Source organism: Coffea arabica, chromosome 5c, assembly GCF_036785885.1.
Source record: "Coffea arabica cultivar ET-39 chromosome 5c, Coffea Arabica ET-39 HiFi, whole genome shotgun sequence".
NCBI classification, from domain to species: domain Eukaryota; kingdom Viridiplantae; phylum Streptophyta; class Magnoliopsida; order Gentianales; family Rubiaceae; genus Coffea; species Coffea arabica.
This window is the reverse complement of record NC_092319.1, coordinates 16,952,803-17,024,891: the sequence shown is the minus strand read 5'-3', so window position 1 is coordinate 17,024,891 and position 72,089 is coordinate 16,952,803. Positions and strand designations below refer to the sequence as shown.

The window sequence follows — 72,089 nt, the reverse complement described above, 5'->3', positions numbered from 1 at the left end:
TGTATTAGTGTACAATCACAGTACCGGTCACCAGGTCACTGTGCATAACTAAATTGGTGACCGGCTTACTGGGTCACCTGTACTTGTTCTACTATTTGGCACTGTATACCATGTGACTTTCACGTGACCCAGTATTGTAGTGGATGTTAGGTCCCACGTGTAATGATGAAACCGCGTGTTATAGTTTTTGGCGGTTTCTTTATTTGAACGATTAACTGTTCATTGATTTGTTGTATGATATGATTTGGACATAATTATTGCAATTTTGAATGGGTAGTTTATTTTTTTTAAAACCATTTTTTCCGCTTAATTGTTTAGCACGATTTGTTGACAAGTGCTGAATACGTTTGCTCGGTTTGCTGAGTACGATTTTGGTTGTACTGTGTGTGAACCTTGAATTTGGTGAATATTAATTGTTATTTGATATTGTACAACAAATCGTGGATTATTATCGAATTTTAATGGTAAATGATATTATTATAACATCCTTTTAGCAATTTTATATGTTGAATTATAAATTAATATATGAATAGTGGTATTTATTATGGATTTTATAATTGCCATTGTTATTAGTTTTGAATGATCGTATATTGCTAATTATGCGGTGCACTTTATTATACTGTTTAACAACACGTGTCATATGCGTATTTGTTGATGAATGATAATTTTATTAATAACAATCATAAAATAGGGTTTCTGACCCTATTATTACATTCCATTCGGATATTACATCGTCTATTGCTGAATTAAATAACTGAACTGAAAAATATGGACTGAAATTATTCAATTTTTGAAAAATCATAATGTATAGCCACCGAATAATACTTGGAAAATTGACTACACTGCTCCGTATCCAGATATGCTCTATACACTTGTATGATGTGATCCGGAGGAGCCTCCTTGGTGTGTGATTTATCCGGAACATGACTGTTAATGTGTTCCACGGTCTCAAAAATGATCTTATGTGACCCTGACCCTGCAATTGGATGTGAAACAGTGTTGGTGTTGGAAGTAGTGGTATTGCGTTTCTGTTGATGATCATATCCATCTTCCTTTGCGAGCAACTGGCGGAAAGTGTCTTCTGAGTTGTTCGAGCTCGTTTGAGACGTCTGCTGTGTATGGCTCTGACTTCCCTGATTTTCTGCTTCAGAGCTGGAGGCTCTGATGGTCTCTTCGTATAGTGGCTCGGAGTTGAATACGAATTTTGCATTGTTTTCTGTCTAGTCCCTTAATGCTTGCTTATCGGCTCTATCAAGATAATCCCTATATGATGAATCTGGACCTGGATTACACAACATGATAGCTGGAATTCCTCCTCTGATCAGGACTGGTTTGCCGTATTTGCAGTTTGATACCCAGTCCCCTTGAGCCCCGATGAACTCTTTATAATGCTTGAGATATTGCGGATTGATGTCATTGATGACGTTGTACCAGACATCATTGCTGTACACTTTGTTATTCAGATCTAAATGCCCGCACAAATAATTGTGTGGACCCAATGACCTGGCCCATATTGTTTTTCCTAATCTGGATGGGTCTTCGACAATAATGGACATTAGTCTATTGGGCCTAGATTCCATGGGCTTTATATTTGTATTAGCCCAGTCCAGTAATTCATACGGAACATTATCGGCTAATGGAAATGGACTTGTATATTCTTGAGTTGGTGTAGAGTATAACTTCTCAGCATTGCATTTAATCCTGTCATAATATATGCAGTAGGATTTTGGATCTCCTTCTTTGATCGTGTTCATGAAATCTTCAACTGTTTCTTGTTCTGGTGCCTCTGTATAGCACTCATGTTGATTTCTGTATATCTTACTGGATTTGAACGTTCCCCATTCACAGAAATCTTCGTATTTGGAAATATAATCTCGTACAGCTCTTGCATCTCTGGCAGCTTGTATATTTGGATGATATACTTGAGATCTTTGCTGGCATACTAAATCGAATACTCTATCATCTCTTGTTTGGAACTTGTCTGCAAATTGGACGAGTACATGTAGGTGTGGAGTACCGTCTTCATGTAGCTCTGAGGATACTCTCACGTATGAAGGTTGATTATTGGTGAATTTATCAAGGAGTTTTTCAAGACATAATTCTTTTGAAACATCACATCTAGAATATGTGATGAAAATATTTTTTGCAGCAAGGCGGAAAGAACTTGTTCTTGGCATTGTAATTGTCAGAAATAAATGCAGGTGATAATAAAATTCCTTGAAACGAACCCATGCAGGGCACTCTCATAATTAATTATAATGGCATATTCATAAATATTAGCAGGTAACAAGAACCAATGAACAGCAGCACTTCAAAACTCTGATATTATTATTTTTTGGTGTCACTTATCCTGTAGCAATATCAATGGCTGAAATTCTATTTTACCGGATGTATAGGTGCGTGGCATAATCACAGCCCTTTATATTCACAGTACCGGTCACCAGAGTTTTGATTCAAATATTTTCATGTACTTGGAACACTCACCTGTCAAGTAATGTAGAGTTCAAACGTCAAGTTCCTTGGTTACGTTCACCACCGTTTCCCAATCCTAGGGCAATGAGTGAAATCATTAACAAACTAGGTTCAATTCTAACCCAAAAGTGAGTTCATTAGGTGACCAAGTGAGTGGTTAAATCTACTCAATTCACCATGCAAGTTAGGCCCAAAATGCAGTAAAAGTTCATGAGAAAACAAGTTTGACAAGTGCAAGAAAGTTGGGCAAAAGAAAAGTTTCATCCAAGCTCAAGTTGTTCTTCGCGGGAAAAACAGTCGCGCCCACGCAGTCTTGGAAAACGGCTATATCTCATTGTAGGAAGGTCGGAATCAGGTGCCGTCAGTGGCGTTGGAAACTAGACTCAAAGGGCTTTCCAACGGTACTAAATAAACACTCTAGTTCATCTCCTATCAGTACCAGTAACTCAGACAAGATGGCTGATTTTTCAGTTCTGATTAGCTTCAATGCCTTAACAAAGTTACACTAATTCTTGTTGCTAACTTCATTTGTTTTGGTTCAAATTCACCCAATTCAATCTTCTAGGGTTCATAAACAGGGGAGTAATTTAACTAGTACCATTGGAGTTCAAAATGTAATACACAACATAATTAAGAGGATCAAAACAGTCTAGCCAGCCAAATCAGTCCACTATTAGCTCATAACAACTACTTTTCTTGATTTATTTCCACTTCAACTCACACACAAGCTTAACCAATGTCTAGCCAAGATTCTTAGGCTTGATTAATGTGCAAATGAACCACAAAATCAAGGAGAAACCTCTCCTTCCAAAACTGGTCAGCCAAGAAGAAAGAAAACAGTTCACAAGTTCCTTCATGTCACCAACCTTCATCCTTTCATTGTATTCACTTAAACAACATGCCAAGTGTTATCTCCAACTCAAAAAGGGTCTAAAACATGTTAATACCTCAAGAAAAACCATAAACAAAGTTCAAACATTTCATCAAACACATGGTAGACAAACTAACTAACCCTATTACCATTTGCTTAGTTCAAGGAGATTCACCACAAATATTACTCATGCAGCCTCTAGTTTGCCCTCAAAGCTTTAAATACTTGATATAACATTATAAAACCAAAGATTAAGGATCACATACCTCTCTTGTAAGAAGCTTGAGTCACCCAAACAACCACCAAACCAAAAGTTTCAAGCTTGAAAACACACTCTAGGGTTGAAGGCAAATCATTCACCAACTCAAGCTCTTGGTCTTATGATTTTTGTTCAAGTTTAAGCTAGGGTTAGAAAGCAAGAGAAATGGAGTTTTCTTCCTTCCTTTGGAAGCTTCAAGGTGGCTGAAAATATGTTGGAGGAAATGAAGCAAAGTTGGTTTAAAATTCCTCTAATCCTTTGGTCAAACAAGATACATGGCTAGGGTTTTGCCACATGGTCCAATTCTTGTCCAATCTTCTCTTAATCTTTGACTAATGATGTTTCAACTCTTCCAAATGTCCCAATATCTATTTAACATCTCCAAACTCTCATATAAAGTCCCAACCACAAATAAAAGACACTTGTTAAAAATGTAAGTGGTGAAATAATTAAAACCAACTCAAGAAAATGTTTCCATTCAAGTAAAAGAAAATGAAATGCAATGCAAGGGAATTGTTATAATACATGTAGAATGCAATGCAAGGGCATATTATAAGTGGTTTAAATCTTAGGGCAAGGCATGTAGTTTAGGAGAATTGCATTTTAAAGTGAGGGTTCTCACACAATCTAGCAAAGTTTGCTGTCAAACTTGTTAGAGAAGTAGACTAGGAAGAAAACTTTCCCATGTGGCTCAAAGAGAGTGCACAAATGGATCTTTTGGGTAGTAACCAGGTTATAACTGAGCTTGTGGTATCAAGTTAGTAAATGAAATATAAAAAATGCTTTTGACGAAAAAAAAAAGGCTTTTCTTATAGCTTTTATTTTGCTCTCTATTTTTTCCACGTAACATGTGAATATACACATGCTTTATTCACAAATTGAGCACGAAGTGTCACATGTAAAATTATACGACAAAATAATTAGATGAACTTCGTGATAGAAAGTAAAAGATGGTAAGTCTAGAACCCAAGCTACTATATAAATCCTAAAGAGAAAGACTAAGAATGCAAATAAGTAAAACGTGGTCATATTTTTCTGTCTTATATTACCAAACAAGGCAAAGAGGTCATGCACTAAAACTTTTTTGCTTTTCCTCTAATTAATTATTGGGTTTGATTAATAGGTGCTTCAAGTGTTAATTTTGGCAAAAGTATAATTAATTTGGTAAAGTGCCCATTGATAGGCACAATAAATATCAGTACATGCATTCATATGTTAAATTAGATGTGATATAAATCCATAATTATTTATGCCTTGACAATTTCCTTTCATGAACTTTGAAACTAGGCTTAACCTCTAGACGGAAATCTTAAGCCGCTTATCCGACGGAAATGTAGTAAGTTCCTGGGCTTGAGTACAATAAACTCAGGAGTAACCCCATCAGCTATTTGTCTATATTTGGGCTTTGTGGGCTTTTGGTGAATTCCTAAATTTCAAAATCTTTTAAGAAACTGTAAAATAATTAATCAAATAGTGCTGCCCCAAGGCCCAAACAAAGCTTAGTGGTAGAAAGATTGATTATTCAAAATGGAGACGATGGGCAAGATTATTAGATTAGAAATGCTTGGTCTTAGTTTGGGTCTCCTTGTGTTCCTATTTTAATAATAAGCAAGTTTATGTTTGCCCAATCATTTCCTTTGTGAAAACTCCATGGTTCTATGAAAATCTAAATTCACAAATGAACTGGAATTTGAACTTCTAGGCACCAAGTTTAAGGAAACAATTCCACAAAAAAGGTGTAAGGATTTCAGAATCTTCATCTTCAATTACAAATTTTATCTATGTCCTAACTCACATTTATTTTGCTATTTTAACAAATATTTTTTTGAATAAAAAAAAATTGCAGTCCAATCCCATCAAAGTTATTGGCATGTTATAGATGACTGGACATCCGAAAGCTGACAAGAATTAAATTGTATCTAGTTTCCAAATTAAATTGTGAATTTTTTTAAATCAAAATAAGCTTTCATTTCCATTATGCCCTGAAAAATGCAAGTGCCAAAATGGCAGGTCAGGGTATACGGAATATTACTCAAATTTGGTGTAGTCAACCATTCTCTTAAGTTAATGAAAAAAGGGTACGATACTACTTTTGTCAGATATCTTCCAAATACATTCTCGCTATGATTCACTGCTAACATCCTCCTCCTCTCCTTGTTCAATTAACAATGATGTAGGAATATGTTTTAGCAAACAATTTGAGGGGTCTAGTTCACTGCAAATTTGTACCTAATTCGAGAATTGTTTGCTCTGTTCTTGATAGATGACAAATATGTTTTGGAAAGCCATGGATATGATGCTGCACATCATTGGGAAGGCTATAGCTGAAATGATACGTCTACTCGGCAAGTTTAAAGAGAAGGTGAAGGACATAGCAACAGAAAGGGCTGCAGAGCTGTCGGTGAATACAGGGATAAGTTATTTCGGAGTTCGGACTGGGATCTGATATACAATTGCCGGCTACGAATCTGAAGGCATTGAGTAGCAGATCAGCTGACGTAAAGGAGGAAGTGGAAAGAGCCGAACTGTCCGGACGAAAGAAGAGGAAAACTGAGGTTAAACATTGGCTGGCGGAAGTAGAAAAATTAGAGAATGAATTCATTGCGTTGCAGAGAAGGGCACAACAGGAGAGGTATTGGAAACGTTTCTTGGTTGGAGTTCATGTGAGAAAGATGCAAGATCAGGTAGCAGCACTTACTGATCAAAGTCGGAATTTCAATGAGCAGAATGGGGAGGAGAGCCACAGCATTGATTGTAACATTGATTTATTAGCGAAAACAGCAAGAAGAAACCTTAAACTATATTACTGATCAATATAGTTGCGGGCCAAGAACTTGCATTAGATGTTCCCAAATGTTAATTAGATGACAAATTTTGCGACAATGTGAGCTTCTATTGCACAATTAATATTTCAAAATTATACACAAAACTTTTCTTTAAGGTCACTTTTAATGCTCCAATTTGACCTTAAATACTTCCTACAAAAATCAGGAGAGAATGTCAATCTCAATCAACTAATTGAGAATAGCTAACCAAACACATCGAAAAGAATATTATTTTTCATAACTTTTTCAAAAGTTCTCCAAGATGGCCACTAGTTGCCAAAATTTGCCAAAATTACTTACTATATGTTTTTCTGCATCATGTGCTCCAAGTTTAAATTACAAAACTTTAGTTTCTCTGTCTTCGTAAATTAATCTAAGTTAGAAGAATTGTTGCATTGAACTGTAAATTAAACTGCACACACTTCTTTTGTTGTTGTGTGTGGAATTATACTCACCTCCTTAAATTCCACACCATATTATAAATGCATTCCTTAATAGGACTGTGCATCACATCAGGAATATTGTATTCTCGTTATGCAACATCGATAGGCACAAATTGATATCATTAATTTTCATTTATTTGGAAAAAAATATGTCAGAACTTGCACAATTCTTGAACAAAATTATCAATAGAGTCCACTGGAATTCATACAAGAAGGTGAAGCAGTTCGAGAGGATTGAAGGGAGAGCCATGGAGAAAGAAAATTAATTAAAGTTAAAATTTTTCTATACAAAGACTTTTCATATGTGTATAAGGAAATTAAATCAAACTATAAAATTTCCTAAACTCAATTTTTCCAAAACCATAATATGCATCATTCAAATTTGTGATAACAAAAATTGAGAATTTTTCTAATGGATACCCAATGAGCACTAGTTAACATATGTAAACTTTACCTAACCTATCATGTACATGCACATGCTAACCTATAAGCCAGTTGGACAATTTTAATCATTTAATAGTCCATCGTTTTGTAATGCTTAGTCATCTGCTTTTCATAATTTTTGTCATCAACGTCTGAGGCACTCTCTTTACTCGCAGGGAAGGCCTATTTGGTCGACATCACAAATTTTTGCAGTTCTTATTCTTGTGATCGTTGTGATTTTCAGCAATTTCAATTCAATAGTATACCAAAATTTGCCTTAATTCTTGCCTTATTTAAGTCACAGATAAGTTTATAGAAAATTTTGAAAGTTGACTTTTGATTTTTTGTTTCCTTTTCTCTTGATTTAATACCTATAAATTTTCTTTACTAATCATATACTTCTGCAAGTCATGGTTGATGATGCCATATATAGAAAAGGCTAGGCTGGAAAGGACACAAAAGAAATGTATGTTTAACAAATTTCACTGACTTTTCCCCTTGAAATTATACACGTATATCATAATCTCCCTGTCATTTTTCTTGCACGTCTACATCTCTGGACGTTGGAACCTAAGCCAAATTCTCAATTCTAATCCGCTCTCACTAATTTGATTGCTTCCTCATTCATTCATCCCTCTACTTGCAATGTTAATCAATGCCAATCCGCAAAGTTGAAGCAGAAAAAAGGGGAAAGTTTCATGGAATTTCCTGGTTTGGAAGCTCATCATTAGTCTGAGCAAATTCTTCGGTAAAAGCTTTTTGGTTTTCCAGCATTTCAAGGTAACCCGACCTAGTTATGAGCCTTTTTTTTCTCCTTTTTTGGGTTCATGGTCTATAGTTTTCTGTCCTTGAAGTGTTTTCCCATTTTAGCTGCATAATTCTCGAGACAAAAATTCAATTCACATGCGAAACAATGAAACAACGAAAATCAAAGAACTTCTTGCAGTAAAAATGATTTAGTTGGACTTGGCACTGTGCAAATCCAGGATAACCAATTAGGAACGCCTAGTGATTGAGTTATCAAACATTGGAAAATTAAGATAAATAATTAATTTTGGAAAAAAATGAAAGGAATGATAAACCAATGCATGTGGCGACAAGCAAGAGAAACAAAAGGTGAACATTCAAATTGTAGTTTAAGCTTGATTGTAGTTTAGTTTGGTGGTAATCTTTCCCTTTCAATTGTTGAATATAATAAGTTCTGTCATGATCTCCACCCATTTGATGGTTTCAACTAAAGATGGCAGTTGATTTCAAGTCCCAATGACCTATTTATTGGTGCTTCAAAATTCCAAGTTTTTCTTCGAAATTTTATAAACATTGTATGAACTAATCTACTTTTGCCAGTTGAAGAAATCTGGATGACCTTACGTTGCATAATTATTGGATTTTTTTTAAATAAACTTTTTCTTTTGCAACTAAATCTCGTGTCATAAACTGTACTAAACAAGGGCTATGTGCATACTAACCCTTTTTTGTATTAAAAAAAAAGGCTTCACTAAAAGTAAGCTGCTTAATTACAAAACGTTGGGTAGTCAGATTTTCTCTTCAATTTTAATTTTCAGATATGCTTCAAGTTGCTCTATGCATCTTTGTTTAAAACATTCTTGTATTCTCTATTCGGGAAAGCTCTATTAGAAAAGAAGGTTCACTTGTGTATTAGTTTTTATCATCTTTTTTTTCTTCATTTTATCCTCCTAAAAATTTGACTACTTGAACAAAAAACGAAAGTCAACAATAACTCGTCAAATTATTGAGTAAAGTAAGGTTCTAAAAGTGGCACAAGCTGTAGTTATATTTAATTTGATGAAAGATTCAAACTTGAAACTTGTTTTATGGAAAAGATGGAAAAGGCTAGCAACTTTTATGAAGGGAAAATCAAATAATAAAGGTGTTTGTTTAAATAAGGACAAAAATGGAGGCAGAAGCAATGGCGTTACTGGAGGGTATGCAAATCTCATCAAGTTTTCAACTCCTACAAGTCGAAATGGACTCCCAGGTGTTGCTGAATATGGTGAATGACGGGGGTAGGGTGCCTTGGAGGTTATGGGGAACGGTCTCTCGTATCAAATCTCTAGCGCTGGGTTGTCAGATCGCCTTCACTCACGTCTACAGAGAAGCGAATTCAGTTGCAGATGCCCTGGCAACTCTGGCAAGTTCCACACGTGTCCATCAAAGTTTCACTCACTCCACACTTCCAGACCACATACGGCGGTTAGCCCGCCTAGATAGGGTTCAGATGCCTTATGTGCGTTTGGCTTAGGTGCACTGGCGGCACGCCAGCCTCATTTTGCTGTACTTTTGACTGTTTTTTTGAATAGGATTTGGAGTGGCGCCGACCTTCAATTCCGAGGTTAGCCAAAAAAAAAGGTGTTTGTTTAAAGTTCTGGATTTTAACATGGTAAAATTACGCCTTTGACGGGACATTCTTTCTAAAAATGCCTTTTTTTTTATAGCTCACTTGGGACTTGGGGGGACAAAAGGATATAAAAGAAAATATTTGTAAAAAAAAAGATGATTTGTGATGATCATGAGGACCCAAAAAAAAAAATTCCCTCTACAAAGTTTGAAATTAGGAAGAAACATTATATGACGCTCTAATATACTTGACATCCTAAAAAGGATTGAATTATTTTCTAAAAAAACAAACGCAAGACTCCAACAATTTTTTTTTTTTTTGAAATATGGTTGGAGTTTAATAGACGCCTACTTGTTTATTAATAAAAGACAATAGAGTATAAGACAGATGCAAGGTGCGTTTGACAACCTTCTGGGCCTTGCTGCAAGAAACTTAACTACAAAAGTGAGAAAAGTTTAAGGACCTCATCGATTCTTGGCCTAGTTTGTGGAATTGTGGGCTATTACTGAATTTTGTATCATGAAAGAAATACTTTGCTCCACGAGACCCAACCGGGTTCAGCTGGTAAATCTATCTTGTTTTGTTGAAACTCGTGTTTTAGGTTCACTTGAAATATGATCATCAAAAAATAAAAAAAGTTTAAAAATTGATTTATCCGGCTGGAGAATCTTAGCAATTTTATACTAAGTTTCTAACCAGTTACCAAGTTTCTTCCCGTGACTTCATTGGACAATGATTTCATTGCATTAAAATAGGGATCCGTATTATTTACCATGTTGTGATGTTTTTATCTTTGATGATAAAAACGATTTTGTGATTTGGAGGAGAATGATGGAGAATTTTTTCAAATCTGTTGGAATTTGGGATATTGTTGAGAAAAGGCTCATGGAACGTGTACGAGACACAGAATTATTAGATGATGCAATTAAAGAGTTGGAGAGGAATATCCAATTGGATTGTAAGGCATTCCATTATCTCAACACTCAAGTCCAATTACATGTAGCAAAAAAATATGATACATGCAAAAACAACAAAGGAGGCTTGGAAAATTTTGATGAATTCTTATTGTGGTCACAATGAAGAAGAAATTTGTGATGAAGAAGAAAAAAAAGAATATTTTGATGAGTCAAAAAAAGAAGAAATTGCAGAAATTGTGAGTGCACATGAAGATGAAGAATTTATGACTCAAAAAGAAATTTCGCAAGTGATTGAGAAAGAAGGCTAAAATAGTAGTGAAATTACTGATGTGATTGAATATTGTGACAATGTAGAAATTGTTCATTTTGTCAAGACTGATGAATTTTTCGAAGAGAAAAATCAAGTGATGGACTTGGTTGAAATCAATTGTCAAGTGGACAAATTAATTGAAAATTGTGATACTACTAAAGTTGGTGTAGTTGTTAGTGTTAAAAAACTAAAGGAAAAGTATGGTGTTGTTGAAAACCTCATTGGTAAAAATTATGATTTTCTAATTTTGGAGACTTTATTGGTGATATGGTTGAATTAAATTGTGGAGTATCTAATGAAGAATTGGTGGATATATTTGAAATTTTTGACAAGAGTGATCAAGCCAAGAAATTATTCGAGAAGTATAAATTTCGTCCACTACCGCGCGTGAAAATGAAATTGAAGATTTATTGCAAGTTGGTGTTGAATGTTGTTTATACTGCGACTGAATTTTTCATGGAGATTCAAGCTCGTGATGGCATTAGACATGACAACATCAAGAGTTTGGTTTAAGGGAGGCAATGTAGGAAATTAAACCAAGCTATTTTAGTATTCGTTTCCTAATTCTTTTTGGTGTCTTGTTTGTTTAGTTTTCATATTAGATTACGAAATCTCAATCAGTTTTCAAGTAAGTTTTGATTTACAACTGTATTTGTTTTAGGAAATTTTGGAATCTATAAATACTAACAGTCTAGTAGGTTATTATTTGTAGAATTGAATTGAGTTTTAAGAATAGTTTTGAGAGATTTATGAGATTTTCTAAATTGTCCTGAGCGAAAGGCTATGACTTGATGTTTGTTATTGTTCAATTTTGAGTTAATTAAATTATTAAATATGTGTTCTCCTCCTCTTCCCGCATATTTTTATATGTGTTAGAATTGCTTTCGCTGAATGCATAATTTATTTGAAATAATTACTGCAGTACTTTTTGTGATATGATATATGTGAGATAAAAAAATAATAAAAAAGATAATTAAAATTTGTAAAATAAATTATTTTACTTCAAATGTTGTTTGTCAGTTTTGCTCCTTTTCAGTTCTCCACTTTGAAAAGCCTTCCTCGCAATTTCCAAGTTCCTTTAGTCTTTTTTTTTTTTCTGAAAACGTTAGAAGATAAAGTTCCTTTAGTCGTCGTTGTCAAACCAAGTCATTTCTTGTACAGTGCTGGTCCCCTACTGATTGTCCATTTTGTTGAGGCACGTACCAGGCGGGTGTCAACTTAGATGGCCTACTTTTGGCCTGTTTTAAAAATAGGTGAGATAAAAAAATAATTAAAAAGATAAAAGATAATTAAAATTTGTAAAATAAATTATTTTACTTCAAATGTTGTTTGTCAGTTTTGCTCCTTTTTCAGTTCTCCACTTTGAAAAGCCTTCCTCGTAATTTCCAAGTTCCTTTAGTCTTTTTTTTTTCCGGAAACGTTAGAAGATAAAGTTCCTTTAGTCGTCGTTGTCAAACCAAGTCATTTCTTGTACAGTACTGGTCCCCTACTGATTGTCCATTTTGTTGAGGCACGTACCGGGCGGATGTCAACTTAGATGGCCTACTTTTGGCCTGTTTTAACCACAAAAAAAAAACTCGTTTAAAATATCAATTATGGGAGTATTTTAAAGTTTTTAAAAATACACATTAAGTAGGAAATAATTACTGTAGTACCTTTTGTGATATGATATATGTGAGATAAAAAAATAATAAAAAAGATAAAAAGATAATTAAAATTTGTAAAATAAATTATTTTACTTCAAATGTTGTTTGTTAGTTTTGCTCCTTTTTCAGTTCTCCACTTTGAAAAGCTTTCCTCACAATTTCCAAGTTTCTTTAGTCTTTTTTTTTTCCGGAAACATTAGAAGATAAAGTTCCTTTAGTCGTCGTTGTCAAACCAAGTCATTTCTTGTACAGTGCTGGTCCCCTACTGATTGTCCATTTTGTTGAGGCACATACCGGGCGGGTGTCAACTTTGATGGCCTACTTTTGTCCTGTTTTAACCAAAAAAAAAAAACTTGTTTAAAATATCAACTATGGGAATATTTTAAAGTTTTTAAAAATACACATTAAGTAGGGAATAATTACTGTAGTACTTTTTGTGATATGATATATGTGAGATAAAAAAATAATTAAAAAGATAAAAAGATAATTAAAATTTGTAAAATAAATTATTTTACTTCAAATGTTGTTTGTCAGTTTTGCTCCTTTTTCAGTTCTCCACTTTGAAAAGCCTTCCTCGCAATTTCCAAGTTCCTTTAGTCTTTTTTTTTTTTCCGGAAACGTTAGAAGATAAAATTCCTTTAGTCGTCGTTGTCAAACCAAGTCATTTCTTGTACAGTGCTAGTCCCCTACTGATTGTCCATTTTGTTGAGGCACGTACCGGGCGGGTGTCAACTTTGATGGCCTACTTTTGGCCTGTTTTAACAAAAAAAAAAAAACTTGTTTAAAATATCAACTATGGGAATATTTTAAAGTTTTTAAAAATACACATTAAGTAGGAAATAATTACTATAGTACTTTTTGTGATATGATATATGTAAGATAAAAAAATAATTAAAAAGATAAAAAGATAATTAAAATTTGTAAAATAAATTATTTTACTTCAAATGTTGTTTGTCAGTTTTGCTCCTTTTTCAGTTCTCCACTTTGAAAAGCCCTCCTCGCAAATTCCAAGTTCCTTTAGTCTCTTTTTTTTTTCCGGAAACGTTAGAAGATAAAGTTCCTTTAGTCGTCGTTGTCAAACCAAGTCATTTCTTGTACAGTGCTGGTCCCCTACTGATTGTCCATTTTGTTGAGGCACGTACCGGGCGGGTGTCAACTTAGATGGCCTACTTTTGGCCTGTTTTAACCAAAAAAAAAACTTGTTTAAAATATTAATTATGGGAATATTTTAAAGTTTTTAAAAATACACATTAAGTAGGAAATAATTACTATAGTACTTTTTGTGATATGATATATGTGAGATAAAAAAATAATTAAAAAGATAAAAAAATAATTAAACTTTGTAAAATAAATTATTTTACTTCAAATTTTGTTTGTCAGTTTTGCTCCTTTTTCAGTTCTCCATTTTGAAAAGCCTTCCTCGCAATTTCCAAGTTCCTTTAGTCTTTTTTTTTTTTCCGAAAATGTTAGAAGATAAAGTTCCTTTAGTCGTCGTTGTCAAACCAAGTCATTTCTTGTACAGTGCTGGTCCCCTACTGATTGTCCATTTTGTTGAGGCACGTACGGGGCGGGAGTAAACTTTGATGGCCTACTTTTGGCCTGTTTTAACCAAAAAAAAAAAAAACTTGTTTAAAATATCAACTATGGGAATATTTTAAAGTTTTTAAAAATACACATTAAGTAGGAAATAATTACTATAGTACTTTTTGTGATATGATATATGTGAGATAAAAAAATAATTAAACTTTGTAAAATAAATTATTTTACTTCAAATTTTGTTTGTCAGTTTTGCTCCTTTTTCAGTTCTCCACTTTGAAAAGCCTTCCTCGCAATTTCCAAGTTCCTTTAGTCTTTTTTTTTTTTCCGAAAATGTTAGAAGATAAAGTTCCTTTAGTCGTCGTTGTCAAACCAAGTCATTTCTTGTACAGTGCTGGTCCCCTACTGATTGTCCATTTTGTTGAGGCACGTACGGGGCGGGAGTAAACTTTGATGGCCTACTTTTGGCCTGTTTTAACCAAAAAAAAAAAAACTTGTTTAAAATATCAACTATGGGAATATTTTAAAGTTTTTAAAAATACACATTAAGTAGGAAATTGGTGGTGTGTCGCAAAGATTGCCATTTGTGGGTGGCGGGTGAAGGGGAAAGGTTTTGAAAGAATAGGGTATTTTGAACAACAACTAATATTTTTTTTCTAATATTAATGTAAAATAACTGTAGTTTCTTACAACAAACTTTGTAACAAACACTCAAAAAATATACTATTCAAGTAAACCCTAAAAAAAGTGAACCCTAAATAATTTCATTTTTGAAATTTTGAGAAGTTTCCTTGCCCTGACTAATCCGTTAAACGACTCGGGTCACACACCTAATTGTGATGGGTGAGTCTCCCAACAAGGGTGGACCCGGGTCACACACCTAATTGTGGTAGGTGAGTCTCCCAACAAGGGTGGCTGCGTACGCCAGGTTTCGAACCCGAGACCTGTTTAAGCGGAGCCAAACTGCTTACCACTTGGCCCAACCCCGATTGATTTATTATATTTGTCATATTATTTGCTATACAATAATGTAATGTATTAGTCTATATAACTAACGTATTACACATATATTAAATACAACAATATACAATGTGATTGTACCACAGATATTGAATACGACAGCCGGACAAAACTTGACAAAACTGTGCCGGCTTCTGTCATCCATTCGTTTACGCGGAAGTGAAGACTTTTGAAAACAAATACTAGAGCCAAAGGAGTCAGTCGACAGGATGCGGGCCATTGATTGATTTTGCAGATCTTTTCCCTCTGCATGAACTGATCCCAATCCTTATTCACGAAGGAATCCACTCATTTTTCCCACCTTAGACAAATTACACGCAACCAACTCATGCCCTTGCATTAAGAGTAAAATTCAAAGAGTGTAGTACATTCTTCTTGTCTGGAGGTGTGTTTCTCTTCCCCTGATTCCGCCCAAAATCTTCTCTTGTACAGGTTAGTTTAGGGGTAGTGCAAAGATTGTCGATTGTCAAGAACGAAAAACAAAATATTGCATTGGTGCAAAGACAAGCATGAATATTACCCCAAAAATGCGGGGCCAATACAGACAACTGCTTATGCCCTACCAAGAACATCATCTGAAACATTTATGTCCTACCACAGCAACTTCTATGTGTTTGCTTGAACGACTGAACCAGTAGGTCCTCTTGCAAAGGACATTAATAAATTGCTTCTTCTTTGACTAATTAATTTTACCTAGACTGCAAATTTGCACTATTTTAAGGTACAATGATACCATACTTGACCTTAGTTATGTGGTATGACTTTTGCTGGGAAATATCAGAAAATAATCGAGATGGCAAAAATTGAAGAAGCAATTAACAAGCTGATGAGCAGCTCTGCAATGAATGAAATGGCAGAAAATGAGCCCGTGATTGTGCTAGAAGTAACTTGCCCTCAAAGAATGACCCTGATTGATTATTTTCGAGCTTATAGTTGAATGCGTGCTTTTTGCACCTAATTCGGACTCTGCACACCACAACAGTGTTAGTTTGAGCCTAATCCAGGATTTGTTTGTTCAGTTCTCAAGTAGTTTTAGATCCCCTCTGACTCGAGCATTTTTTGGGTAAAGAAATGCCAAAGATTGGTATTGATTGAACAGAGCTGGGTAAGTATAAATTTCAGACAATATGACCCTCAGGAAATATTTGATTCTTGTCCCACTAACTTCTGTTGAAACTTAAAGAAAATAGCTACATGAAAATGAGATTCTCATTGTGGATCTGTTCACACGACGGAGGTTATAGAAGTTAGGAATCACACTACAAAATCAAAGCAGACAGCACAATCTAGTGCTTGGCAAGTGGTTAAGGACTCTCTACTTTCGCAATAGAGACGTGTTACGTTAGTGGGATGTTATAGATGAATGGACATCCCAGAGCTGACATGAATTCAATTGATTAGTGTTTCCAGTTTAATTGTGAATTGGTGATCAAAAGAAGCCTTCATTTCCATTATGCTCTGAAAAACGTAACAGATGAGGAAGTAGGAACTAGTAATCAATCTTTGATACGGCAACCATTCTTTTGAATTGAAATAGGGGTCAAAAGGTATTTTTGTCGGGGATCTTCCGAAGACTTTCTAGTTATTAACCGTTCGTTTACAACGACAAGGGAGCTGTACTTGTTAATCAGGAGGACAGGGACAAGTGAAGCTGTGCTTGTTAATCAGGAAAAATCGCAATCGATGATTGTTGGACTCTGTCAGTCTGTTGGACCTTCCCACCTCAAAGCTAGCTAAGGGGTGAGACTTTCTCTCGCACTTATAATCAAGCAGCCTACCCCTTCTACGATCAATGTAGAATAAACTCAACAATAATAAAATTAATACATATTTGATGAATTTTGAAGTAAAACTTCGAGAAAATGTAGCATTGGCTATAAAGTAGAAATTAATTTCCATGAAGGTTTCTCTTTTCTGTTTTCTTTTTTTTTTTTTTTTTTTTTTCTGGTTGCTTCTATTGACTCTGTGAGTGTTTTAGCAATGAAATATGGATACAATTATGGGGTAACAGTTTGAAACCCGAGGCCTACTATTAAAGCAAATATTGTACTTCATTTATATAGCTATTTTTATCCTTTTCATTGCTAGTAATTGGTATCCGTGCTACTTGCTTTTCCTTTTTTTTTTTTTAAATCTTTAACGCCTACTATTGTAATTAGAGAAAGAAACAAGTAGAAGTACCACATCAAAATTTTTTATGGCCTGATTAAGAGAGAGTCACAGACATGCACCTATATTGTTGTCAAAATAACAAAAAGGAAAAATCAAAATGGTTATGCACATGTATCTATGTAATAGTTTAAGGGTTGAACCTGGTATTTACAAGAAAAGTTGGACGTGAGGGTATTAACTGTCAAGTTTTGAGTCTTGACTAAAGTAGCAACTGCATTATAAAAAGGAAAAGGAAAAAAATTAGAATCATATTTTTCCAAGAACTTGGCATAAAATAGGTAAGGAAACCTTGACTAAAAGGAAGAGACTAAATCCTATAAAGAGCAAGATGGCAGGAGAGAAAGGGGAGCTTGAGAAGATTTTCAATCTAACCTTTAATCCATCATTACCTAATTAATGTCTCTACCGATTAAACTTAGTTTTAGGGACATAAATACTAGTGTTTACTTTGCAAAATAATCACCCACGAGATGCCAATTATTTCATTCTAATTTTACCTAACAATTTTAGAGATAGCAATGAGGGCAACAGGGATTGGAGCGCCACGGAGAGGGGGCAGGCCAAGAGAGAGGGGGGGCATTTTTCTCCCCCAACTTGAAATGGAGTGAGGGATGGGAAGGAAACCTCACACTCCGCCCTACCAATAATTTAAATGATATATATATATATATATATATATTTGTGGAATATAAAATAGATAACATAATATGGTTATATATATGTAATATGAAATTGTGGTAAAATAATATAATCATTCTTGTTTATTTATTTGGTAAAAGAATGCTTTTTGAATGTTAGATTACTTTTTTTTGACGTAGGGCACACTGATTTAAAAAAGATAATGATAATTGATTTAGATTTTATCTAAAATTAAATATGAAGAAATGAATTCACAAAGATCAAAATGATTTTTAAATTGTATTTCAAGTTGAATTTTTGGTTAAAAATTCAGAAGAATGTTTAGTGAATTTATTATCAATGTTATACATATATAAATAAAGTCAAATAAAAATAGAAGTGGCCCCCACGGCCACGGAGCACTTGCAGGGGTAGCTGGGTAGAGGCAGACCGAGGATAGGGGAAGGCTCCCCACTTCACCTCCCTTCAACTTCGTGGATTTTTCCTCTCGACAATGTCGTCATCGTCAACGTCAACGGCGAAGTCTTTCCCCTATCGGTGGTGGCCCTCCACTAATAATGGACTGTGGTAGCTTTTAGTTGACCGTGCAATGATGGAGTGAAAAGCAAATCATCTGCAAAACACCATGCATTACCACAGCTCCTTCTAAGTAACCACTTGAACGACTAAACTAATAGGTCATCATGCGGAGAACGTTTGGCTCCTCTTGACTAATTGATCTTATGTTTTCTTTCTTCTTTTTTTGTTTTTTGCCTAATCTTTTTTCAGAAGGAGAAGGATAGAATTTTAAAAAATAAAAAAAATTCAAAAAAATTCAAAATTCTCACCCTTAATCATTAAGCTAAACCTTATGTTGTTAAAAGGCCCGTTCCAACGAAACTTTGAAAAAGTGTCAATGTAGGCCATGTTTGAACCCAAGTTTTTGGGTAAATTTATTTGCTACTAGGTTTTTAATAATTTTTGTTACAGAAATTCTAAAAATGCTTATCAAATTTTTTAATCTACACATTTCAAAATATCTAATACACAAGAAATTTTCTCTTTTCTTCTTCTTTCTCCTCCACCCGAATCCACCACATCTTCATTGCCGGCCACCACTTCTGCCGTTTCTTCCGGCTCCGGTCACCTATTCTGGCACGGTGTCCTTTTTTTTTTTTTTTTTCCTCTCCCCCTCTCTGGAAAAAAGAAATAAAATGGCTTTAAGCTTTTCAAAGTCTGATTTGGTGCGGGCCTTGTGAGATGGAGACTGGTATTTCCGTGGGAAACTTCCTGTCTTCTTTCCATGGGAAATTTCCATCGGTGCTTTAGATCATGAAGCAAAAATGTAGGCACAAAGAACAAAAGAGGGACATGTTCAAAAACATTAAAAAAAAACGAAAAGCATTTGGGGGAAATGAAAAGGAGATGATGAGCTGATTATTTTGAAGTCGAGGTAATAGGAATAAAGGTGCCTCTACAGTAATGGACAAAATTCTGTAAGTGATGGTCCCTGCCAATAGGCTTTGTATAACGAGATGCAGAAAGCTTTTAAAAGAGAAAGCTGATCCTTCCCAACTATTCCGTTTTGCAGTAAAGCTTCATTGTTGCAGCATACACTTTGCAGTAGAGGAGAAAAAGGAAGACAACCAGAACCAAGGCAGAGGAAGATGACGTAAAAAGAGGGTAGATGATGACGTCTTCAAGCACACCTTATGACAGAGAAGTGTTCAAAATTTGCAGGGAACAAAATCCGCACAGCCTTCTTAGAAAAAAAAATTTTGGACCTTGTCTGCTGCTTCTTCAATGTTGGAGGCAGAGGTGACGGGGGAGGGAAGGGGGAGGGGGAAGGAAGAAGCAGAAGAAGAGAGGAAAGAAGAGAAAAAGGAAATAAAGAAAAAGAAAAAAAAAAGAAAAGGGAAAAAAGTTTTTCATCTTAAAAAATTTTTTCAAAAATTTTTACAGTGCACTAAAATAAAATTTTAGACAAACTTCCAAAAAACTCAGGTTTCAAACAGAGCCGTAGTTTCGGTAATCAAATCTTGACCCTTGAGCGATTTTGGTAACCAAAATTTGGATAAAAATAAATTTTGTACCTTATGTTATAATATTTAAGCACATTTAGTATCTTTGATTGAATTTTTCAAATTCCAACTTAAAAAAAAAATGACCAATTTTATCTCTAAACTTTTTTGTAATGTCAATTTAATTTATGTATAATTTTTTTGGTCAATTTAATTCCTATATTTATTTAGTAGTTTCAATTAAGAAATGCTGCAGCGGCGCTACCATGTAAATTTAATTATGTTACTAATTGAGCAACCAAAAAGGGTATTTCAGGTAGTTCACTGGTGGGATGTATATCAGGCATGAGGCCCTCTGAAGAACAAAAAAAAAAGTGATAAAAATCGCTTTTTATGTGAAGTCCCCAAAACACTCAACTCCAGAGCAAGTCCTTTTGGATCGAAACAGTTGGGAAAAGAAGGGAAAAGCTCTGGTGGTTTGCAGAGAAAAGGGATTTCTGAGCGGTGATAATCAATAACAGAACAACAAAGGAAGCTGAAATTCAGTGGAGCTTCTTCAATAAAGCCCCAATATTCTCAAAACTCGATTGGAATCTTGCCGACATAAATCTCAGCACCCAACTCTAAACCCGTGAGGAAGATTCGGGTCTTTTGTAGCGACCCGACTCCATGGGACCTGGCGTAGCCATCACCCACGTAGCCGGCGTTGAGTTCATTGCAGCAGCCTACGAGATTGAGGCCCGGTTCAGCCAAGAGGTGGTCGAGGAGTGTGAGGTTAACCTCGCCAGGAATGGAGAAGACGTCATTGACACCGACCTGGACTAGACGGCAAGCGAGGTGGCGTCCGAGAGTGGAGTCGGCTGAGTTGAAAGAGATGGGGAGATTGGTGGATGGTGACCGCGCCATTGGTGGGGAGACTGCCGACATCGTTGTTGAGTGGCTTACACGTGTCCCGTGCTCCGATCCTAGCATCCATGTTTGCAACGGTGAGACGAGGACGGCGACGTCTTAGATGTCGGTTGTAGATGTAAGCAAAGAGTAGTGGAAGGAAAAATGAGAAAGTTCAAGAAAGTTGGGAAGAAAAGATGGAAGTCCAGTCCGTGGAGCTATTATTATGTTTTTCTTTCCATTGTTGTTTTGGTGGGTTCGACAAGGAAGGAAATTTGTTTTGTCTTGAGGACCAGGTCTCTGCCTTTCCGTTGGAATGGATGTTGATCGGTGAATGAATGTGGGAGGGTGTGTGTGTGTGTGTGTATATATAAACGTGGTTGGTTGGATGGCCTCACTTCTCAGATCCCATAGAGATAGGAGTTGAAGAAAAGGTGAAAAATGTTGCTGAGGGAACCGAAGTTGTTGAGCAAAAGGTGCCTGATCTGGATTTAATGATGGATGAGGAGTTGGCATTGGCTGAACTAGCTCAGGAAATGGAGCTGGATTTTGCGCTAAATTCTCTGCTTATGGGAGAGGAGTTTGGACAGCCTCTTCGAGACTTTTTGTTAGTCAAGAACCCAAGGTTTAGAATTGGGTACTTCAAGGATTTTACTTCTTTTGTTAATAACTCCAACAGTAAATTACTTGAAATTCCCGCTGCTTAGTTGTTCAATTAGTGACTTGATTGAATTTACGTGATGGCGCTACCGTGGCGTTCTTCAATTGAAACAGCTAAATAAGTATAGGGATTAAATTGGCCAAAAAAAATTATACATGAACTAAATTGACATGGCCAAAAAGTTTAGGAATGAAATTGGTTATTTTTTTTTAAAAAAAAATCATTTGCTATGTTGTGTCAGGCAACAAAATTTTTTAAAATAATTTTCAAAAAAAAAATGCTAACATGGTGCCCAGTTTAAGGAATAATAGAGTGTGGATCACTCAGCTAAAAATAAAATAACTTATTCTAAATCAAGCTAATCATACACGCTCATAACTCCCCTCTCCTCTCCATACTCTCAAATCCAAAACAAAAGGGAAAAAAACTTTGAGACCCTCATTTCAATCAAATCTTTATGGATTTAACCATGAAATCATGAAGTTATAAAAAAAAAAGTTTGTGAAATATAGTTTCACATGAAGAGCTTGAAGTGACAATTTGAAAATCCTTCGATTAAATATAAACATGAAACCTTTTTTACAATTTCGTTGCTGGATATGTGACAGCACGTGATTTGGGTACTAGGATCACTCAAGGGTCAAAATTTAGATATCAAAATTGCATTTTACTCATTTTTCAAATTTTGTCCACATGCAAAATCCAAGAAAAACCCTTTCAAAATTTTATTTGAAAATGAAAAAACAATGGCGAGAGCATTGCATACTCATGCCTCATGCTTATGCTTTAAAGTTTTTATTAAGTTGTGATCACTGTGATTGATTTTTCTTTCTACCAATCAATTTGTTTGTGAATTATATAACATGAACAATAATCTCTATTCATATAGCTTCCAAACAAAATATAGTATACAATTAAAAGATGCTACCACTTAATTACTTAACATTAGTGCTGACTGCTGAATCAATATGCAGCTGAATTAAGTAGTCGTGTAATGTTTCTTATAATTGGAGCACAGCATCTTAAAATTTCTCATAGCTTGGAAATAATTTTTAAGAAATCATATTGCATAAGCAAAAGGATAAATACACATTTACATGCTGTAGAAACCGATGGCATTTAAGTTCAATTTGTTTCTATCCTACCATTTATTAGTATGCGTAATTGACACTAGTACTCTTTGAAGAGAGTGTGCACTATTCATCAACAATCATAAATAACACACACTACTTAAGGGAAACCCACAGTCCAACCTAAAAGGCATGCTGACTTTCAGGTTACACTGAAAATTTTAAACAGTATACACACCACTCACAATTGATGTGAGCACTATTCAATAAACAGTCTATCTAAACTTTCAAGCCCCCCTCGGTTAGCTCGGGTGGCCTGTGTAGCCTCTTTAGGTGAGACAGGTCTGGGATTCGACCCTGAGCTTGAGCAACTGGGGTATCTTCCTGGGGATCGGTGGGGCCCGCTCTCCTCGGGGTTGGGGGACTAGTCGGGCGTAGGCCCGGACACCCCCAACTGAAAAAAAAAAAAAAAGGTCTATCTAAACTTTCGAAGGTATGCTACTGCACATTATTTAGGTTTAAAAGTAAGTGAAATTCTTTTTGTACAATTTAAAAATATGTACAATTCTTTTTGTACTTTATAATTACGCAGACCCTGCGGAAAACAAACTATGAAACAACTATGCACTTCAACAGCTCCTTCTCAGAAATTCTGCAGGCTGCTATATAATGGACTGTACAGTTTATTTCCCCTTTTTCAAGTGTCAGAAATTCTTCCCTCTAGTCTTCAAAGTCTCTGCCGCACCACTTCCTGGAAGTGTCCCCTGCTTCCTTAAGAAGCTTTCCATAAGTCATCAAAATGGCAATATGGCATGGCATGATCGAGCAGAATAGTATGATGTCGTCAAAATAATTTGGGAAAATTTTTTTTAAAAAAAGAATAGGAATATTAACAATATCTAAGTAGGTTGTAAATTTTACAAAATTTGTAACTGGGACATGGGTTATTACTCACGAATTAAAGCAACTAATAATTTTATTATTAAATGACTAAATTACCCTCAAAGCGATGTGCATGCATCCTACTGAATAAACATGTGTTTTTCTGATAAATATAAATATACATTCAAATATGCACATATGATGTACGTGCTCATACAAGTGCCCTTATATACACATAAGGGTTAATTTGTAATTTAGCTTGCAAGAAATTTTTTTTAATAATATGTGAATAATAGCCCTTACTCCATTTATAAATTTCCTAAAACTTACCACCTATTTATGAATTTTCACTCTTCTCATTCCTTTTTTTCCAAAATTTCCCATAAAATTAAAGGGAAATAATTGGCTTAATTAATTTAGGCAATCTAAATCTTGCGTTATAACAGTATAGCAAAAACAACAGTCCATATAAAAAATTAGCCATACCAACACTAGCAAAAATCGTCCAAATCCTGTGCTCTGAAAGCATACCCAAAAAAAAAAATCTATAAAAACAATTAATTATACCAACATTGCAGCAAAAATATTAATAATTTGACTTTTTGCATATGAACTGGGAAGGAAGACCTTGACTTAGATATTGTAATGCTCAACTCTTTAAATCACTCATGGTCTCCTATTAGTTCAACTTTTATCATTGATTCCTCAATACTCAACAATCATGCTCGTAGAAAATCAAAAGAAAAACAGAAAAAAAGAAGAAAAGTACATACCTTTGGCAGTCTCAAGATTTTCAGCCTCCTCAAGCTTGCTTGTAAAAATTTCAGGTACAATGAGATCATACCATCACAATTTTGTAATTGTCAGAGTTGTTTCTTATTTCATCAAGTACATAATTGCTTTACTTGGAACAAAAATCTTAGTTCAATTGTTGGAGTCTTAATTCAATATTTTTGGAGCTGCTTCTTAATTGTAAAAACTAACGAGAACATAATACACACTTTCGTGTATTGGCAGGGTCTCAGCGTCTTGAAGATAACTTGGCCCGAAAATTTTGGTTGTCCAAGATTGTAAGGTAAAAGGATATCATACTCCATCTTAATTTTGTAATATTGAAGTTTTTTCTCACTGCGTTTATGTTGTATATAGCTTTAGGAGGCATAAAAATCACAGATTACTTCCTTTTGTTTCAACATGGATTGCTCTCTTCATGCTTTTCACATCGTTGGCATTTTTTGGGCAAGAAAATTGAATTTTATCATAGTTGCAAATTCTTATTAACTTTTGGAGAAGATAAAAGGTGAACAGAGGCTGTATATGGGCTGGATCTAGGCCATAATGATATATAATATATATATATATATATATATATATATATATATATATATATATATATACATGTGTGTGTATTTATTTATTTATATTTATATATTAGCCCAAGCATATTCTTATGCGTGTAATTAGCTTAGTCTCTCAAATATGTTTGTGAATGTACTAATTCAATCTTTCCAATCATCATTTTTTGTGGGATCCCTACAATTAGAACTTGTTGAATCTAAGTCAAAATCGAAGTTTTGGTGTCAATTTTATGGTATAAGCAAAAGGATAAATACACATATACATACTGTGGGGAATCAATGGTATTTAAGTCAAAGTTATCTCTATCCTGGCATTTAGTAATCGTAATAAACATTCTTTGAAGAGAGTGTATAGTATTCAATAGATTTTTTTCTTGAATTTAAAAGTAGATGAGAGTTGCAATATACTTTTTGGATTTAAAAATATGTGCAATTCTTTGGATACATCTGTAAGTGTAATCGTTTGGATTCCTAACTTGTAGCCAGAGTTGCATCTCATGTTTTGCAAGGTAGCCAAAGACAAATTGGTTGATAATCGAGGTATTTGATCAAATACAATTCCACTAGCTTTCTTTGGACACTCCCGGAACTTCCTTCACGAGGGCCCGTTATCATGAACCCGTAAGGCCATTGGTGGTCTGCTCTGCTGTTAGTTCAACTTTCACCATCCTTCCCGTAACACTCAACAATCATGACACATTCTTGGCAGAGTCTCAAGGTTTTCACTTTTCAGCTTCCTCAAGTTTTCTAATCAGTTTCAGGTATAATGAGATCATATCCATCGGAATTTAGTAACTGTTGGAGTTCTTCTCTTATTTCACCATGTTATAATATGTTAGGTTTGATCCCACAGAATTGACGACAGGGATTTTGGCAACTCCAAAAGGACAAATAACAAAACAAAAATAAATAAAACAGGAACACAAGAATTTACGTGATTCGGTCAAATTGATCTACATCCACGAGCGGAGGAGGAGAAATATTTTACTATGAAGAAGAGAGTACAAAAGACACCTTAGGAAAGTGTTCCTAAACCCTAAAACACCTAATACTTAAAACACAAGAGAGTCCAAAAATATTTTATTAAACAAAAAGTTTAATGACCCAAAGGTACAAATAACCCACTAAAGATCTCTTGATTTGGTACACTTAATCCCATCACAGACCCACTATATTTATACGCAACTAAGGAAAATGTTTCCTTATACAAAAGACGATGTGGGACAACACCACTTTAACAAATCTCCACCTTGGCATGTTCCCAATATCAACAATAGTAAAGCTGCTTTACCTTTTTCACATAAGCTCCAATGGGCCTAAATCACCAATAACGAATATTAACCGAATTCAAACATTACTTGAACTTGTAAACTGAAAGAGGTTTCGTGAACATATCAGCAGAATTCTCCTTAGTATTGATTTTCTGAACAAGTAGTTTCTCTCAGCAATAGTATCTCGAATGAAATGAAATTTCACATCAATGTATTTCGTCCTTTCATGATATATATGGTCTTTAGTCAAATGAATGGCACTTTGATTATCACAGTAAATAGTAGTAACACCTTAATGCAGACTAAATTTGCCAAACAAACTCTTCAACAACAAAGTTTCTTTGATTGCCTCGGTCATGGTCATATATTCTGCCTCCGTAGTAGATAAAGTTACAACAGATTGTAAAGTAACTTTCCAACTTACTGCACAACCGCCAATACAGAATACGTAATTTGAAAGTGATATTCTCCTATCAAAATCTTCGGCATGGTCAAAGTCTACCAAACCAACAAAAGTGTCATTATTTCTCCCAAACTCCAAACAACAGTTTGAAGTCCCTTGCAAGTATCTAAAAAATCTACTTTATAGCCTGTCAATGTCAGGACAAGACATATATCTGCTAATCACATTGACTGCTTGTGCAATATCTGGACGAGTACAAATCATTGCATACATAATGCTGCTGACTGCACTAGAATATGGAACCCGTACCATATACTCTTCCTTTTCAACTGACTGTGGTGACTGAGCAACAGATAGTTGAAAAATGACTAGCAAGAAGAGTAGTCATAGGTTTAGTATCTTTCATGTCAAACTTCTCCAATCCCTTCTCAAGATAATTTTGTCAAGAATAACTTTCCAACTCCTCAATTTCTTTTGATCTCCATATCAAGAATTTTCTTAGCCACTCCCAAATATTTCATTTCAAATTCACTACTTAATTGCAATTTCAAAGTGTGAATTTCTGAAGAAAATTCTTGGCAGCAATGAGTATGTCATTAACATAAAGTAGCAAATAAATGAAAGAACCATCATCTAACTTCCAGAAATAAACACAACTATCATACATGCTTCTTGAATAACCATGACCCAACATAAAAGTATCAAATCTCTTATACCACTGTCTTGGAGATTGCTTCAATCCATGACCCAACATGGTATTCTTTTCCTTCAATTTCAAATCCCTGAGATTGCTTCATATAAATTTTCTCTTCAACTTCTCCATGTAAGGACAATAGCAAAACTGCTCCACCTTCTTCACATAAGCCCCAATGGGCCTAAATCACTAACAACGAATATTAATCAAATTCAAACATTGCTTGAACTTGTAAACTGAAAGAGGTTTCATAAACATGTCAGCAGGATTCTCCTTACTATTGATTTTCTGAACAAGTAGTTTTCTCTCAGCAATAGTATCTCGAATGAAATGAAATTTCACATCAATATATTTCGTTCTCTCATGACACATCTAGTCTTTAGTCAAATCAATGGTACTTTGACTATCACAGTAAATAGTAGTAACACCTTGATGCAGACTAAGTTCGCCAAACAAACTCTTCAACCACAAAGTTTCTTTGATTGCCTTGATCATGGTCATATATTCTACCTCCATAGTAGATAAAGTTACAACAGATTGTAAAGTAACTTTTCAACTAACTGCACAACCGCCAATACAAAATACGTAATCTGAAAAGAATCTTCTCCTATCAAGATCTTGGCATAGTCAGATTTTCAAAACTAACAAAAGTGTCAATCTGAATAGAGATCACCTCTACTCAAAAGTCCTTTGTCCACTCTGCATTAGAGATCATGATCTCGCTCTCTCCAAGAGTTTTCTATTCATATGTTCGGCCATACATTTTGCTGAGGCGTCATCCTGATAGTAATGCCGAACAATTTCTTCATTCTTGCAAAATTTATCAAATTCTCTTTTACAAAATTTCATGTTTTTATCTGTTCTAAACCGTTTGATCTGTTTATCTGTTTGTTTCTTAATCAAAACTTTTCATTGCTTGAAAGTGAGGTAAACATCATTCTTATGTTTAAGAAAATAAATCCAAACTTTTCTTGAATAATCATTAATGAAAGTCAACATATACCTGACACTACCCTTAGACGAAACACGAGATGAACCCCATAAATCTGAATGAGGCTTTCGTCTTATGGATTGTTGGAGAACTGAAGCTAACTCTTTTTTGCTTCCCAAAGACACATTGTTCACAGAACTCCAATGACCTAGTACTCTGACCACAAAGAAGTTCCCTTTTGCTTAGTATGTCCAAGCTTTTCTCGCTCATATGTCCCAAACGCATAAGCCATAATTTGGTGATATCAGAATCAGATAAAGATGATGATGATGAAACTGCAGTCAAGCCTGTAACAGTAGATCACTGCAAAATATATAAACTACCCACCCTGTAAGCTTTCATTACAACGAGAGCACCTTTAGAAACCTCAATAATGCTATTTTCAGCTGTGTATTTGCACTCAAGAACCTCTAGAGTGTCCAAAGTAATGAGATTCTTTTTCAAATCAGAAAGATGTCTAACATTGGTGAGCATCCTCACAATAGTATCATGCATTTTAATTCGGACTGGACCCTTACCAACAACATTGCAAGCGGCATTATTGCCCAACAAAACAATTCCACCATTATAAAATTTATAAGTGAAAAATAAATCTCTATTGGGACAAATGTGAGAAGAGCACCCCAAATCTAAAATCCATTTATTTTTATACCTTGTCCTGTCATTAGTCACAAAGAAAATATTTCCTTCATTCTCATCAGCTGCAACACCAGTTTTGGTAGTCTCAATATTTTTCTCATTAGATTTCCTCTTTTACTTCAATCTATTTTTCAATTTAAAATAATTTGCTTTAATGTGTCCCATTTTATGACAATAATTGCACTTCAAATTTCTATGTTTGGATTTAGATCTAAATTTAGATCTATTACTTTTAAATTCTTTTTTCTCGGTTCCGCCCCTAACAACCAGGCCTTCCGCCTGACCTCCATTTAATTTCTCAGTAATATTCCTATTTATCTACTATTTAAATTTTAATGCAGATTTAATTTTTTGATACGATATTGTTTCTTTTCTATAAATCATAGTATCGTGAAAAATATTTAAAAGATAGGAGAAGGGAATACAAAAGTAATAGGACCTAATCCTCATCATCAATTTCGAATCTATATTCTCCAAATTTATAATAATGGCATCAAATTTATTAAGATGTGAGAGTATAGATGTACCTTCAGTCATGCGAAGCATATACAGATTTTGCTTTAAATAAAGCCGAATTTCAACTGTTTTCTTCATATACAGGCCTTAAACTTGTCCCACATGACCTTGGTCGAAATCTCAGTGGCTATCTCCCGCTTAACTTCGTCAGAGAGATTTAAAATAATATTGGACCTTGTCTTCTTATCCGTTTCAGCAAAATTTGCATCTGTCACATCCTCTGACTTTGTCTCAATTCCATGTATCGCTAAATCAACTCCGTCTTGAACCAAAATGTCCTCTATCTTGAGCCGCTATCACATCTCGAAGTTGACATTCCTGTCGAATTTCTCGACAACAGTCTTTGTTATTGTCATTATTTCCACAAAATCCAATGCCTTCGAAGAAACTCTGATACCAATTTTGTTAGGATTGGTTCCAGAAAATTAACGAAAGGAATTTTCCCAACCCCAAAAGAACAAATAACAAAGTAAAATTAAATAAATCAGGAACACATGAATTTACATGGTTCGATCAAATTGACTTACGTCCATGGGTGGAGGAGGAGCAATATTTTACTAGGAAAAAGAGAGTAGAAAAGATGACTTAGGAAAGTGTTCCTAGACCCTAAAGCATCTAATACTTAAAACACAAGAGAACCCAAAAATATTTTACTAAACAAAAGATTTAATGACTCAAAGGCACAAATAGCCCACTAAAACTCTCTTGGTTTGGTGCACTTAATCCCATCATAGACCCATTATATTTATAGGCAACTAAGGGAAATATTCCCTTATACAAAAGGTGATGTGGGACAACGCCACTTTAACATAATAGCTTTGCTTGGCACCAACATTTTGATTCAATTATAATTCATTCATCAAAACTCAACAATTATAGTCGCGAAAGCAAGACCGAATAAAATACAACATTTTATTTTTTGGCAGAGTCTAGAGGTTCTTAACTTTTTCAAGTCTTCAAGATAACTTGTCTTGATTTCAAGGTACAATAATATCACCCTTGATCTTGAAACTGTAAATTTTTGTAGTTGTTTCTCATTTCATCATGTTATAGTTAGATTTGTGAGGCCTAAACATCTTGGTCACTTGTTCTTCTTTCAACATACGAAGTGCTTTGTTTAAGCTTTTTACATAATCGACAGTTCTTGGCAAAAATTTGTAGCAGAGGATAGAATGAGATGATCCAAACATGGACCTAACTAATACTAACAAAACTAGATCCGGACACAGGATAGATCTATAGGAGTAAATTGATCCTATTGAGTGTGGAAACATATACGGATCTTGGCCTTAATCTTATAGTTTATAAGCTTTTACATAAAATCTTGAATTTTTATAAAAGTTTTCTTACATCAGATGCATATCAATTTTTTTGTTATAAAAAAAAGTTGCATATCAATTTCATTTACTAAAATGCATAGTTGAATCAGAATAATTGGACTACTTCTTTCTACCAAATTAAATGTTTTAGAGCACGTTATGAGTTTTATGTACGTATGAAATGAGGAGAGTAGTCTATTGTAGTACTGTAGCATCCTTCCTTTCAAATTTTTTCAAAAAAGCAAAAAAAAAAAAAAAGGAAAAATTGTTGACATATTTTTTTTCTAGGTAGGATGTTTTGAGACATTTTCTTCTTCTTCTTTTTTGGAGGAAAAAAAAGTGTTTGAGTCATTTTTATCCTGACATTTTTTAGGGTACAGCTCCTATTACATATTTCGTTTAGATCTTTAATTTGATGTACTCAAAATTAAAATTTATGAAATAAAAAATTACACAAGGTATCTAACCCAAAGACTAATGAAGTAGGTTTTCGTGCATAGTTCTTCTTTTCTTTTTTGTTTTGGGACAAACAAAGAACATGCATTTTCTTGATGAAATTTTTTTAACAGATGAATCATGCACTAAAAAAAAAATAGTTAGCTGCATCAAGTGGGATAAATTTACACCACAAAATCAATGGTGCAATGATCAAAATATAATACAAACTTTTATCTTTTGGCAGAGTTTTGTAGTTCTCAACTTCTTGAAGATAACTTATTCTTATTTTAAGGTACAATGATATCACACTCAACCTTGATTTTGTAAATTTTTGTAGTTGTATATTTAGATTTTTGAGGTCCAAAAATCTTCATCACTTTTTTTTGCCCTTTCAATATATAGAGTGCTCTCTTCAAGCTTTTTATATAATTGACATTTTTTTGGCAAGAAATTTGGACATTATTATAGGTGCAAAAGTTTTGTTATCAATTCTTTAGAGAAGATAAATGTTTGGACTACTAGCTTGCTAAATTCCAGAGCTTACCATGATGTTATACTTTATAATCAACTATCATGAAGATCCCCTTCTCCCTGATTAATTCAGATATAGAGTTCCCTAAAAAGAGCAAGAAAATTTTTGAGTTTAAAAATGTCTTCAAGGGCAAAATAAAATAGAGTAATATTAATAGGAAAAATAGAATAGTCAATTAGCAAAAATTCGTTTGGCATATTAATCAGATAGTGGTCAAAAGCTTGAAAATCAAAAGTGCTTTTCTTTAATAATATTTGATGTACCTAAATTAATTATACGTTTGCAAATTCGAAGAGTAATATGAAATTGGCTAGTAATAGGACCTTATGGGTTTCCTGGATCTAAATAAAGTACTGTAGTAGGGCTGATTCTTGGGCAGAATGAGTTGATCCAAATCGGGATCTCTTTTTTCCAGCAACTGAAAGAAACACACGCACTCACCCAAATCGGGATCTCAAAACCATCAAAATTGGATCTACGTACACGATGGGATTTTAAGAGTAAATTGATATTCAAATTCATCTGGACCTTGTCGAGTCTAGAACCGGATCCGGATTCATTTATTAACATGCTTAATTAAGTCCACCTAATTGGACGACTACGTGTTTATGTGCTATTCTTCCCTATAATGGGAAGGTATTAGAGCACTCCATGTTTATTAGCATCCTTCCTTTCAAGTTTTGAGACGCTTTTTTCTTATTCTTCATCCTCTTTCTCCATTTTAAAAATAATGTATTTGAGACATAATTATCCTGACACTTTATTAGGGTACAACTCCTGTTATCTATTTCATTTAAATTTTTTGATTTGATGCACTCAAAATTTAAAAATCGATAGAAAAGAAAAAAAAAACTACCTTAGTAATCTATTTGAAACACTAATGAAGTGGGTTTTCATGCAATTTACATGGTTCTTCATATCACATTGATATTTCTCCACATATTGTAGTAAATATTGTACTTTTGCCAATGGGAAGAATCATAGATGAGCTTATAGTTGCATAAATATTGATGGGTAAAAAACAAAAAAGCTCCCGTGGTAAACCTAATATACAGAAAAGCCTCCCATGATTTCAAAATATACAATACGAGATCTCATTCTTTGAACTAAATTGTAAAGGTGACGAATCCGTTAAACTTAATGGAAATGGATGAAATGACAAAAATGCCCTAATATAATTAAGCAAAAGACAACTCAATAAAATCATTTGTTTTATTCTCTAAAGAAAAAAAATGGAGGGTTAAGGGGTAGAATTGGTATATTTGTTAAAAATTAGGTATAATTTTTTAAAAAATTCCAATAAGTCATTTCTATTAAGTTTAACGGATTCCGTCACCTTTACAATTTGGTTCAAAGCATGAGATGTCGTCTTGTACGTTTTGAAATCATTGGGGGGGGGGTTTCAATATATTAGATTTATTACAGGGGACTTTTTTGGTCTTTATCCAATATTGATTCACTGAGGAAGATTTTTCTTTTCCTACTTACCTACTGTGTTATGAACTTTATTAAGCAACGTGCAGACCAAGTTTGATATATTCTTGAATTCTATGAGACCTTTTTTTTTTTTTTTTTTGAGGTTAATTCTATGAGACCTTTAATTGGACTATTTTGTCATTTGGACTCTTGCTATTTGTCAAATGAGACGCAATGAGTGGTGAGTAATTCAACATACACACCAATTGACCTAAAATTTATTTATCAAAAAAATTTTAAAAAATAATTAACATACCATTTGCCTCAAATAAGAAAAAGAAAAATTATGTTAGTGAGAAGAACCACTTGTACCTAAAAAAACATATAAAATTACTGCTGTATACTGGAATGTTTCTGCTTAATAACATCATGTATACTTCATGAACATTTCATTCAGCGCAAAAAAGTTATGATATGAAAGGACTTGGATTTGATAAATAAATGCAATGAGAAAATTCTAATAATACTACTATTAGTTCCTTTGCATCATTGAAACGTTGATTAAAAGCTGAGGATACCATTATGTAGAATCCAACATTAATCGACTAACTGTTTAGTTTACTAACCGGGTTCAAATTTGTCAAACTAAGTTTGGAAATGCCCTGTTTCAAAATTTTCCAAAAGAACATCACGATTATTATGCTGCCTTTATTGAACAACGTTATTGGTAGATAACTGGAATTTTAGAGATTTTATTGTCAATCGATAGGTAATTGGGCTCACTGGAAAATTAACAATGGAGGCACTTGGTAATTTGGCATTCGACAGAGGAAGGAAGTGTTACCATTTGCGTGATAGTCTAAGGTCGCTCGAAACGAAGTTGCAAAGATTAAGCAACAGGAAAATTGACTTCGAGTCGAAAGTGAAAGTTGCAGAAAGATCAGGTACTAAGAAAAGGAAAAGGGAGGTTGAGAACTGGTTTGAGGAGGTAGCAAAAACAGAGAATGAATTCGTTGCATTGAAAACGAGGGTAGAACAGGGTAATCTTCTAAAAAATGCATTTAGCAGTGGGGATGGAGTGGAGAAAATGGACGAGATTGTAGAGCAACTGATGGCGCAAAGTGATAGTGATCATTTTGCTGAGCTTTGCCTTGAGGCTTCTGAGAGCAGAGGTGAGCCACGAGTGACAACAGAATTATTTGGGAAAATGTTTTGCAAAGGTCTGGAAACAATCCCGGCATGGTTGGACACCAATGAGATCTTAAGGATTGGGATATGGGGGATGGGAGGTGTGGGTAAGACTACTTTGGCGGAACACATCCATAATCATCTCCTTGAGAATACTCAATCCAAGGTTTACTGGATTTCTGTCTCTCAAGATTTTAGCATCAAAAAGCTGCAAGGTGACATTGCTAAACGCCTAGGGCTTGATGTGTCAAACGGGGATGATGAAGGAGTAAGGGCACGTAAGTTGCGTGACAAATTCGAGAAAATGGAGGAAATGGTAGTGCTCATATTGGATGATGTTTGGGAAGACTTTGGTTTAGACTGGGTAGGGATTCCTCTTGATGCAAGAAATTGCAGATTGATTTTGACTACACGCTCAAAAGAAGTGTGCAACCGGATGCAATGCCATAGCAATTTTGAGTTGAAAACCTTGGACACGGAGGAAGCTTGGGGTTTGTTCGAGCGTACACTTGGCAGCGAGACCTCGCTTGATGGAGGTTTGAAAGATATTGCCAAGTCCATCATGGAAAGGTGTGATGGTTTGCCTCTTGGTATTGTCACAGTGGCTGGGAGCATGAGAGGTTTGAGAGACATCTATGAATGGAGAAATGCATTGGAAGACTTGAAAGCATGTTCAATAGGGCACGACAAGATGGAAAAAAAGGTGTTTCGCATCCTGGAATGGAGTTTCAATCGCCTGAATAAATGTGAAAAGAATTGCTTCTTGTATTGCTGTCTTTATCCAGAAGATAGTGATATAAAAAGGGAGAAACTAATAGACCTGTTAATTTGGGCTGAGCTGATGTCAAAACGGGACTCAAGGTCAAAAGCATTTGATGAAGGTCAAACGATATTAAACAAACTGATAAGAGTTTGCTTGCTGGAAGAAACAAAAGATTCCAAAGGGGATGACTGTGTAAAGATGCATGATCTGGTCAGAGATATGGCATTAAGGATCACGAATGGAAACTCCACACCAGAGAGCAGCAGAGATGATGTACCCCGATTCTTGGTGAAAAGCTTAGGATGGAGACGTTCAAAAGTAATACTGGAACAAGAAGAGTGGACACAAGATCTCCGTGCAGTTACCTTCTGTTCAAAAAATTTCAAAGGAATAGAAATTCCACCAGCCTGGTCACCAAATTGTCCTAAGCTCTCCACCTTGCTTCTTTCTCGGGTTTTCCTAAAAGAAATCCCAGATTCGTTCTTTCAGCACATGTGTGCACTTAAAGTTCTGAATCTACAAGGGTGCAAAGGTATAACAGAGTTGCCTAATTGTGTTTCAGACATGGTGAATCTCACTGCTTTGATTTTGGGACATTGTGCAGACCTCATGTCTGTGCCACCACTGGGAAAACTCAAGCAATTGAGGGAATTGAATCTTTCCAAAACTAAGATTCAGGATTTACCTCAAGGTTGGGAGTCACTGGTCAATCTCGAAAGGCTTAATTTGGACGAGTGTCGGACTTTAAGTTTAAAGATATTACCAAAAGGGACATTTTCCCAATTCCACCGTCTTCAACTGCTAATATTGCCACCCTTTGGTAAGGTACAAGTTAATGACCCGGAAGTGCTGAACCAATTAGAAGGTTTCATAGGATGTTTGTCTTTTACGGACTTCTACAAAATTACTCGGTGGCCAAAATACTATAATGTTTATATCAATGACATCTTAACTAAGAGTCGGGGTTATATGTATTACCAGAAACAACTGTATTTCCATCAGTGCAAGCTTGGTAGAGGATCGAACTATCTGCCAGATGATATGAAAAGTCTGAGAATCCAGGATTGTGAGGGCATGGGCATTAGGTGCTTGTCAGATGCTTTTAGGAATTTTATAAATTTAAGCCACTTATTTGCATTGTATATTGTTGATTCAGTTGGAATAGAGTTCCTCTGGCAATTGTCCCCTGCTTCTCCACATGATCAGTTGGAAGTCTCGTCTCTTAGTCCACTCTGTCATCTCGAACGGCTAGGGCTCTCCAGGTTGCCAAACCTGGTTGGTCTTTTTTACGGAGGATCAGAACCATATTTGCTTCCTGTTGGCACCTTTTCTTCCCTCAAAATAATGTGGATTCATGAATGTCACAACATGAAGCAGCTATTCACAGTGCAGTTGTTGCAGACCCTTCAAAATCTTGGAAATTTAAATGTTAAAGACTGTGAAGGATTGGAGGAGATAGCAGCAGATGGCTATGGAGTAGGGCAAGAAGGAGGAGAAGGCATCCAATTGGCTTCAAGTGAAGCCACCGCCACTGTCATCCTTCCAAAATTAAGGAGATTGACTCTGAATGGGCTGCCGCAACTGAAGAACATTTGCAAGGCAGCCATGATATGCAATTCCATTAAGGAGATTGAAGTATTCGATTGTCCAAAGGTAAAGAGGCTTCCTTCGTTTCTTTCCTCCATTGACGGACCACCATGTCCTCCTAGCAAACTTGGGATGATCAGGGGAGATAAAGAATGGTGGGAATCGTTAGAGTGGGACAATTCCTACCCAAAAAATGCCCTTGACCCACTTTTTAGAGCAAGGTGATGAAGTTCGAACTGGGTGTTGAAGGCCACCTATTTGATCAAAATCCGGATTGGTTCTTATGTACGTGATTCCTCCCCTCCCTCTAACCCTGTCTTACCAAGTATCCCCTTTCTTTGAAATTTCCCAAAATATGATCTACTTCTCCAGTAGCGTAGGTTTTCTATTGCGTAGGAATCAATATTAGCTATTTCAATGTTGCGGTGCAGAACTATTTCTTCAATTAATTTACGTGATTTACTACATATAGTGTTCTTTTTCTTTTTCATTTTTTTTTTGTTTTGACGCTTTGTATGGGAAAATGGATTTAAGTACTTTATTTTCTCTCTCTCTCTCTCTCTTTCTTCTTATTTATTTTTGAGTTCAATGTCATTATAAATTTCTTTTTTCATTTTATGCTGTGGAATGATCTCTGTCTTTCCCTTTTTCTAGAGAGGCTCAACTTTTCCTCTGCCGACTACCTTTCCGATGGAGAGGAATTGCTAACTGCACCCTTTTCTTATAATCATTGATATACTCTAGTGCACAGCTTTTTAATACTTTTTCTAATTTTTCACAATTTTTTAAATTTAAATATTTTATTTTCTCTTTCTTTCTTTTTTCTTGTTCATTTCTGAGTTTAGTGTCTTTATTAATTTATTCTGTGAATGAGCTGATCTCTATGTTCTTTTCTTTTTTCATTTCTTGGTTTTGAAGGTTGTCTTGATTTTTCCCTTTTTTGAAGAGGCTTTCCAGATAAAGCTATAGATGTATATGTTGGCAAATGTTTAAATTCTAAATTTCATATTGAGAGCTACAATAAGTTGGAAAGGAAGTAGAACTGCAAAGTAATTTACATTATTGTACATTGAATTAGTATCATGGATGAATTAGCTTTGTGTTTCTGACTACACTGATCAAGCGTTGTTTGTCAATATTTCTCAGGTTACTCGGTAGCCACAAACTTGCTGCTGCAGCCTGCAAGAGAGGTGATGTTGCAAAAATAAGTGTTAATTGAAGCCCTGTCCACCAGTACCAAATTTCCTTTCAAGACGTGCTTCTTCTTTAGCTGTATTATTATTATTATTATTTTTTTTGTCGACACAGCGGTGTCCGAGTAAATCTTTACGGGCTCGACTAATCCCCTGCAACTCGGGCCCGGTGCCCCAACCCGACCCTAACGCGATAAGTGCATGGAGGATTCTTTAACTGTATTACAGTTGCTGCTCTTCGTCATGTTTGGCTTTTTATTCCTACCTAGATGATGTTTTTTCTGTGCTTGGTTGTAACTGGAGCAGCGACACAGTTTTTTGTGACTATTCCTTGATTACCAACAAAACTGTTTTGGGGCATAATGCCAAAATTTTTGGTCATATTGTACTTCAAGAAAGAGATTTCACTCTATCAATTTAAACCTTTCTATGTTTGCGCTTTTTCTAGATTTCCATTTCAAGCAATTATATATCTCTAGTTCCACTGATAATTCTTTAGTTAAATCCTTTTGATTGGGGTTAGGATTGTATATGCATGTTAGAGAAGGATCGGAATAACATTCAAATCCCTTACGGAGTTAAGTATCTACATTTAGAATAAATGAATAGAAGAAGCTTGCACATCAACTTTTCTGTGTGACTTGAGCCTTTTATGTCTGCTTCTTTGGCAGCAATTATCTATGAACATATCAAACTTGTATGGAATGATTTTTTATCTTTTTCAGAAACAAATGTATCAGGAGTTTTCTCTTGCAAGAGCCATGCACATGTATATGTCATCTGATATGGTATTAACTTTTGTTTCGAAAAATCAGAGAATGTTTGAGGTGGCCAGTAAAGCAAGCATCAACTTGCTAATCCATAGTCCTGCAATGTATGAAGAGGCAAGATTCGAGGTTAGTAACATTTAATCAAGGAACAATCGGAACTAGTTATTTTCCAGCTCATAGTTGGTTGATTTCAGTTTGAGCCTAATTCAGAGTCTTCACACTGCAAAGAACTCAGTTTTATGCAACCAATAAAGGAGCAAAGGACAAAAAGAAATTGGTCTAGGGCGGGAAATATGATCAGTAGCTTTGCAATGTGGTAAAGGAAGGATTGTGGTTTCAGATAATGTAACCATATCAAGTGATTCACCTGAAACTATGCTTCTAATTGAAATGATTAAACAAAGCTCACAATGTCAGGTCATTCTTTTTTTTTTTTTTTTTTTTTTTTTTTTTTCTTTTAAGAGGGTTCAATGAATCATCTTTCAGTGCCGAATGATGTGGAAAAAAGGATATTATCTGCTAAAGAATGTATTCATCTATTTTGTGAACTTAACTGAAAAAATGACTTGCGTTTGTTAATAGAACATCAATTAGTACTCGTACCTATTTGAGCTGATGCTGCAGTGGGTATTTTTGGTAGTATACTACCTGCAATAGTGGAAGTTAAATTTGACAAAAGATACAAGGGACCAATCAAAAGACAAGGGGAATAAAAGAAGAAAAGAAGATGATAATTTCTCAAATAGCTAGCCGAAGTCTAAGATGACTGTCATGAGCTGCAGAGGAAATTATTGCATTACTTAACAAACAAAGAAAAGAAATTGCATGCGTACCTGTGCTGGTTTTATTGCAGGAAGAAGAAGCAGAAACAATAGGACCAGAAGGCCAAGGAGCTGCAACATTTTCATTGAGATCACAAAGGAATCAAATTCCTGAACTTTCATTAAATGTTACATCCCAAGGCAATCTAGGAATGAGGCAACCAGATTCTGGAGAATATAAGTGGGAAACTAATCAATGGCAAGACCAAATTGACATTCATTGTTAAATTAATTTTTGTAAAGAAAAAGTTTGATAGCTTACAAGGAAATAGATCACGACATAGAGAGAGAGATATTTTATGACATTGGACTATCTGTTCAAACTACTACCTTTTGAGTCAATTGGTGAAAAAAATCAATTCTCAGCAGATGGCACACCATGATGATCCACAAATTTATGGATGGAAAAAGTTCCCATAAGTAATGTTCGGAAAGTCAAATATATGAAGAGATATTAGGGAATACTGACCTTGAGGTGAAAAGTCCTTCAGCTTTATATAGTAGAGACCGCATACATTGCTGGATATGTTAAACACACTGCAAGGAAGCACAATTTACTGCTTGCAGGTTAGTAATAAAGCTTTGCTCTTGCAAGTGAGACGTATAACTCTCCATGGCGCTGCAGCAAGATGTCCTATTATTCACTTGATCTCCGCATTCTTTAGAAATTTCAGTGATATCCGAAAGTACCGGTGGGCAGGCTAATCATAGAGTAGGATGAAAATAAGATACTCTTATCTTTAGGTGAATTATCAAAGTTTATCATGCAAATAAAAAAGATGCAAGGTGCATTTCTTATTGTTTCTCCTAGTTAACCTAGTTTAAGTGACAGCAAAAAGTCCTCAATGTATTCTGTTTGCAGAAGAAAACCTTGTTTAAGTGACAGCGAGGAAGACCACTATGTATTCTGTTTGCAGAAGAAGGATTAAGCTTATTGGCAAGCCACCAGAGCACGATATTCATAGTCCCTTATAATAGCTGATTCATCAGGTAGGATGGAAATGCTGCTCAACGTTTTCATGTTGTAATTGCTGAAAACAAGTTTTTGGCTGCGGCTGATATGGAATTCTGGCAAATTCTATTGCAGCACTCATTTTTGGTATCAATATTATCACATGAATCTGAAAGTCTTAATGAAGCCAGAACGCTGTCAACCTTATGAACATCTACAGTAGGACACGAAGCTGCAGCGAGATTGCTTGGACCTATTGAGCATATCATGTCAAGGTTCTCATTGGCACCTTGACTTTCCAGGATCTTTTCAACATCTGAAATGCAGTGACTGGTATGTGTTTCATTTAATGCAAGCATTCCAGTATGGTTGCTTGACTGTCCAAGGAGAACTACAAGGCTGGCCTCATATTAAGGACAACAGGCCACATTTGCAAGATATGGTGCTAGGGAAGACCGGCAATCAGTTGCTATCACACTCGATATACTTTCAGCTGAAAAAAAGTTCAACATACAACATCCTGCTAAATCAACACACAATCAATCTGCAATTAATAACAACCTCTTATGTAGGTGAACATGAAGATTAAAGCAACTTCAAGATGTAGAATTTTTTTTGGATGAATAAATGTCATCAAAACACAGCCAATCTTCTGCCCTTCCATCTTTTTACATCAAATTCTTCATCAATCGGAAGACTTGATACAACCAGTTCAGATGCAACTCAATTACAGAACTTTAATGTTTTATGTAAAAATGTACAAGCCTAAGATATTGCTAATAAGTGGTAAAGCTTCACCTCCGTGAAAGACAACTATTCTTACACATAATTTTGTTTCTGGTTTCTAACACGGTAGGGATATATTGAACTCAAAATCCTGAACTGGTAGGCTATCTTGGTCAAAACAATGGCCTTGTTAACAGAGAACTGGAGTTCACCATATTTCTTATTAACTATTTTTGTTTTTAGTAAGAGATAAAATGCATGACTAATACAGTCAAGAATTAAAATCCTTAAATTGAAGCACAGAACAGTATGAACCATGCAAAGAAAAAGTGAAATGTACCAGAAAAATTTGGCAAGCCGTTATATGTGAAAGGCATCAGTGGTGAAGGTGTATGTGGTGTTGCAAGAGGCTGAAGATCTGTACTTGGAGAGATATATAAAGAAGAAATGAAATGCCTTTTTAGTACTGCATCAGAACTGCCTATGGATTCATATGGACCGATCATAGACAAAGGCACATCTGCAGCACACATAGATATATGAATTCGTCAGAATTTAGAGGTATGTACCCCCACTCTTCCATAAAGGAAAGAAAATTTGAGCCATGTGCATGTGGCACTCTATCCACATTTCACAATAAGAAACTCTATAACACACACTGATTAGACGTTCCTATTCAAACTTTAGTAGTAGCCATCAACTGGCCATGATGTAAGCTTACTGTATCTTGAGAAACTTGATGGCAATGTAATTGAATTGCAACTTCAACTGCCAAGTGTTGGATTATGATATGTATTGAACTAGCAGTACAAGTCTTAACTCTTAAATTGTAGTAAAAACTTGAGCACTGGTTTAAAATTTCATCCTTTGGAAGATTTCACATCAATCAGGCTTTAGGATTGGAAATTGATTAAGGGAGTCATTCAATGTTGTAGTGCATGAATTTGGATTCTAACTCTTTGCTACAAGTCAGATGTATGTTTCTAAAAGAACAAGATAAGCTATAAGGGTTAATCACATTTTATCCCTTTAAAAAATACCCCATTTCTCAGTTTACCCCCTAACCTTTAATTTTGTTCACTTAACCCCCTTTAGAACAAAATTGCCCTTGCATTATTTTGACTTTTCATTTACCTTGTTTTCCTTTCTTTTATTTCTTTTTCTCTTTCTTTTTTATTTAATTCTTCCTCTTTCCCATAAAAATTTTCACCTTAATGATTGAAATTAAAAAAGAGGAATTGTAGAGATCTATTTTCTTCTTAAATGATTAAAAAAATATTCAAATCACTTTCCTAAAATACAAGTTTTTTAGCCTTTCAATTCTTTTAATTTTGGATTTTCCTCTTTCCTTTCTAGTTTCTCATTTTATTCTCAAGAAAATATCATAAGATGAAATTGTTTTCCTTTCTTTTATTTCTTTTTCTTTTTCTTCTCTCTTTCATCTTTCTCAATAGAAATTCCATTTCAACGAAATTTTTTGTTTTTAGTTTGTAATTGCATATTTCTGGGTGAAGGTTTAAAAGGTATCAAAAACTAATTTTGATTTTTTGTATGATGCCACGTGTCACAAATTTCAATTGATGATTATTAATCAGGTTACAATTTCATTTTAAGATATTTTTTAGGAATAAAATGAGAAACTAGAAAGGAAAGAGGAACACCCAAAATTAAAAGAATTGAAAGGCTAAAAAAATTGTATTTTAGGAAAGTGATTTGACTATTTTTTTAATCATTTAAGGAGAAGATAGATCTTTGCAATTTCTCTTTTTTAATTTCAATCATTAAGATGAAGATTTTTGTGGGAAAGAGGAAGAATTAAATAAAGAAGAAAGAGAAACAGAAATAAAAGAAAGGAAAACAAGATAAATGAAAAGTCATAATAATAAAAGAGCAATTTTGTCCTAAAGGGAGTTAAGTGAGCAAAATTAAAGGTTTGAGGATAAACTGAGAAATGGGGTATTCTTTAAGGGGATAAAATGTGATTAACCCAAGCTATAACAATTGATAAAGATCTAAAGTGCACATAACTTTGTAAAATTAATGATTCCACTAATACTGTACATGTTACAATAATAATTCAATGCATTCTGAAACTTTTCATCTCATCAATCCCCTTGCTAATAGATTCATTTCAGAGTTCATTGATTGATTATAGCTTGCATTCCTTCTAGAGAAAACAGGTACTGCAGAATTCCAAATCTCAATGACCCTTTTTTGTTTCTTTTCAAATCTCAAAGACTATTTTAACAGATGCATCATCTCAGTAGCATATTAAAATAAGGTCATTTCTTTTTAAACTCACATCAAAGTGGTTTAGCGAAATGATACAGTCCATACTATCAAGAGATATTGATAGTGCTAAATTTAGCTACAAGAAATGCAAACTTGCAACTATAAACAAATAGGAAGGCATTCAACATGAGCAGTACTCACAGATATTAAGCAAGAGTAGATGAAGAAGAATCATTTCCGGCACAACTTCTTTCATTACTTCACTTCTGTAAATTGAATGGATTCCGAAATATAACCAGAGAAAATGTTTTCGCTGAGCGTCTATTTGTGTTTATCTCTATATGAACGCTTGGAGCTCTCGGCTCGACCACTCTACCTATATATAATTATAGCTCCCGGGCGGCCTTGGCCTCACTATTGAATTTGGAAATTGTGCGATTTTTTCTGAATAATTTTGACATTGTGAGTTATTCATATAGTACTTGTGCTTTACATGTCGTTCTTTTTTACATACGTGACATAAATTTATAGTGCTAGTATCTCTACACTGATGTATAAAATCTTAATTTTTTAAGTTAAATTACTTATTACCCCCATGTAGTTTTACGTAATGCCAGATAACTCTTCTATAGTTTTAAAATAGTCACGTAACCCCCCATGATTTTATGTAAAGTGAAAAATGGATTGAATAAATAATTAGTTACGGAATTTATACCAAACGCGCTCTAACAGCACGTGTAATAAAATCATAATATTCATGTAATCTCCTTATGATTTGTATAAATATCCTCTTTACTCCTATGATTTTGTATTTGTCCACCTAATCTTGCTGTACTTTTATACAAAAGTAGTTAATTTAACATTTAAATAAAGACACTATTGGTGTTTCAACTAACAACGTTAAATAGATTATTTTCCATCAAGTTTCTACTTTACATAAAATCATAAGGGGGTAAAATGGATATTTTGAAATATTAGATAGATTATGTGGCAATCTATGAAACCACATCCGGTTATATGGAATTTATCCAATATTTTTGAAAAAAAAAATGTAAGTAAAACATTGATTATCTCTGCCCCAACCACCCCAAATCTATATATTCTAGTTTACCAAATCTCCTAACTTTGTCTCGCATTAAAATTTATCAAAAAATAGAGTACTTTTGAGAGTACAAGAATGATATTTTATCTAACACACTTCACTCTATGTGATAAAAACAAAGCAAAAGATTGTCTACCTCTCATTTTTCTATCTATTCCCACGTTATCTATATACTCCATCGCATGGACTCTCGTGTTTTCTCAATCAGTTTCTTGTACCTCAACCCTGCTAGATTTCCCACCCTTTGCAACTACGCCCAAGTCTCAAATGGTTGCAAGTAGAGGTGGCAAATCAATCCACTTAATTAAATTTATCCATACCCGCCCATGAATAGATGGGTATGGGTATCTTAAATTCTTGTATATGGGTATAAATGGGTTACCCAATAATACCCATTTAATAAATGGGTATTATTGGGTAACCCATCAAACCCAATTAACCCATTTAGAATTCTCTTCCCCCCCCCCCTAAGTCTCTTCTTTTCCCCCACCTTTTTTTTTTCAAATTTTTCATTTTTGTCATGATGTTAACTACTTTTGTTTTATTATTATTATTATTTGTTGATTTTATCTTATTATTTTATTTTATCTTAGTTTGTTAACTTGCTCATTTTTTAGCATTACCAATTTATGATAAATTTTAGCCTATTTTCTTATCTTTATAAAATGAAAATTTAAATTTATATATGAAAAAAAGTTAGGGGTTCAAAAATTTTGGATTAAGTTTTTATATTAATTTTTATAGTACTTAGTTCAAATTTTTATATTCTTATTATTCAATTATTAAATAATAGGTAATTTTGTGACATAGAGTATAAATGAAAAAAATTGGTAATTAAGTTTATTGAACATTATAAGTAAATATTTAAAACTAATGATGGGTTATAAATGAGTGATATAAAATGATAACTTAGTTTGCAAAAATGAATTTAAATGAGATTGCAAAAAGTTAAAATAAATGGGTTATAAATGGGTAATTGGGTTATCCAATTCATTTTTTGACTTATCCATTTATACCCATCTAATTAAATGAGTATAAATGAGTTGACTCACTTATACCAATTACCCATTTTACCCAATCCAAACCCGCCCAAGTCACTCATTTTGACACCTCTAGTTGCAAGTGACAGCTAGAAGCCTAGACGCATGTGTGATCAGTCACTGATCACTTTCCTACGAATTTTGGTCACATGATACTCACGTGCTGATTAACCAGGATTTGTCCATTGCTGGAATGGACTAGGAAGCCACAGCTGCCTCCGGTGTTTAAGGCATCAGAGGAATTTGAACCCTAAGATAAAGCAGGAAATGCAAAAGAAACCCGTAGATTAAACAAAATTCTTTCATTTTTTTTCTTTTACGGGGTGTTTATTAAATGGGTTTATCCCCTTCTATAGGTTTCAAATTCATGATATTTGCTTGGAGCCAATGAGAATAAATCATTGGGACTGATTGGTCTGTTCTATGAGTTTTCTGATTAACCACCTCTCATTAGGGAATCATCTTAGTTAATCATATTATTCTTCTTAAATATAAAAATAAGAAAACAATGTGCCATCTTAAGTACCCATCTTATTCTTCTTAAATGTAAAAATAAGAAACAAAATGCCACTGTTTGTGTTAGTTTCAACAAATGAAAAACAAGAAAAAATAAATAACGAAAAAGAAAAATAATAAATTGTCAAAACACTAAAACCCATTCCACATTAACACACACGCTATGAGTTTTCATTAAAACTCATTATCATTGACCACCTTATGATACCGATAGTGATAGTGATTGTAGAACTCGAACCAAACGACTCCTAACATTATCTTCATGTTTAGGATGCATAAAATCAAATGGTTGCTTGTAATTTGGACCCAACCCTCAAAAGAAAAGAAGGTTTGCTTGTGTTTTAGTTTTCCATGTCAACTCTTAAAGAATTCATGATTTGATTTTTTTTTAAAAAGTCAACAATAATTTGTCTACCAGTAGATATAAAAATCACAGAAACCCAACTTATCAAATAAAATGACGGTGTCAAAATGGGACAAATCGGAATCATACTTAATTAAGTGAAAAATGCAAACTTGAAACTTGATAGATTTTTGGGAAAACCCAACTACTTAAGGCATGGTCTTAAGCTCTAGGTTCTTATGTTGTAAGGATACGCCTTTGGTGGGACAGCATTACTAAGCCTCTCGCCAAATGGCTTGGTCTTATAGCTAGATTGGGACTTTGGAGGAGGCATGCCTTTCTTTCAATAGGGAGCTCAGAAAGTTGAGGTAATTTGGAATGACTGTGAGCTAATAATAAATTACAAAACAAAACAGTGAGATAAAGATGCCAATTTGTTGACTCTAAATCCTTTATCCTACTTTCTCAAATTCTGTGTTAATCTGTATTTTTTTTCTTGTGACATGTGAATATAATACATGGCCTATTCACAAAGTACAAATTGTTGCATGTAAAATAACACGACAAAATAGTTAGATGAACTTTGTGACTGAAAATGAGATGGTGAATATAGAGTCCAAACTACTCTCTAAATTTTAAAGGGAAAAATTATGAATACAAATAGGTAAAACGACATCATATTTTTTCGTCTTATATTACCAAACAAGACAAAGAGGTCATGCACTAAAATTGTTTTTTTTTTCTTTAATTAATTATTAGGTTTGACTAAGGGGTGCAACCGTTAAAAGTTGCCTCAAGTGTCAAAAAAATGTAATTAATTTGGTATAGCGCTCACGAATTACTTAGAATAAATTAAGAAATCTTATGTAAGAATTAGAGCAAATTATCTGGATGGCCACTAAACTTTTACAATCGTTGAGTTTTGGCCACAGAACTATTAAAAATCTGATTTTGACTACTGAACTATCTAAAGTTTAGGTTCCAAACCATTTCGTTAGATTTGACCATTAATTATGCCAGATCTGAGTGTTCGCACGATTCACAAGACAAAAGAAAAAGGCATAACTAACGATTAAATGTAACGGAATGACTCGATATCCAAACTGTAGATAATTCAGTTGCCAAAATCAAACTTTTAATAGTTCAATGATGAAAACTCAATGATTCCCAAAGGTTAGTGGCCATCCGGATAATTTACTTTTAGAATTATAGCATTTCGTGATTCGTTGGCAAAACTCCTTTGATTCTCTACTAACCAATAATATAGGACCATTAACATGGTTAAAGCAAACTGTTTGAAGTTTAGATGTAGCATGGTACTCTTTCTACCACCATGTTAGTATAGGGATAGTTTAAATAAATTTTTATCAATAGATAACACTCAATGCTTGCTGTGAAAATGAAAAATGAGCATTTTGCCCCTTTATCCAATGTTGAATTGATGACCTATGTGTTATGTATAAATAATAAAATTTTGGATATGAAGAAAAGAAGAAAAAGTAACAACTTTGCTAACAATTATATATTTTTATCAGAAAGAATCTTGTCAATATCTTGGATGGCATTAGTTTAAATACTTTATGAATATGAACAAAGAAGAGAAGATAGGCCAATCATTACATTTATAAAAAAAATGAGACTTTTATTTTTAATTCTAAGTAATTGGGTATGAGAGCAAAATGATTCAAGAGATTCATAGGTATAATAAATGTCAGTATGTGCATGCACATGTTAAGTTAGATGTAATGTAGATCAAACAAGTGCCCTTAGACACCCCTTAAAAAAATATGTTATTATTTACATATCTACATTTCTCTTCTGAACTCTAGAGGAAAGTGGCTTTCAACTTTCAAATTTCATCAAACAATAGAGTCCAACCAGTAGGCTTTGGTTTAATGGCTAGGGAGAATCTCTTGGATCTCTCACATACTAGGTTGATAGTTTAACCTCACCTAGTGCATTATCAAAAAAATCAGAAATTGTAGTAGTGCACTTGTCTGGGTTCTTTCTCCAACCTATATACAAATCCCATTTGGCTCCCCCTCTCCCATAGTATAGGAGTAGAGTGTAGTAAGTTCATGGGCCTGGCTGCGCTAAACTCGGGAGTAATAATTGGCAAGGACTGAATAGAGGAAATTTCATGAGAACTCATCAGCCCTTGGCCTACTTTTTGGGCTTGTGGGTTGTAAATATGTTGTTATTTATTATTCTTTTTAAGAGCATGTTGTTTTTCTCCCTTTTATTTTTTTTGGGTTGTTATTCTCCGATTGCTACTTGTTTCTGTTTGTTCTCTGATTGCTACTACTCCAATAAGAAAACCCAAGTACTAAAGGCGTGATCCTGAGTTCTAGGTTCTTATGTTTGTAAGGATACGCCTTTGGGGGGACGACATTACTAGACCTCCCGCTAAATGGCTTTTCTTATTGCTCGCATGGAACTTTGAAGGAGGCATGCCTTTCTTCAATTCGAAGCTTAGAAAATTGAGGTAATTTGGAAAGATTGTGGGCTAATAATAAATTACACAATAAAATAATGAGATGAATGTGATGACCCCACCTCCCTCTCAGACGAACCAAAAAGAGTTCGACGGACCTCCTACCTAACTCTCGTCGGAACTCACTCACTTATCGCTTTAAGAGCAAGTAAAGATGTGTCAATCAAACTTAACATATATACAATCATTAACACAGATATACAATCCTCAAGGTTAAGTACAAAAAGTCCAAGATCCAACCAACTACTAATACTATCACTATTACACAACAAAAGTTCTAGTCAAAAGTTTAATCTTCCTCTAATCATTTGTCCTTGCTCTCAAACCTTGTAAGGAAAACAAATGTACCGGAATAAAGGGGTGAGCTAAAACTCAGTGAGGTTCCCGTACACATAACCAAGCAATTAAAACAAGGACATTATTCATTTAATAATAATCAATCGAGAACATATTCACAATATTAAAAAAATGAAAACACACTCATTAAAAGGATACATGCTCACGTAAAGCCCTTCGTTCCATCATTCATTCATTCAGCCAGGCATTCTCCTTCCTTCAATCATTCATTTCTTCCGTTATAACTTCAATATTTCAATTCATTCATTTCATTTCCCGCCACTAGCCAATTCACTGGCTAGTTCTCCACCAACCTTCGTGGTCATACTTGAGTATACCAAACATTATCCCAGGGTCACCATTCACCCGACCGAGTCCATTTTTGGCTCGAGTCGACTGGCAACGAAGGGCAATGGCCCAGTTCAGCCAAAAGGCTTACATTCATGCACAAGTAGTATTCAATCATTGAAAATTCACTTTTGTTTGGGTCAAATGCGATAAAGTAAACATTTGCCTATTGAAAATTCATTTAGCAATCATTGGAAAGCAATTAACATTCAGACAACATTCACAACATTCCATATAGTCATTTAAAGCACGCACATATGCAAGAAACACTCACCCTAAACAAGTCACGTTTTATCAAAATTCAGTTCAGGGCCGACACCTTGGCCACTCTCGAAATCTGCAGTCAAATATTGTCCACAAAGAGCCAATCATACACAAGTGCAAGCTGCATAACTTATATTTCTATATCAAAGGAAAAAGACATGAAAAGTATAGTAAATCATATAGGCAAGTTGCACGCATAATTTGTAAAAGAAAATGATAAAAAATGGTTAAATTCAAACCAATATGTGCAACTAAAAACCATGTTTTAAATACTTGTTTAGACTGTTAGAAATCAGGTTTAGAACACTTAAGAAGTACATGGTAAGTCGGACCAAGGAAATGGAAAACAAAAGAAAGGCAACGAGAAACAATGAAGATGGCAGTTTTGCCATTCTTTGGTGTTTTGATCACAACTGAAGCTACACTTATCGGATTGAGTCAAATTCTATGGATTTTCAAAGCTAAAACATAGACCTACATTTATTATGAAGACCTCCAAAGCCAAATCATGCATTTTCATGGTCAAAAATTGAAATCTTAGAGAAAATAGAAAGCTGTTGGTTAAACAGGACATTTGGGTAGTGAGGGGTATTTTAGTCATTTCACAAGATAAAGTGCTCTGATTGAGCTGAAATTTTGCAGGTATAAATTTAACTCAAATCCCTATAACTTTAATGTTTTGTTCAAAAACTGATTCAGTCTAAAACAGGGAGAAATGCGCAGCCCAAGTTGATTCCAAAAACAGGGCAGAACTGAAATTCACTACCAAATGCTGGAAATTCAACTTTTAACTGTACAAAGTCACACTCAAGCCCATAATCACTTCACAAGTTCCATTTCCAAGCTCAATAACATCTTTTACTAGTTAAACAACACTAATCAAAACTGCAAAAGGCAAACCCTAGCTGAAAATTCCACTATACCATCAAAAACTAGGAAATCAACCATAGCAAGCCAAGATTAAAAGCTTCTATACCAAACTTAGCAAGATTAAGCAAGAGAAAAGGAAGTTTAAGCCTTATACCTTCCAAAATCTTCTTGCAAGTGAAAAACAAACCACGATCTTCCAAAAATTTCACCATACCAAGCTTTCGAAGTACCAAGATGAAATTTTAATCAGTTTAGTTTTGTTGATTTCACTCAAACAAGGCTTGATTTAAGGTTGGAAATGGAAGGTTTCTCTCCTCTCTTTTCCCTCTCCAAAATTTCGGCCAAGCTAACAAGAAATGAAGCAAAAATGGCCAAAATGCAAGATAAGAAGGAAAGAAATAAGCTTAGTCAAAGTTCCTTGGATTTCCGACACTTGGCACCACAAGATGGTTTCTTATTTTTTTTTCTTTTCTTCCTTTTCTATGGTAAAAAATGGTGGCTGACTTAAAGGTTAATCTAGTGGAAATTAAATAGAATAAAAATAAGGAGATTAGGGTAAGAAAGTATTAGTCAAGTGGTGTACTCGATCGGTAGCAAACGGTGCACGTCGGTTCAAGCTGGTTTTTCCTGAACTCTCACGTACTTGTGTTTTTACTTATGGTTCACTAGCTTAATATTAGCACTTCTAATCACACACTTCCTCTTACCTAAAACTCACTCTTAACCACCAAATTTAGTACACACACCTCCACCAATTAATCACACTACCAAAATATGTGAAAATCCTAATTTAACCTAACTATAAAACTAAGGGCAAAAGCTCTTAATTCTATTATTTATTACAACTATTGAGGGAGTAAATGAGTAATAAAGATATTATAAAGTCATTTAATCAAAATAAGAGGGAATTTTAAGAAAATATGGGTGAATTTTCTAGTCGTCACAATAATGATGTCAATTTACTGACTTTAGATCTTCTAACCTACTTTATATGCCAATTTCTGTTTTACTCTCTATTTTTTTCCCGTGACATGTGAGTATATTATATGGTTTATTCACAAAGTACACAGTGTTGTATATAAAATTACACGATAAAATAATTAAATGAACATTGTGATAAAAAGTGAGATGGTGAATCTGAATTATAGAATACTCTCGAAATCCTAAAGGGAAAAATTATAAATTCAAATAAGTGAAATATCATCTTATCTTTTGTCTTATGCTGCCAAACAAGACAATGAGGTCATGCACTAAAAATTGGTTTTTTTGTTTCCTCTAATTAATTATTGGATTTGATTAACTGGTGTGCCTCAAGTACGAATTTTGGTAGAAGTGTAATTAATTTGGTAAAGTGCCCCATTAAGCCATACAATGAATGTAAATGTGTGGATTCACATGCTAAAATTATGTGTAATGTAGGTCTAACAAGTGTCCTAAGGCACACTGTCTTTGCTGCGTCTCTACATTTATCTCCTGAACTCTCAAACTAGGCTTAAGTTCTATAGGAAAATGGCTTTCAACATTCAAGTTTCATCAAACAGTAGAACCTAAGGAAAATGTAAAGACCTTTATCCGAAAAAATGTAGTAAATTCCTGGGCCTAGCAGCAATAAAGTGTTTCAGGAGAAATAATCAACAAGGACTAAATAGAGGTAGTATTATGAAGAACCCCATCAATTGGTAGATTTCAGAATCTTTTATGAATCTGTAAAATAATAAAACAAATAGTTTTACCCCAAGGTCTAAATAGAGTTTAGTGGTACAAACTAGAAAGATTAATTATTGATAATGGAGATATCATTTTGATTTGAGTCCCAAATCTTCCCCCTATTCCATTTCCCAGATATCTAGCACAGTGGTTCCCTCGAGTAATTAAGAATGAAAAGATAATTTAAAAGTTGATTTTATTAATTTACTAAAACAATGCAAAAAATTGCACCAACTATTTTGATAAGTTTACATTTGCCTAATCATTTCCTTTAGTGAAAACTCCATGGTTCAAGTGAACTGGATTTTGAATTTCTAGGCACCAAATTTAAGAAAACAATTCCACAAAAAAAGGTGTAGGATTTCAGAATCTTCATCTTCAATTACAACTTTTATCGATGTCCCATCTCACATTTATTTTGTTATTTTAATAATAATTTTTTGAATCATATTACTGCAGCCCAATCCCATGAAAGTTATTGGCAAGTCATAGATGAATGGACATCCCTAAGCTGAGAAGTTTAAATTGTATCCAGTTGCCAGTTTGATTGTGAACATTTTTTTTCTATCAAAGTAAGTTTTCATTTCCATTATGCCTTGAAAAATGCAAAGTACCAAAATGGCAAATCAGGAAATACATAATAGTATCCTATTACTAAATTGGAAAAAGGGGCGAAAAGTACTTTTGTCAGGTATCTTCCAAAGACTTTCTCGCTGTTCACTGGTAACTTTCCTCCTCTCCTTGTTTGCTATGTTCTTGATAGATGACAGATATGTTTTGGAAGGCCATGGATATGATGTTGCACATCACTGGGAGGGCTATAGCTGAAATGATATGTCTACTCGGCAAGTTCAAAGAGAAGGTGGAGGACATGGTAGCAGCAAGGGCAGCAAAACTATCGGTGAATATAGGGACAAGCTACTTCAGGTTGGGATCTGATGTGCAATTACTGACTAGGAACCTGAAGGCATTGAGCAGCAGAACATTTGACAAGGAGGAAGCGAAAAGAGCCGAACTATCTAGGCGAAAGAAGAGGAAAACAGAGGTTAAACATTAGCTGGAGGAAGTAGAGAATTTAGAGAATGAATTCATTGTGTTGTAAAGAAGGGCACAACAGGAGAGCTATTGGAAATGTTTCTTGGTTGGAGGCCATGTGAGAAAGATGCAAGATCAGGTAGCAGTACTTACTGATTAGAGTCGGAATTGCAATGGACTTCTGCTTGTTAATGAGGAGAATAGGGAGGAGAACACAGCAGATGACAACATTGATTGTATGTGAGGACACGAGAAAAAATTGCTATTTTACACGTTCTACATGTTTTACCTACATTGCATTTTAATCACTTAACAACTTATTTGATTGTCTATTTATTTTTTTGTCTAATGATTTGATAATGATGTGTAGTTGTCATAATTTTTATTCATCGTTCCATGTTGGGAGTTAATGAGCGCGGTGATAGCGACTTTTAGTGAGATGTGTGAGGAATATAGTGGAAAAAGAAGGAGTTTAGTGCAATAAGAGAGAATTGAGATATTTGGAGCAAGAAACTAAGAGAATTAGACATGTGTCACAATAGGAACCAAGTTTTATCTCTTTAAGACTTCCTTGACCAAACTTTCTTGTCATTTGCCATTTCTTGTCTTCCAAAATCAAACAAAGAGAAAGAAAGAGAGAGAGGGCCGAAATTTGGGGAGGAAAAGGGGAAGAAAAACTTCATCCAATCTAACTTCAATCTCGCTTAGATTTTGTGGGAAAAGGAAGGAGAGATCTTGGTTTTTCCATCAAACTTGGCTTAAGCTTGGAAGGGAAGAAGATTTGGTGGATTGTGGGTTGGGTTTCATCTTGGTTTGGAAAGCAAAAGAGGTAAAATGCTAGATTATCCTTCTTTATTTACCTTATGTTGAAAATAAGTTAGTTTGTGGGATTAAAGACAAGATTTTGTGGTGAATCTTGGAGGTTTCCCAAGTTGATGATTCTTGAACTTGATATTTGAGTTTTAAGGTTTGGATGTATATGTAATTATGGTGGTTTTCTCGTTAAGATTTTGGCTTTATATATTTATTGTTATCTTGGTGATGAAACCTTGTGGATTTGCTAGGTATGTTTGGCAAAGGAAGCAAACTTTATATAGCTTTGTTCTTGGTTTTATGTGGCAAACGTGTCTTATTAATGCCTTAAACACATGATTAGACATTAACCCTAGTATGAGTGGAAAATGAAAGGTTTTAAGAGGTGAAAACCTCACTTTTACATGTTTCAAGCGATAAATTTCCAGCTTAGCCACCAAAAATTATTGTGGGCAGTTTAAGCTTACATTTAGTAAATCAAATGAGAACTTTGGCACTATTCTTTACCTAGCATATTGGCTTTACGACTACATGGATGATTCCCTTGAATTTGCCTAGAAATCATAACTTGGACTTAGTGTCCTTTGATTCTTGTGGCTTGGAGTAGTGGATCTTATTGTACCCTAATTACTTGATTCTAGGATTTGGAAGTGAGGCTGAAGTTACTCCTAAGGCGGACATTTAAGCTTTGTTTCAGGGTGAGTTTCTAAGTGCTTGTGATGTGTTTGCGTGTAATATTTCCTTTCTTGAATGACATGCTTGCTTGGTTAAGATACTTGCTCCTGAATTGATATTGTCTAGGCGAGGATATACTTTATCATACTCAACCTTTGATGGCTTGATTCCTGATATTTGTATTAAATGAATTGCTTTACTTGTATTTGACTTGATAGTCGTTTGGGTTGTTATCCCATCGACTCCATTGCGTGCTCGAGGCCCCAAACCCCATTGGCTAGTTGGTCGAGCCGAGCCGGCAAGGGTTTGAACGATGAGATCAATGAACCGTGGGTCTTATCACTTAGATTTGAACTTGAACTTGCACTTGAACTCTTGAATTTGAACTAGTATACTCGAGCATAACCCTTCTTGAATTTGACGTGCAGGTCCAGAAGGGAATTGAACGGTAGTTGGAGAATGATGTGAAGTAGTGAAATACTTGATAGCATATGGAATAATGTTGATGGAGTGTCAACGGAATCTTGGATCTTGATCAAGCTACTTGAATAAGCTCATGAGAACCCTGTATCCTTTTAAATGAACATGTTAATGCTTAATTGAAGTGTAATTGCTCTATCTTATGATGAATTACATTCTTTGTGGCTTGAGTATTAAATTATTGTTTGCATGACTTTCTTGGAACCTCATTGAACGAAAACTCATCCTTCTAGTTTTGTTTTCCTTCCAGGGGGCAAGTGCCTGGACGAATGACTAGGAAGAGCCGAGTTTTGTCTAAATATTTTGCTTTAGCATAGTTGTACCAACTTTTAATTTTGTTCTTGTGAGTTGAACTAGTAGTGTATCTTAAGATTGTATTGATCACTATCTCATGTATTTGTCCAAGGATCGTTTTTGTACTGTCGTTTGAATATGTGACTCTTGTTTTGAAGATAGTTACACTTGTAACCAAGGTTTGTTAATAAGTGAGTGTTTGAGTCCTAACAAGAGTTGGACAGGCGGTTCGCTGAACCCTTTAGTTCGCCTTAGCGGGAGGTGGGATCGTCACATTGTAACATTGATTTATTAGTGAAAAGAGCACAAAGAAACCTTAAACGAACAAGATCAATATAGCTGCTGGCCAAGAACTGGTTTATGGGCCAAAAACTTGCATTTGATGTTCCCAAATGTTAATTAGATGACAAATTTTGCGATAGTGTGAGCTTCTATTGCACAATTAATATTTCAAAATTACACACAACTTTTCTTTCTCTTTTTTTCGTCTTAGTTAACAGTATGTTGGATCATCACCCTCTTTATGGAATAATGATGTGGCAATATTTTATGGATTAATCTTCTATACACTGACAGTGTATATACTTTTACTATTAAGTGCATGACACATAATTCGAATTTGAATTTGAAACTCAAATTTTGCATATGTGTTGTATGTCCAACTATGATAGTGTATACACCGTCGGTGTATATAAAATTTACTCATGTTTTATATGGATAAATACTAACTTTTCTTTAATGTAACTTTTAATGCTCCAATTTCACCTTAAATACTTCATACAAAAAACATTATGACAGAATGTCAACCTCAATCAACTAATTGAGAAGAACTGACGAACACATCAGGAAGAATATTTTTTTTCTTAAATTTTTAAAAGTCCTCCGAGAAGCCTACTAGTTGCTAAATTATGTACTATGCTTTTCTGCATTATGGTGCCCCAAGTTTAAATTACAAAACTTTAGTTTCTCCTTCTTTATAAACTAACCTAAGGTAGAAGAATGGTTGCATTGAACTATAAATTAAATTTTCATGCCATGGTATAAATGCGTTACCTAATAGGACTACGGATCACATCAGGAATACTCTATTCTCATTATGCAGCATCAATAGGCATAAATTTCTATCATTAATTTTCATTTTTCTGTAAAAAAAAAAATGTCAGAACTTGCACAATTCTTTAATAAAATTGTCAATGGAGTCCACAGGAATTCATACAAGAAGCTGAAGCAGATTGAGAGGATTGAAGGGAGAGCCATGGAGAAAGAAAATTAATTAAAGTTGAAATTTTCCAGTACAAAGACTTTTCATATGTGTCTAAGGAAATTCAATCAAATTGTAAAGTTTCCTAAACTCAACTTTTCCAAAATCATAATATACATCATTGAAATTTGTGAAAAAATGGGTTTTTCTAATGGATGCCAAATGGGTACTGGTTAACACATCTAAAATTTATCTAAGATATCATGTGTAAAGACATACTAACAATTATTACCAACCCTTACATTTATATACATTCCTTATTTAATTTTACCGATCCTCTCTTATATTTATTTACTTTCCCTAATTGATCTTATATTTCCTAAAATGTAACACTTAAAATATATCTTAATGAGTACTCATTAGCTACCCGTTAAACAGACCAAAAAAATATGATACAGTATTTCTCTTATTTGGACATCCACATAGGAGGTTTTCAGAACATATCCATATCAAAAGTGATTATCACCTAAAGTTACTCTTTTACTTGACAATAGCTCTAAGGGAAACACCAGTTCAATTATGATTTCGATTATGCTCTTGGACTAGTCTAATTTGATGGAGCAATCTTTAATTTCGAATTTGGACTTCTAATCTATTTGTTAATTAATTAGCCTGCTGGATGATCTTAATCATTTAATAGTCCATCGTTTTGTATTGCTTCGTCTCCTAGTTTTCATAATTATTGTCATCAACGTCTGAGTCTCTCTCTTTACTCGCAAGGACGGCCTGCTTGGTCCACGTGATTTTCAGCATTTGCAATTCAATAGTATACCAAAATATGTCTCAATTCTTGCCTTATTTAAGTGTTCAAGTCACAAAATTTTAAGTTCACTGTGGAGCCCCTGAACTTAATTTCAAGTCACAGGTGACGTGTTAGTTCGGACAAGCTAGCTCGAGCCTTTACGGAGGCCAGCTCAGGAAAGGCCACCGCCTCCTAGCCGGAGCCCTCGAGCCTTTTGGAACAAGCGGACAGAATCCAAAGAGGAGTCCATCTCTAGTAGGGCTCATAATCCTACAAGGAAACTACTACCAAGAGTTCTATAAATGTGGCACAACGGGACAAAGCAATGTACGCCATCTACAGTAGTCCATATGTGAGAACCCTCACTTAAAAACAAAATTTTTCCTAAATCATTTGCCTTGCCCTATGATTAAATCATTTAAAATATGTCCTTGCATTGCATTCTACATGCATTATAACATTTCCCTTGTATTACATTTCATTACCTTTTACCTGAATTAAAACATATCCTTTGCTTGGTATTATTTTATTTCACCACATACTCTATAACCAAAAATTCTTTTTATTGTGGTTGGGACTTTATATGATGGTTTAGGGGTGTTAGTACGACATTGGAAACATTTGCAGGGTAGAAACTTCATTAGTCAAAGATTAAGGAAAGAAAGGGCCAAGATTGGGCCCAACCATCCAACTTATTTGACCAAAGAATTAGAGGCATTTTAAACCATATTGGTTTCCTCATTTCCTCCTTAGCTTCCAAGAGAAGGAGAGAAAACTCCATTTTCATGCTTTTAAACCCTAGTTTGATCTTGAGCAAAAATCAAAAGAGAAAGAGTTTGAGCTAGTAGGGTGAACAACCTTCAACCCTAGTATGTGTTTCAAGCTTGGAGCTTTGGTTTGGTGATTCAAACTTCACATAAGAGAGGTACATGACTCTTAAATCCTAGTTTTCTTGTGTTATATCATGTGTTTGAAGTTTTGATGGTAAACTAGGAGTTGAAAGGATGATATTTGTGGTTAACTTTCTTGAACTAAACAAGTGGTAGTAGGGGTTGGCTGTTTTGCATACCATGTGTTTGATGAAATGTTTGAGTTTTGTTTATGATTTTTCTTGATGTGTTAACATGTATTGGATCCTTTTGAAGTTAGGATAACACTTGACATGTTGTTTAAGTCAAAAACAATGATAGGATGAATATTGGTGTTGCATGAAGACTAGTGGACTGTTTTGTTTCTCTTGGCTGACCGGCTTTGAAGTGGGAGGTTTCTCCTTGATTTTGTGGTTCATTTGCACTTTAATTAAGCCTAAGAAACTTGGCTAAATATTGGTTAAGTTTATGTGTGAGTTGAGATGGAAATGAAGCAAGCAAAGTGGTTGTTTTGGGCAACTAGTGGACTGTTTTGGTTCTTCTTTGTTGGTTAGATTGTTTTGGTTCACTTAAGCATTATGTATGTTACATTTTAAGCCCCAATGGTGCTAGATAACTTGATTTCCTGTATATGAATTCTAGAAGATTGAATTGGGTGAATTTGAGTCAAAACAAGTGAAGTTGGCTAGAGGAAATAGAGTAAATTTTGTTAGGGTTTTGAGATGATCAGAACCGAAAAATCAGCCAATTTCCCCGAATCACTGGTACTGATAGAAGACGAACCAGAGTGTTCATTTGGTACCGTTGGAAAGATTTTCGAGTCTAGTTTCCAATGCCACTAAAAGCACCTAATTGCAACCTTCCTACAGTGAGATATGGCCGTTTTCTCGAGACTGTGCGGGCGCGACTGTTTTACCCGTGAAGACCACTTTGAACTTGAATGAGATTTTTCTTTTGCTCAACTTTCTTGCACTTGTCAAACTTGTTTTCTTATGACTTTTTACTGCATTTTGGGTCTAACTTGCAAGGTGAATTGAGTAGATCTAACCACTCACTTGGTCACCTAATGAACTTACATTTGGGTCGAAAAATGAACCAAGAATGTTAATGACTTTCACCATTGCCCTAGGATTTAGGAAATGAAGGTGATGGTTATATGGTATATTATACTTGATTTAGTGAGTTATTGGCCTGGTATGTATATGCTTGAGTTGAGGCTATTTTGTGGCAAGAATGAAGCCTTGAATTGGCTGGAAAAATTGGTAAAAACAAAAGAAGTGCTGCTGAAAATTTGTCCGTAGGGAACCTTGGGCAGTCTTAGGAAATCTGTTATATCTTGGTATAGAAAAGTTAGAATTGAGTTCCATTTGTATGTTGAAATTAGATTCAGAGCACTTTCTACCGTGCAAATTTCATAACTTTTCTCAATTTTTATGAATATCTGTGATTTTTCAAAGTTGACTGATTTGCCATACCTGTTCTGTCTTTTGACTGGATGACGCAGCAACTTGAGGTTGAAATTTGACTAACTTCTGGACTGAATCTTACAAATGTGTCTTCTAGGAAATTGTAACCCTTTGAATCTATTTTTCAATGGTATAAAGTTTATATATTTTGAACTCAAGAAACTTGAGATATGATTTTTCATATAATATTGCGCAAAAACTAGAAAATTCTATTATCTTAGAACCATTTTTACTTTCATTTCCCACTTTAAGGTTGGAGTTGGTAAATCATTTTGGGTATGATTTATGAGTGGAATTGAAGTTTAACTGAAAGGAAATGAAGTCTTAGAAACCTTAAATTCTTCATGTATTTTAGCTTTGTATTGCTAGCCTTTTTATATAATATGTGACCATAGGACTCAAGAGAGTTCAAGAGGACGAACCAAGGTTAAAATGAAGGATGACAATTGATTGGTAAGTGTTTCAAGTACATGAAAATATTTACGTGGAATGTCCCCTTGCTTGAATAACATGCTTATTTGGTCAAAGTAATTACTCTTGAATTGATAACCTTTGGGACGAGGATGTACTTTGTCATACTCGATCCTTTGTAGTTCACTTCGTGAAATTGATATGAGATGAAATGCTTTGCTTGCACTTGACTTGTTGGTCACTTGAGTGGTTATCCCACCGACTTACGTGTTATATGCTCATTGTTGTTAGACAATGCTAGGTACTTGATTTCTTGTCTCATAGGCAAATGTGTACTTTATCGCATTTGACTTAGTTCGGCTAAATTTGTGAGATTTTGTTAAAACATATGTTAGCTGTTTTGTTACAACTGAAAAGTAGCCAGAATTCGACCACTTTCTGGCCGGGTTTATGACTAGATTTGCTAGTTTCTTATTTGATCAAGGTTCTTAACCACCTGATTTTTAACTATTTGGACTTGACATACTTAAAGTGCTTGAAACATGATATGTTAAACTTATTTGTGACTTGAACCTGTTTAGGCGAGTGTGCTCTTATGTACACTCAATTGATTTGACTTGACTAAACACTTGATATCTCCTTTACGCATGAACAAGTAACTTGATTTGTATATGACCTGTATATTGACTTGAAATGCTTGGAATACTTGAGAATGTGAATTACTGGACATTACTTGTGACTTGATTCTGGCTAGGCGAGTGTGTTCTTATCGCGCTCGGCCGCCCCTTCTTGAATGATTTTATACTCGCTTGCACTTGATTGACCTGTACTTGTGTTTGTGCTCGTGCTTGACTTGTAAGTGCTGAGCGGTAGCATGTACCACACTCAGTCTGAGTGGGAGGTGCCTCTCATGCCGTCTCACTACTTTTATCCTGATTAAATCAATTGGAGAGTTATCTCGTCGACACTAGTGTTGAGCGGTAGTATGTACCACACTCTATCCGAGTGGGAGGTGCCTCTCATCCCGTCTTAGTAGCTCTATCCTGTTTTGTCGAGTGAATTATTATCTCCTCAACTAATTGGTATGTTCGAATCTTATAGCCACCGTTTATTTCTGAATATGGAGTTTCAAGTGACAACTAATGTCTCCAAACTTTACTCAGTGAGCGTTAGATAACAGCCATATCCTGAATTACTGAATATCTGGGATTATAAGTCCAATCTAGAGTTAGTTAGTTGAATCGAGCCAGCAAGGGTTTGGTCAAGGAAATCGACGAACCTTGGGTACTTCTTAGACGTTCGGGCCAGGTAGGAGGTTGATCGGTGGACAGAAACTAGTGTAAAGCAGTGATCTACGGACGTTATGCATTAGTGGCTGACGGAGAGTCAACGGACCTTGTTCAAACTGCAGTAGAACTTGCTCCTGAGAGTAACCTATATCCTTTGCCATGAATGTGTTCTTTACTGTACATTTTTATATGATCTATTTGGCTACTTGCTTAACTCTATACTGGGTCATGATCTACTTGAGTTTTGACTTGTTTCATGATATTCGGCGTATGGTCTTGTCTGTTATATTACCTGCCTGTTTTCTTGGAACCTTATTAAATTTTGAACTCATTCCACGCTATTTGTTTTCTTTACAGGGATGAGAACATGAGAGGTCGAATTGAGGAAAGCCTCGATTTCTTCTAAGATTGTTAGTTGCTCGAGCGTGTACTTCATAGATATGTAACCAGCTTGTTTGGTTTGATTTTTGTAAGTCTGATTCTTTGATTATAATTATAGGTCGTGTGGATGTCGGAGGATCATGAGTGTATATGTTAAAGGTTGTAATAACTATCATTTCTTTAGGGTTTTATTTGTAAGTTTTCATGAATTGTGACTGAGTCCTGACGAGAGTTGGGCAGGCAGTCTGCCAAATCTTTGGGTACACCCTAGGGAGAGATAGGACTGTCACACAATACCCTTATTCTACTCGTAGCCATAACTAACTTGACCGTTGGAGTAATAATGGGGAGTTAGCCCCACTGTTCATCTCTTTACAGGTCAGTTCACTCATCTTGCTGGTGCCAGTTCGCTCATCCTCAGTTCGCTCAGCTCGCTGCTGCTCTGTTAGGATCGTGCTCTCGGTAGTCGCATCAATTGGGGTCGTGTGTAGGAAAGTAATTCTTCTCTTGCGAAACATGTCGAGAACTAGATTTCAGAGGAACGCTGATGAATCCAAGGGGAACGAGTAAAGTAACCCCCAAAATCCCCATCAGGGGCCAACTCCTGGTGAAGAGGAGGTGGGGCTCTCACGGATCCCGCCTGAATAGTTGGTAGAAGCGATGATGGAGAACCTTCCCACCTTCGAGGCAGTCATGAACTACTTGAAGGGTCGGGTAGGAGATCTACGAGATCTAGAGCCGAGAGGCAAGAAGGTGGAAAGATTGGAGCCATCGGAATCTTGAACTGAAAGCCCCAACCGCCGACAAAAGCGGGCACAGAAGGAGTGTGAGACCCCTGTCAGTTCTTAAGTTTGATATTAGGTGATATTTATTATTTGTGCGGTAAAATTTGGGATTTTAGGGTTAATTAGAAAACCCTGAATTGGGGTTAGGATTGAAACCCTAGTTTTTGTATTAATCATAAGTTCGAGTGGTGGTTAAAGTTAGTTATGCTAGTGTGTGTTTTCGTGCGGGTAAGTATAGGATTTGATCCATTTTATATTGGTTAAGTAAGTTTAAAAGGTAGACAACCTTAGACTAGTAAACCCTCTAGTGTTCCAATAGATTAGAAAACTTAAGTTAGGTTAAAACCCTAATTTTACCAATGTTATAAAGGTTGTTGTTTAATTATTTTTATTATGGAGAAAGTATGATTAAGTGTAGATGATTAAGTTAGTGGGGTGATTAGTAGAGAAATTAAGTAAGATTAATTAGTTTTGATTAGATTAAGTTAATGACTTATGGACTAAATTGCAAAGAATTAAATGATTTGGGGCAAGAGTGTAAGAATGACAAAGTGAAGTATGTAATTGTGGAGTGAATTGGTAGGATAGTGAAGTTAATTGGGCTATAGTGTGATTTTTGGTTAACCACAAGTTCTTAGACTTCCTAAGGGTTCCATGAGGTTCCTAAGCTTAATTTTGATTGGCTAATAAAAAAAGGTGGTTGGACTTTGACCAAGTGACTTGATATTAATCTAATTTAGCAAGACAAAGGCCAAAAACAACGAGGAGAATTTCGGCCAACTCTAGGGAGAAAAGAAGGGAGAAAACCAAGAGAAAATAAGAGAAAGAACAAGAAAAAAATCTGGTTGTGTGCAACTAATCCAACAAACTTGGAGTTAGAGCAAAAGAAAGCTAAGGAACTTGGTTCTTGAAGTACAACCTTGTGAACCAACCTTTGGAAGGTAAAATAGCCTTGAACTCTTATAAAAGTTTGTAGTAATTGAGTAGAAAGGTTGATTTTTATGTTGTAAGCTGCTAATAAGGGTTAATGATGGTTTATATATCACTTTTGTGGGTTTGTATGGAAGATTTGGTGATTGCTATGGTGGTTTGAGAAAATTCCAGCAAGTGATACAAATTTCCAGTTTTGATGCTTTAAATTCTGTTATGATGGATTGTATGTGGTTATCTTGGTTGGATTGAGCTCAAAATGTGAAAATTGTAGCTCAAAATTGTTGGTTTATGGTGAGTAGAAAACCGGCCAGCAAAGGGGTTGAAAAGCTAGGGTATGACCAATGCAAATTAGTGTTGATGATGTGTTATGGATTAAGGGGATGGTGTATGATTCCTTTGATGTGGTTGCATGACTTAAATTTGTATAGATTAGGATCATGAAACCCTAGACTTCCTTAGGTTAGTTTAGCTTGGCTAATGTTTAGTTAGTTAGGGCTTGGTTAGTAGGTTGTTAGATTAAGGTTAGTAATGCAAATAAAGTTAGGTTAGGGATTATGGTTAGTTTTTGGCAATTTTGTAATAACTTAGAGGGAAAGTTTCGGATCATTTGTAGGTCATTTAGAAGTTAGTATATGTGTGTTTATTTGGTATGAAAGTGGTTGGAAGACCTGCATGGAAACCTTGGAAACGGACCATGCGTTTGTGACGTTTGAAACCGGCAAACCTGGAAACAGGGTAGTCCACAAATCTGAACTTAAGTTCTATTTTTCTTTATGCTGCGTGCTGATTCAGAAGTTTCTCAAAAGATGAAAGTTGTAACTTCTTATGTCCTTAAGGTGCCTGCAAAATTTCAGGTCAAACGGATTAGTGTAGCCCGTGTTATAGCCAAAACACTCACTCCTGTTTTGAACACTGGATTGTGTTACGTTTTTGAATTTTGCTTCTGGCCATGCTCTGTCCGTCTAGATAATGTGCGAACTGGGTGTTGATCCCTTCACAAGAAATGTAGATCTTGGTCTTAGCTTCGAAACAGTATAAAGTACATCCAAATCTGAGTTCGGTAGTTTCAGTTATGACCAAAACAACATCGGTTATCAGAACTGCCTTCGAAATTGGACAGTTCTGACTGGAACTTTGAACCCCTTTTTCTCTATGCTCCATACTGATTAAGCTTTTGGTCAAAACACAAAAGTTATAGCCTTATAAATAAGCTTTCTAACGCCTCTGGAATTTCTTGATTCTGATTTCTGAGTCGTGAGTTATGGTCTTTTAAACAGGGCCTATTTGGTAATCCGAAATGAAATGGCTGGAACTATTTTGCACATTTTGTCCTAGTTCCATTGAGATCTGGCTTGAGGTGCCTTTATGAAAGTTGTAGCCCTTCTTCTTAGCTTCGTAACAGTATCTCATGCACTTCGATCCGATAACCGTAGCCTGAAATTTGATCAAAACGGTTCTAGGTGCCAAATCTGCCATTTCCGTTGCCGGCCGTTTACGTTTTCGTTTGCCATTTTGCTTGTTTTAGGCATGTTAGTAGCCGTTTGTGATATTATGTGATGCAATCTTCTATTTCAAACGGTGGTGAGTTAGGCGGAGCCAGTAGGGCCTACTACTAGCTATCCTTCGCGACGCAATTTTTGTACTTTTGCTATCTTTGTTCTTTGAGTAAGTATTCGGGCCGTTTTTATATATAACTTACTTATGTGTTTAAGGTGAATGAAAGGGGTACCTAGGCGAGGGTGTACTTCATCGCACTCGACCTAAACCCTAATTTACATGCATATTTATACATGACATGTCTAAATGAATTATTTTGGGTTTGAACCCTTGAGCTTGTAGCTTGGGGTGACGTTTGTGAGTTGGGATCGATCTTCTGACCTAGATGGAATATTCGAGCCAGCCAGGGTTTGGTCGAAACCAGTCCAACATAGTTTGAGGTCACCAAGTTGTGAACCAAATTTGTAGGTTCAAGTTGTGAACCAAGTTTGTAGGTTCAAGTTGTGAACCAAGTTTGTAGGTTCAACTTGTGAACCAAGTTTGTGAACCGAGCTTGCGAAGCAAGTTCAATTTCGTTTCGTTCGCTCGAGCAAGTTTGTGAGGTGACTGGCCAGTGAGGGTGATAAGGTGTTAGGTGGGAGTACAAGTGGAGTTCTACGGACCTTAATTATGGTCGACGGAGTGTTGGCAGGAGGTCACGCATGGCAAACGACTTGGCTTTGGAGCCAACCCGTATCCTACCATTGTGATGTTACAATTCTGTACTGATGTGAAATATTTGGATTTATATGTTTATTCAAATGTGCAATTTACGATTTTACCCCTGTTTACTTACTAAGCATATAACTTACCTCGTTTCCTTTGTTTTCCTTAACAAGGGACGACACGGAGAACTCCTTGGCACATTCACTAGTATAGTTAGGTTTGCTTGTAATAGTTGGACAATTAAGATGGTTGTTTTTATTTTGGTGGTTTGTATAAGGACCCTCCTTAGGGTCTACTTTCTGCTGGTTGTTATCATAATGTAATATAGTGGTTTGACTAGCTGCTTTTGGGGATGTAAATAGAACTCTTTTGGAATTGGCTATATTGTGAATAGTACGCTTTTGATTTATCTAGTTTTTATTGTTTTGAAATTTCGAGTCCTGGCGCGGCTAGGCAGGCGTCTCGCCGATACCCTAGGGTTCGCCCTTGGGAGAAGCGGGGGTGTCACAAGGAGCCCTTGCACGAACAGATAGAAGTTCTGGAATTCTTTCGCGGGAACTCTCGAACAGACCACCATAAATCCTTTTGGAAAATTCCTCGGAGGGGGTACTCTTCGGGGAAAGAAGAGTACCGGTCTAGGATGAACTAGACTTGCTGTTAGATCCGGAGGGGAATAAGTATTCTACCTCCCCCTTCGTGCCAGACATCGAGAATTATCCCTTGCCCGCTAAATTCAAAATACCAAGTATGAAGTCCTACGATGCGACTACGGATCTGGAGGATCACTTGTTCATATTTTTTACTCATATGCGCCTACAAACGGCTCCTGAGGCGATCAAGTGTAAAACTTTTTCCATGTTCCTGGATGGAAGGACACGTCAATGGTTCCAAGGGTTGCCCCCACGGTCTATTCGATTCTTTGCCTAACTCGCGCGTCTGTTCGTCGCTTAGTTTGTCTCGTCGCGAGCCTTTTTCAAGAACACAGCTTACCTAATGACGATTCAGCAAAAGCCGAAGGAGTCACTGCGCGAGTATATGGTGCGATTCAACAACGAGCCTCTCCAGGTCCAAGATCGAGATGACATGGTTGTCATGGTCGCCTTTGTCAATGGATTATGTGTGCAGAAATTATACACCTAGTTCGTTGTAAAACCTCTCAAGTCAGTTCGAAAAATGTTGGAGCTAATGCCGAAAAGCCAATCGCTTGAAGAGTGAGCAAGAGAGACAGAGGAACGAAAGGAGAAGAAAGAGCGTAGACCTGGGGGATGCGCGAGGTAGTCAGGCACGAAAGAATACCTTCGATCGTTTGTCAAGGAACAGGCCCTTCGAAGGAGAGAGGGGATGGACCCCTCTCACGGCACAGAGGGCTCAGGTTCTAGCCGTGATGGAACAAGAAGGCCTCTCTCGAACTTCCAAAAAATTGGCCGGCAATAAGAACAAGGGGATAAAAGTTTGTACTGCGCTTACTATCGGGGCGTAGGACATGATACGGAAGACTGTCAGGACCTCAAGAAAGACATTGAAGAGCTGATCAAATGAGGACACCTGAGGCAGTTCATATGGAATGGACGGACTGAACAGAGGCAAAGAGAGTGCAAACAAGAAGGTATGAGCTACTCACAGAACCGACCTTGAAATCGTACGGACCGAACTCTCGAACAAGAGATGCAAAACTTGGCGGGAGTAATCAATACCATAGCAGGAGGACCTGTCGGAAATGATAGTCATGCAACTCAGCGGAACAACCGCCGACTCCCTAGTGGGGAGAATCAGAGTAAGCGATTGAAGATGTGCGAAGAAATTATCTATGGACCTGATGATGCAATTCCTCTCACTTCCAATAACCATGAAACTATCGTGATAGAGGTCATAACATGCAATTACAAAGTAAAAGGTATATATAGACAATGGGAGTGCCATTGACATATTATATTACAAGACTTTCAAAGAGTTGCAACTGGATAACAAGCAACTCATCCCAGTCCGAATTCTTTTGATTGGTTTTGCAGGACCACCGGTAAAACTTGAGGGAATGATAACTCTCATGGTCACGGTGGGTGATAAGGGCAACCCTAGGGGAAGACCCTCCCAACCTTGCAATTATCAGAGTTGGACATTTTCTCCCAATGGAAATTGAACTCGATTGTTCTCATGAACTCAAGACCTCTGACACACAAAGGCAATCAGCAACCTTAAGCAAATAATGATGGATGAAGAGACACCACGATTAGGGAATAAACTAATCGATAAAGTCAGATTTGAATTCTAAGCAATGAACTCAAGAATTCAAGAGTAAGTTCGACTAAGAACTTGAAAGGAAAATTCCTCACGATTTCTGGTTGTAATATTCTGTGTTTCACTCATACAATAGGTGCCTTTTATAGGCTAAAACTAGGGCCCAAACAAACCTGGAATAGAATTTCGGTCCGCATAAAGAGCCAGCTCTTTAAGACTTCCCGATAAGGCCCAATAAGTAATAAAATACTCAACGACTAACAACTACTAAATTAGGCAGTCTTAAAACAACTACCAACTAAGCTAACAAGTATGAGATCATTCTTTCACTTCAAACGTACAAGTGAACAAGGTAATTTCATGGTCCATCAAATCTTCAAACTTAGCTTACTCCTTGCTTGTATGGTGAATGATCAAGGCTCGTAAAGCTTCCTTCACCTTTTTGGATCTTGATCTTGTCATTAGACCACCAATGTTGATCAAAGGATCCTTGACCCAAGGCTGAAGTTATTTATTGCACACCCGTATCTGTATCATTCCCTCTTTCCTCGAAAAGATTCCTCCTCGAATCTTCAAACTCTCCTCTTGAAAGTGATTTGTCCACAAATCGATGGTGCGCTTAAAGGACAGCAATGTTGGAAATAGATGAATGACTACAAGCCATGTTGCATGTCGTTTGGTCAGCTTCGGGAAGCTCTCAAACAATGACATGCTCCAAGGTAGGAAAGAACTTGTGTAAGGCGTGTGAAAATCCCAAGTGGCAATCCAAAACTCTCTAATTAGCCTTTGGTCATGAATCTTCACATTGACACCTTGATTGTGCAAAGGTGTAAAATCCAACACTAGTTGACATTGACTTGAATCATCTTGCATGGATAAATTGGGAGCAACTTGTTGCATGGATGAGGCACTAAACAACCCGTGGAGAACAGCTTTGGGATCTTGCGTGACACACAATTTCTCATCTTCCAACATATAAGGTAGAAAACAATTGAATTCCACTTCATGAGGGTTACTCGAACTAGCACAAGTTGAAGTTGACAAATTGAGCACTTGGCCACCAATTTTTGGCTGTGTGAATAAGCATGAAAGATCACCACCTTTAGTTGGAATAAGCACGAAATCAGGTTGTAAGTCTTTAATCAAAACTGAAAAATTTTGGACAGCTTTACAACCTACAAAAACAAAATAACCTTTAACTTGAAACAAATTAGAAATTGGGTAAAGAAGTATTGGTACATCATCAACTAAATGGTAAGAAAGTATAGAACAAGTTTTAAGTGTGAATACTCCCTTTGCCACTTCATTATTCCTTCCACCAATTGATTCAACTTGAGAAGGCATTGCTAGCATTTTACACTTTCCTTCAAAATCTGCATAAGAAATAAAAGTGTTAGGATGGAAATTATACTCAAAAGAAGGTAAAGATGATGAATGAACTAGAGGTAGTAAATGAGAGTCAAAGTTTGGAATTCTCCCTTCATGGTTGGTTTGAATTGATTCCCCTTTAGTATGGACAGATTTGAATTGAAATTGTTCCATAAGGTGATCCAAATAGATTTAATTCCTAAAAGACAAACTCCATGAAAACTAGTGAATTGTACAAGTGACTTTGGAATGGAGCATGGCATGACTAACTTCACTTGATTTTGCTTAATCTGCACGAATGAAGAAACACTAAATAAAGCAAAGGTAAGTTCGTTAGAAAAACAATAAGCCCTCACATTTTTGCTCAAAATCGGCTCACTTTCTCTTTTTTCTTCCTTTTTACCACTCATCTCATCAAATTTTTCCATCTCTTTGTCTAGTTTAACACCCTCGATTGTTTTCTCATTATCAACCTCCTCAACAAATGGTTCAATAGGATGAGATACTCCTTTGTTGGGAATAGGGTCAGCTACCTCATTCTTAGAAAACTCACTTTGATAACATCCATTTGACTCCATTTGTTTTTGGTGTAGAAGACGTTGATATGTCTCCCAAAATGACTCCTCATGAGGTGATTCAACTCTAGGTTTAGGCTTAGAAAATGTTGAATGAAGCTTCTTATCACCTCTTGTATAAACTGGCTTTAAAGAGGTAGATTGCATGGAACCTCTCCTCTTGAGAGATTCGTTCTCTCGTTGGAGCCGATTGTACAAGTCCGTAGTATAATGGAAGGGTACAAATCGTTTCCTCATCACTTGCTTCATTGCAGTCCAAGTGTCAATTGGTTGTTCCCTATTTCTCCTCCTTGTGGCACATACTTGCTCCCACCAAATAGATGCATAATCTTGAAATTCAATAGCTGCAAGTTTCACCTTTTTCTCTTCAGAGTAATTGTGGATTTCAAACACTTGCTCAACTCGCCTAACCCAATCCAAATAAGCTTCAGGATCATTTTTTCCATGAAAGGTAGGCATCTTAGTCTTGATGGAACCAAGATTGTCATTGGTTCTCCTAGGTCGGTCTCGACCTTCCCTCGCTTCCCTGTGGCTTTTCCTTGATCGGAATGAGGTGTTAGAATGATACCTCTCATCATCTGCATCATGCTCAACACTCTGAGCACTTGAAGCCCTATTGTGTGTATTTTCGGTACCTCGCATCTCAATGGCAGCCAATCTATCTAATAATTCTGTCATTACAATTTCATGTCTTTCCGCTTGTTTTCGAAGAGCTTGGAGCACCAGTTTGAGTGACACGTCGGTTTCAGACGGCTCAGGCATGTTCCCTTGAGACATATTGTCAAACCTGCAAAACAAGTGTATCCTAGTCTATCTTGCAAAGCACTCGTGTATCACTCAAGGAAAACACACTCATTCTCAATTTTCCTTCTCGAAGTTCTTAAAACAACTCAAACTCTCAAAATTCCAGAATTAATTACCCTATAAGCAAGTAACAAGACACAAAGCAGAAATTTGCAAATCTTAGAAAAACTCTACCCGAAGCTAGAACCTCTTTTTTTTTTTGAGCGGCTGTTTTTGCTGAGTTTCTGGCCAGTATTTGGATGGTAAATGGTGTTTGTGGCGGTTTAGGTTTGGTTTTGGAAACTGATTTGGGGGTGTTTGGGGCTGGTTAGGTCGTTTGGGGTTGTTGGAATTCAATTAAAGTTGGAGACTCAAGAATTGGAAACCAATCAAGATTTGGAGAGTCAAGTTTTGGGAAACCAATCAAGATTTGGAGACTATTCAAGAATTGGAAACCAATCAAGAATTGGAGACTCAAGATTTGAGATACTTGATTTCCTTTGTGTGAGAGCCGATTCCTTCTCTTCTTTGTTTTTTTTTTCGTTCTCTTTTTTTTTTTTTTTTTGCTTCGGCTCTTCAAGGAACACAAATTCAGGTCACACCAACAAGTTCAAGAAAAACGGATGAAAGGTTATGCAAATTTCAAGAAGGCCCTGGTTCTTGATTTATTGTTCAAGAATTTTCAAAACAAGACTTGATGGTCCAAGAACTTCAAGAATTTGTTCAAAAATCTCAAGAACTTCCCCAAATTGAATTGTGGTGTTTAGGGTTTGCAAGAACAACAACCAATACTCAAGAAATAGGCACAATAAAATTTCATCAATACTCAAAAGAAAATTCCAGCAATACTCTAGCAACTTGGACACTAAAACAATATAACGTACGTGACTCTTTTTTTTTTTTTTTTTGTCTTTAAACCCTAACAACCCAAACCCAAACAAAAGTATAACAGACTCAAGAACAAAAGTTGGACAGAAAACACAAAAAGACAACACCCAAACAGTTTTTTTTTTACTCGGATGAACAGTAACGTGAACAGTACGCTATAGTAACGATGAACAGTATTTCGAAACAGTAATGATGAACAGTAATCGCTACAGTTTTTTTTTTTTGACAAAAGACACAAACTAATAAGATATGAACAACTTCAATTGAAAGAGAATTAACCTGATGCTCTGATTACCAACTGATAAGGGCAACCCTAGGAGAAGACCCTCCTAGACCCTCCAAACCTTGCAATTATCAGAGTTAGACCTTTTCTCCCAATGAA

The 72,089-nt window shown here is 35.4% G+C and overlaps 2 protein-coding genes and 1 long non-coding RNA gene across 5 annotated transcripts; 1 reads left to right on the top strand and 2 right to left on the bottom strand.

The window, feature by feature from the left end:
• Positions 1 to 754: 754 nt before the first annotated feature.
• LOC113689246 (uncharacterized) lies at positions 755 to 3,872 on the bottom strand. The gene is made up of 2 exons (XM_027207046.2): positions 3,610 to 3,872; positions 755 to 2,548 (listed from the first exon to the last, which is right to left on the bottom strand). Exon 2 carries the CDS (start codon positions 2,175 to 2,177, stop codon positions 1,221 to 1,223), a length of 957 nt encoding a protein of 318 aa, XP_027062847.2. The 5' UTR covers positions 2,178 to 2,548; positions 3,610 to 3,872; the 3' UTR covers positions 755 to 1,220.
• Positions 3,873 to 24,045: 20,173 nt separating this feature from the next.
• On the top strand, positions 24,046 to 38,143 carry LOC113690175 (disease resistance protein At4g27190-like). 3 transcript variants are annotated; one of them, XM_072050645.1, is made up of 5 exons: positions 24,046 to 24,220; positions 24,411 to 24,468; positions 25,265 to 25,469; positions 33,740 to 36,793; positions 37,655 to 38,143. In XM_072050645.1, the coding sequence occupies exons 3-4, from the start codon at positions 25,443 to 25,445 to the stop codon at positions 36,731 to 36,733; spliced, it is 3,021 nt and encodes a 1,006-aa protein (XP_071906746.1). In that variant the 5' UTR covers positions 24,046 to 24,220; positions 24,411 to 24,468; positions 25,265 to 25,442; the 3' UTR covers positions 36,734 to 36,793; positions 37,655 to 38,143. The 3 variants fall into 3 exon arrangements, with proteins under 3 accessions (XP_071906746.1, XP_071906745.1, XP_027063806.2); XM_072050644.1 differs by having other exon boundaries at positions 25,261 to 25,469; XM_027208005.2 differs by having other exon boundaries at positions 24,047 to 24,220; positions 25,261 to 25,512.
• Positions 38,144 to 38,250: 107 nt separating this feature from the next.
• LOC140007671 (uncharacterized) lies at positions 38,251 to 39,570 on the bottom strand. Its single transcript, XR_011815023.1, has 3 exons — positions 39,305 to 39,570; positions 39,075 to 39,119; positions 38,251 to 38,568 (listed from the first exon to the last, which is right to left on the bottom strand). It is a non-coding gene; the product is annotated as an uncharacterized lncRNA (long non-coding RNA).
• Positions 39,571 to 72,089: the final 32,519 nt, after the last annotated feature.

What these genes read in the sequence shown, in the direction of transcription:
- LOC113689246 (XM_027207046.2), bottom strand. Translation starts at nt 2,177, where the DNA reads ATGCCAAGAACAAGTTCTTTCCGCCTTGCTGCAAAAAATATTTTCATC.
- LOC113690175 (XM_072050645.1), top strand. Translation starts at nt 25,443, where the DNA reads ATGACACATTCTTGGCAGAGTCTCAAG. An exon ending in ATTCTTGGCAGAGTCTCAAG is followed by an intron (nt 25,470 to 33,739) that starts GTTTTCACTTTT and finishes GTCAATCGATAG; the next exon opens with GTAATTGGGCTCACTGGAAA.